At 47.6% G+C, this 72,089-nt stretch overlaps 2 protein-coding genes across 2 annotated transcripts; one reads left to right on the top strand and one right to left on the bottom strand.

The window, feature by feature from the left end:
- The first annotated feature begins 27,303 nt into the window (after positions 1-27,303).
- Positions 27,304-28,402, top strand: LOC123186470 (cytosolic sulfotransferase 15). Its single transcript, XM_044598233.1, has one exon. It carries the CDS (start codon positions 27,325-27,327, stop codon positions 28,291-28,293), a length of 969 nt encoding a protein of 322 aa, XP_044454168.1. The 5' UTR covers positions 27,304-27,324; the 3' UTR covers positions 28,294-28,402.
- Positions 28,403-30,117: 1,715 nt separating this feature from the next.
- Positions 30,118-31,128, bottom strand: LOC123192010 (cytosolic sulfotransferase 5-like). Its single transcript, XM_044604501.1, has one exon. It carries the CDS (start codon positions 31,126-31,128, stop codon positions 30,118-30,120), a length of 1,011 nt encoding a protein of 336 aa, XP_044460436.1.
- Between the last annotated feature and the right edge of the window lie 40,961 nt (positions 31,129-72,089).

Genomic DNA, 72,089 nt, shown 5'->3' on the forward strand with positions numbered 1-72,089 from the left:
TCATATTCTTTCAAGTAAGTGCCAAAAAGATTTTCAAGATCATAAGAAGTATCTTTATCTTCCACATTTATATTTTCATGAGGCACAATAGTAATAGGAGCACCATTATTTGGGAGGGATACCTTTTTACCTCTCTTCCTTTTTCTTTTCTTCTTCTTCACCACATCATGTGTGGGTTCAATCCTCTTTTTGGAGCTCCTTATTAATGAGATTGGTTGAATAGGAGGCTCCTCCTCATTACCTGATTCATCATAAGAAATAATAGGAGGATATTGGGAAGTCTCTTCCCTTTCATTAGTATTCTCTTCATCTTCTATTTGTTTTCTTTTCTTTATGTAGTTGGCAATATAAGGATTTTCAATGCAATTCACCGCACAATACATATAAATTTTCTCTAGATCAAAATGAAGAACTTTATCAAGGGCAAATTTTGGAATATCCTTAGTTATACGTATCATTTCTTCATAGCCCATAAGCAAACTATGTTCATTATACTGTGCAAGGAAAATCAAGTCATCACAATTTTTGGACACGATTAGATAATGAAACAATTTGCATCGGATAATTAAATGACCACGTTCATTACAAAGCTCACAAGTATGACCAAGAAAATTTAAATTTTCAGCACAATCATCTAGCTCTTGTTGTAACAATTTAGTTTCTAAGTACTTATGCTTCTTGCAATATCTATCTGCTCTATTTGGTGTGTACTTACAAACCCAATGCACTCCACAAAAATTGACATGTTTATAGGAGACATTTTCATCATAACTAGTGCAATCATCATTAGTGTCATGGATATTCAAAGAATTCGTACTAACAACATTGCGATCATGCTCATCATTCAAATATTTAGTTCCAAACATTCTAATGCATTCTTCTTCTAGCACATGAGCACAATTTTCATTTCCATCATACTCACGAAAGATATTAAAAAGATGAAGCGTATGAGGCAAACTTAATTTCATTTTTTTGCAATTTTATTTTATAGACTAAACTAGTGATAAAACAAGAAACTAAAAGACTCGATTGCAAGATCTAATGATATACCTTGAAGCACTCACCTCCCCGGCAACGGCGCCAGAAAAGAGCTTGATGTCTACTACACAACCTTATTCTTGTAGACGTTGTTGGGCCTCCAAGTGCAGAGGTTTGTAGGACAGTAGCAAATTTCCCTCAAGTGGATGACCTAAGGTTTATCAATCCGTAGGAGGCGTAGGATGAAGATGGTCTCTCTCAAGAAACCCTGCAACCAAATAACAAAGAGTCTCTTGTGTCCCCAACACACCCAATACAATGGTAAATTGTATAGGTGCACTAGTTCGGCGAAGAGATGGTGATACAAGCGCAATATGGATGGTAGATAAAGGTATTTGTAATCTGAAATTATAAAAACAGCAAGGTAACTAATGATAAAAGTGAGCGTCAACGGTATTGCAATGATGGTAAACAAGGCCTAGGGTTCATACTTTCACTAGTGCAAGTCCTCTCAACAAAATAGCATAATTGGATCACATAACTATCCCTCAACATGCAACAAAGAGTCACTCCAAAGTCACTAATAGCGGAGAACAAACGAAGAGATTATGGTAGGGTACGAAACCACCTCAAAGTTATTCTTTCCAATCAATCCGTTGGGCTATTCCTATAAGTGTCACAAACAGCCCTAGAGTTCGTACTAAAATAACACCTTAAGACACAAATCAACCAAAACCCTAATGTCACCTAGATACTCCAATGTCACCTCAAGTATCCGTGGGTATGATTATACGATATGCGTCACACAATCTCAGATTCATCTATTCAACCAACACAAAGGACCTCAAAGAGTGCCCCAAAGTTCTACCGGAGAATCACGACGAAAACGTGTGCCAACCCCTATGCATAGGTTCATGGGCGGAATCCGCAAGTTGTTCACCAAAACATACATCAAGTGAATCACGTGATATCCCATTGTCACCACAGATATCCACGGCAAGACATACATCAAGTGTTCTCAAATCTTTAAAGACTCAATCCAATAAGATAACTTCAAAGGGGAAACTCAATTCATTACAAGAGAGTAGAGGGGGAGGAGAAACATAAGACCCAACTATAATAGCAAAGCTCGCGATACATCAAGATCGTGCCAAATCAAGAACACGAGAGAGAGAGAGAGAGATCAAACACATAGCTACTGGTACATACCCTCAGCCCCGAGGGAGAACTACTCCCTCCTCGTCATGGAGAGCACCGGGATGATGAAGATGGCCACCAGAGAGAGATTTCCCCCTCCGGCAGGGTGCCGGAACGGGTCTAGATTGGCTTTCGGTGGCTACGGAGGCTTCTGGCGGCGAAACTCCCGATCTATCATCTCTTCGGAAGTTTTAGGGTATATGGAGATATATAGGCGGAAGAAGTACGTCAGGGGGGCCACGAGGGGCCCATGAGGGTGGAGGGCGCGCCCAGGGGGTTGGGTGCGCCCCTGCCTCGTGGCCTCCTCGTAAGTCCCCTGGCGTGCACTCCAAGTTTTCTGGGCTTCTTTCCTTCCAAATATGAGTTCCGTGAAGTTTCAGGTCAATTGGACTCCGTTTGATTTTCCTTTTCTTTGAAACCCTAAAACAAGGTAAAAACAGAAACTGGCACTGGGCTCTGGGTTAATAGGTTAGTCCCAAAAATGATATAAAAGTGTATAATAAAGCCCATAAACATCCAAAACAGTAGATACTATAGCATGGAGCAATCAAAAATTATAGATACGTTGGAGACGTATCAGATGACACTAGTAGAAAAAGGGGCTTTCGTTTGGGCCTGGCCAGCCCAATAGTCCCGGTTCTGCCGCGAACCGGGACCAATGGAGGCATTTGTCCCAGTTCGTGAGCCTAGGGGGCCGGCCGTGGCCTCGTGGGCATTGGTCCCGGTTCTTCTGGGCCCATTTGTCCCAGTTCTTGGCACGAACCGCGACCAATGGGCCTCGCTCCTGGCCCACAACCATTGGTCCCGGTTCGTGGCATGAACCGGGACAGAAGGATGGCCTTTAGTCCCAGTTCCAGCCACGAATCGGGACCAATGAGTTGCCTATATATACCCCATCGCCGGTGAGCAGAGCACTCCACAGTGCTCTGTTTTTTGCTGGCCAGCGAGGGGGGGGGGCATTGGGTGCTCTAGCTCACCTCCTATGCACATGAGGTGTTTGATGAAATGCCCGAGCCACATTAGTTAAGCTTTCTCCTCTCGAAGCTCGACCTCCGAGCTCCATTCTTTTCCGAGATTGTCTAGGTTTAGCGGTCCGTCACGCCCCGTCCTCGTCTTCACCGCCGTCGATCGTCCGCGCCAATATCATCGCCGGCACCACCGCGGTGAGCCTCTTGTTCTTATCTTCTTTCTGAAAGAAAAAAAAATCTTACTTTAGATACATACTTGTCTAATTTTCTTACTTTTGACACACATAATTATATATAATGCACGCAGATGAACCGGCAATGGATGTACGGTGACAGACACACCTCTGAGTACATTAAGGGCCTGCATAATTTTCTCTAAGTGGCTGAGGAAAACAAGCAGAATGGTTTTATGTGTTGTCCATACCCTAATTGTGGGAATACGAGGTATTACTCTGACAAGAAAATCCTTCACACCCACCTGCTTTATAAGGGTTTCATGCCACACTATAATGTTTGGACGAAGCACGGAGAAATAGGGGTTATGATGGAAGACAGCAAAGAAGAGGAGGACGATGACAACCATGTGCCCCCTGAATACGGTGATGCTGCAACAAGGGAAGCTAAAGATCAAGAGGAAGCTGAAGATCCAGAGGAACCAGACGATGTGCCCGATGATGATCTCCGCCGGTTCATTGTTGATGCAAGGGAAAAGTGCGAAAGTGAAAAGGAGAAGCTGAAGTTCGATCGCATGTTAGAGGATCACAAAAAACGGTTGTACCCCAATTGCAAAGATGGCAACACAAAGCTCGGTACCGTATTGGAATTGCTGCAGTGGAAGGCGGAGAATGCTGTGCCTGACAAAGGATTTGAGAAGCTACTGAAAATATTGAAGAAGAAGCTTCCAAAGGATAACGAATTGCCCGACAGTACATACGCAGCAAAGAAGGTCATATGCCCTCTAGGATTGGAGGTGGAGAAGATACATGCATGCCCTAATGACTGCATCCTCTACCGCAGTGCGTACAAGGATTTCAACGCATGCCCGGTATGCAGTGCATTGCGGTATAAGATCAGATGAGATGACCCTGGTGATGTTGAGGGCGAGCCCCACAAGAAGAGGTTTCCTGCGAAGGTGATGTGGTATGCTCCTATAATACCACGGTAGAAATGACTGTTCAGAAACAAAGAGCATGCCAAGTTGATGCGATGGCATAGTGAGGACCGTAAGAAAGACGGGAAGTTGAGAGCATCCGCTGACGGGTCACAGTGGAGAAAAATTGAGAGAAAGTTCTGGGCTGAGTTTGCAAGTGACCCAAGGAACATATGGTTTGCTTTAAGCGCGGATGGCATTAATCCTTTCGGGGAGCAGAGCAGCAATCACAGCACCTGGCCCGTGACTCTATGTATGTATAACCTTCCTCCTTGGTTGTGCATGAAGCGGAAGTTCATTATGATGCCAATTCTCATCCAAGGCCCTAAGCAACCCGGCAACGACATTGATGTGTACCTAAGGCCATTAGTTGAAGAACTCTTACAGCTGTGGAATGGAATAGGTGTACGTGCGTGGGATGAGCACATGGGTGAAGAATTTGAATTAAAGGCGTTGCTATTCGTGACCATCAATGATTGGCCCGCTCTCAGTAACCTTTCAGGACAGACAAACAAGGGATACCACACATGCACACACTATTTAGCTGACACCGAAAGTATATACCTGGATAGATGCAGGAAGAATGAGTACCTGGGCCATTGTCGATTTCTCCCGACCAACCATCAATGTCGAAAGAAAGGCAAGCATTTCAAAGGCGAGGCAGATCACCGGAAGAAGCCCGCCATGCGTGTCGGTGATCACGTACTTGCTATGGTCTCTCATTTACACGTAATATTTGGAAAGGGTCCCAACGGACTAGCTGTTCCGAATGACGCTGAGGGACGCGCACCCATGTGGAAGAAGAAATCTATATTTTGGGACCTACCCTACTGGAAAGAGCTAGAGGTACGCTCTTCAATCAACGTGATGCACATGACGAAGAATCTTTGAGTGAACCTGTTAGGCTTCTTGGGCGTTTATGGGAAGACAAAAGATACACCTGAGGCACGGGAGGACCTGCAACGTTTGCACGAAAAAGAAGGCATGCCTCCAAAGCAGTATGAAGGTCCTGCCAGCTACGCTCTTACCAAAGAAGAGAACGAAATCTTTTTTGAATGCCTGCTCAGTATGAAGGTCCCGACTAGCTTCTCGTCGAATATAAAGGGAATAATAAATATTCCAGAGAAAAAGTTCCAGAACCTAAAGTCTCATGACTGCCACGTGATTATGACGCAACTGCTTCTGGTTGCATTGAGGGGGCTTCTACCGGAAAACGTCTGATTAGCCATTGTGAAGCTATGTGCATTCCTCAATGCAATCTCTCGGAAGGTGATCGATCCTGAAATCATACCAAGGCTAAGGAGTGATGTGGCGCAATGTCTTGTCAGTTTCGAGCTGGTGTTCCCACCATCCTTCTTCAATATCATGACGCACGTCCTAGTTCATCTAGTCGACGAGATTGTCATTCTGGGCCCCGTATTTCTACACAATATGTTCCCCTTTGAGAGGTTCATGGGAGTCCTAAAGAAATATGTCCGTAACCGTGCTAGGCCAGAATCAAACAGAGGATGTCATTGGGTTTTGTGTTGACTTCATTCCTGTCCTTAAGAAGATAGGTCTCCCTAAATCGCGGTATGATGGGAGACTGACTGGAAAAGGCACGCTAGGAGCAGACTCAATAATATGCAGGGACGTGCATTCTAGGTCTTAAGCACACTACACAGTTCTACAGAACTCTACCTTGGTGACCCCGTATGTCGATGAACACAAGAACAGTCTGCGCTCCAAACACCCGGAGCAGTGTGACGACTGGATTACATGTGAACACATCATGACTTTCAGCAGTTGGTTGGAAACACGTCTCAGAGGTGACAACACTGTTTGTGATGAGCTGTACTCGTTGTCCAGGGGACCATCTTCGACTGTATTGACTTACAAAGGATACGAGATAAAGGGGAATACATTGTACACAATCGCCCAAGATCAAAAGAGCACCAATCAAAACAACGGTGCCCGCTTTGATGCAGCAACCAAGAGGGGAAATGACACATATTATGGTTACATAATGGACATATGGGAACTTGACTATGGACATGATTTTAAGGTCCCTTTGTTTAAGTGCAAATGGGTCAATCTGTCAAGAGGCGGGGTACAGGTAGACCCACAGTACGGAATGACAACAGTGGATCTGAACAATCTTGGGTACACTGACGAACCGTTCGTCCTAGCCAATGATGTGGCACAGGTTATCTATGTGAAGGACATGTCTACCAAACCGAGAAAAAGAAAAGATAAGGAAGCGAATACATCATACGATGAGCCAAAGCGCCACATAGTTCTTTCAGGAAAAAGGGACATCATGGGAGTGGAGGGCAAGACAGACATGTCTGAAGATTATGAAAATTTTCATGAAATTCCTCCCTTCAAAGTCAAGGCTGACACAAGCATCCTGATAAACGATGAAGATTATCCATGGTTACGGCGCAATAAGCAAAGCACACAAGCGAAAAAAAGTGAAGACTTTCTCTCCACAACTATTATGATGATACCATGCCAACTTTCAACCTTTTCGTAGTTCATTTGAAATGCATGTTGTAACAGACGAGTTTCCGTATGAAATCTTGATACTTCAAAAGAGATTGTCCATTTTGTACATGAAGTGCATCCAGTTTTTGCCGTAACCCTCTCTACTTTCTTGCACATGCTATGTGGGTGAAATGATGATACCATGCCAACTTTCAACCTTTTAAGAGTTCATTTGTAGTGCTTTTCAATTTCAGGGTCTTATAGCTCAAAATAATCAGTAAATGCATGGAAAATAACAAATGAAGTCAGAAAGGGTTGAAAATTGATGATGTGACTTTGAATGGTGCATTTTGAACACAGAAAAACTATGGATTTCAAATAAGTTCTAAAAATGAAATCCCTTTGTAACAGACGAGTTTCTGTATGAAACCCAGATACTTCGAAAGAGATTGTCCGTTTTGTACACGAAGTGCATCCAGTTTTTGCCGTAACCCTCTCTACTTTCTTGCACATGCTATGTGGGTGAAATGATGATACCATGCCAACTTTCAACCTTTTCAGAGTTCATTTGTAGTGCTTTTCAATTTCAAGGCCTTATAGCTCAAAATAATCAATAAATGCATGGAAAATAACAAATGAAGTCAGAAAGGGTTGAAAATTGATGATGTGACTTTGAATGGTGCATTTTGAACATGGAAAAACTATGGAGTTCAAATAAGTTCTAAAAAAATGAAATTCCTTTGTAACAGGCGAGTTTTCGTATGAAACCCTGTTACTTCGAAAGAGATTGTCTGTTTTGTACACGAAGTGCATCCAGTTTTGGCCGTAACCCTCTCTATGTTCTTGCACATGCTATATGGATGAAATGATGATAACATGCCAACTTTCAACCTTTTCAGAGTTTATTTGTAGTGCTTTTCAATTTCAAGGTCTTATAGCTCAAAATAATAAATAAAATAACAAATATCATAAAATAAAATAAATAAGTAATTAGAAACAGAATAAAATAAACTTTAATAAAATATATAAGTAGAAATAAAATAAAATAAAATAAACTTTAATAACATAAATAAAATTTAGGAAACTAAATTTATCAACGTATTTTCTGTTCAAAACATTATAAGCAACCTCTAGTATTATTGAAACTAAAATTATATAAAATTGATGCAACTAAAACTATCAAAGTTTTTTCTGTTCAAAATCATTAAAAGAAAAAGAATTATCATAAAGAACTTTTTTGTTAGAAACTTTAATAGCAAAAACAATTATCATAAAATAAAATAAATAAGTAATTAGAAACAAAATAAAATAAATACGTATTTTCTTGTAAGTAGAAATAAAATAAAATAAATAATGCAAAAAAATAAAAGAAATAAACTGGGAAAAATAAAAAAAGTGCCACCTACTAGGCTCCCATGGCCCGAATACGACTAGAAACCCATCCATGGGCCAGGATTCAGGCCCGCAGAAGGCCCAGCAGGCCCACAGGCATAGCAGTGCGAGATCAGGCCCAGAGGCCTGTAATTCAAAGGAGTTCAATGGAGATGGCGGGGCAGGGCTTATAAACAGGTCATGCCGCTCCTCGGCTAGCGAGGTGAGACTAAACATCCCACCGCACCACGGCTTTGGCAGGCGCAGGCCTTTGGTCCCGGTTGGTAGCACCAACTGGGACTAAAGGGGGGCATTGGTCCCGGTTGGCGCCACGAACCGGGACTAAAGCCCCCCTTTAGTCCCGATTGGTGCCACCAAACGGGACCAAAGGCCTCTGCTTCCTTCCCTTTGGGCTGCTGAAAAGAGGCCTTTGGTCCCGGTTGGTGGCACCAACCGGGACTAAAAAGGGGGCTTTGGTCCCGGTTGTTGCCACGTACCGGGACTAAAGCCTTTCCTATATAAGTCAGCCCTTAGCATTTTTTCAGATTTCATCGCCAGTTGCCGCTCGACGACGCCCGACGACGCCGACCCTCCTCGATGCCGCCAGGCTGGGCCGCCCTTCCCCGAGCCTGCATGCTCCCCCCATTGAGCTCCACCGCGCCTAGTCAGCTCTGCCCCCTCTTCCCCTGCCCTATGCCCCCTCCCCTGCACTATGCTGCCACCGCCGCCCCTGCACTGCCCTGCGCGCCGCCGCTGCCCCTGCCCCTGCGCGCTGCCGCCGCTGCCCCTAGTGAGCTCCGCTCCCTTCCCCCTGCGCCGCTGCCGCGCGCTGCCGCCCCTGCCCTGCGCTGCCACCGCCGCCGCCCCTGCCCAGCGAGTTGCCGCCGCCACCGCCCCTGCCCCTACGTGTTGCCGCCGCCGCCCCTGCCCCTACGCGTTGCCGCCACCGCCCCTGGCCCTGCTTCCTAGAATTTTTTAGGTTCATAGAATTTTTTTCTTTAATTGTTTTCATATATATATAGAAGGATGGATTGATGTATTTATATATATGGATGGATGGATGGATTGATGTGTACAGATTTTTTTATGTACATATGCAAAGAAAAATGTCTATTTTTTGGTGATATGTATGTTCATATGCTCATTTAAGAAAATGTTCATATGTTACATTTAAGAAAAAAAGTAAATGTATGCATGTTCGTATGCAACGAATGTGCAAAGAATTTTTTTTGGATGAAATGAGATGAGATGAGATGTGTTTTGTGGAATTTTTTTTGTTCATAGAATTTACTAAGTTAAAACTCATATTAAAATTGTGTATGATCAAAGTCTTTTATGTATATGCTCATATTTAGAAGAAAAAGAAGAGGAAAAAGAAGAAAATGAAGAGGAAAACGAAGAGGAAAAAGAAGGAAAAAAAGAGGAGAAGAAGAAGGAATAGAGGAGGAGGAGAAGAAAAAAATAGAATCTTTTATTTTTTTTCTTCTTCTCCTCTTTTTTTCTTCTTTTTTTTCTTTCTTTCTTCTTTTCCTTCTTCTTCCTCTTCTTATTTTTAGTAAGTACTACTTTATTTTATCTATAGTAAGTGCTTACTTAGTAGTTGAACTAGTTGTTTTAATAAAACTACTTTATTTAACTATATATAGAAATAGTTTGTTTTTAGTAAGTACTACTTTATTTTATTTATAGTAAGTGCTTAGTAATTGAACTAGTTGATTTAATAAAACTACTTTATTTTACTATATATAGAAGTTGTTTATTTTTAGGAAGTACTACTTTATTTTATTTACAGTAATTAAGTGCTTAATAGTAGTTGAACTAGTTTATTTAATAAAACTACTTTATTTTACTATATATAGAAGTAGTTTATTTTTAGCAAGAAAATTAATAGAACTAGTTTATTTTTTTAGTTCAAGCAATTATTCCCGCATCGAAGTCGACGATGCCTATCCCGCATCCTCGTCGTCGACTCGGCGGATGAGGCCGGCTTGATCAGAGGGGCCATGTCCGGGACTGAGCTCCACCGGGATGGTTTTGGGATGTGCTACCTTCCGGGGGGCGTAGGTTGGTGAGGAGCCAGCCCGTCGTTGACCCGATCCTTGTTTGGTGGTGGTCGCGTGGGCCAGTGACGGTGCCGAGGCTTCCGGACACCGCGGAGGTGGTACGTCACCGTGTCAGTGAGGAGGTCAAGCACGTCCGTCGCTATATGGTTGTGTTGGAGGGCAGGTTCGACAATACCTGACAGGTTCTTCAGGGATCTCACTGGAGCGAGCCTGCGATGGTTCCTTCTCTTTGGGTGTCCAGCGCCCATGCCGATACCCATCGGGCGCTACGGTTCTAGCTGTACTAGCGATGTTATATGTATGATAGTATTCGAGGTGTATTAGTGATAATATTCGACGATGTACGGACGCAAGATATGATGTAATTTTGCTTATAATTGAATGCATCCTAATTTTAATTCTACTTTATTTTGCGATTTGATTTTTCTTATTGAATGCTCAAATTGGAAAACTACTCATACTTTGAATGCTAAAATTCGAGAGCACTTTGCAAGGCGTATGAATATGATTAGTTGATAGCTTATAGGGTTTTTGTTTTCATAGAAATCTAGGAGCCCCCCTCCATCATCCCCGTCACCGACCCCCTCCGACCTCGAGGTGAGACCAGCCAAATCCTTTTTTAGAAAGATAATTAAACGATATTTCGGGTTGACTTTAAGTCTGTCGAGTCTCCACCATATATGAGAGGACAAAGAAGCCCGACTGTTGTCGTGGGGGTCATTTCTCCTTCTTCTCCGGGTGCTAGACCTTTGTTATGCACTAGGGGAAGAAGGAGTAACGACCATCACCGACGGTCGCAAATGTCAGAGAGGAATCAGTGAGGGAGAGTTCCACCAGATATATATGAGAGGATGAAGAATCCTGACTGTTGTCGTGGGGGTCGCTTCTCCTTCATTCCCGTGTGCTAGACATTTTGGTGTAATGCAGTCGGGGATAAAGTGAGGAGCGACCATCATCGAGAGTCGAATATATACACCACGTGAGCTGAGAGTTTTCAAGAAAAGACTCGACAGACCGATAGTCAACCCGTGATGAATAATAATGATCTAATTTAGTTTTTGTAGTACATATATTTAATTGTACAAGTTTAATCTTTGAATATATGAACATAGGAAATGTCGTCATCAGATGATGAAAGTCTCCCGGGGGAGTGCAGCTGGTGCCACGAAGATCGAGGTCTGTGCGACATGCCTCACCCGGACGATGATTGGTGCTTCAGCATTTAGCTCGAGGAGACCTTCGATGTTGAAATGGTACGCAACGATGACAAGTGTCTTTTTCGTAATTAAGCATGACTACAACTATTTCAATGTGTAATTCTCATCTTTTACAATTCGAGTAGCTTATCCCATGCCATGGAAGGCGCTATGTCTTGGAGAGGATGGATTTTGATGACCATGAAAGTTTTGAAACAAAGAAAATTCACCTAAGGACTCATCATGATGTGGATTTTGAAGTAAAGTTGTACAATTCTGAGAGCGTAACCCATTTTGGTTGCAAAAAATGGGAAGAACTTTGCAAGATGTATGGTTTTGATGAGGGTATGCTTGTCACCATGGATCTTAGTGATCCTGAAATCGATCAAGACAATATGGACATTTGGGTCCTTGTTGATACGCTTCCAATTCTACCGCTATGTGAGTTTAGTTTCTCAAACATAGTTATTAGCTAATTTATATTGTTTATTTCAAAATAGTTGACAGCTTATTTCCATTGGCAGCTTATTTTCATTCTTCAAAGAATGTGCGGGAGATGGTAGACAAAACCCACTACACTGATGGCTCCGAAGTAACTTACAAGGAGAAAAATCATCTGGTTGGATTTTGTACTAACATTGAGAATTACAATATCTACAATCAAACTCCTCAACATTATGGTCAATACGTGCCACTAGTGCATGTGTTCAACTACGGTAACTACCATCGAGATACCCTGGTAAGATTTTTTACTATTATGACATCCGTGCATCTTTTGCATACTTCTAAAACTAGTACATCATTGCTAACTATGAAGTTATTACTATGTTTTTCAATAGATAATCCCAGAGAATTGTGTGCCTCATTTGATGTATCAGAAATGTAGCCTTAATGTTTTGAACATATAGCCAGGTCATCCTATGAATCTTAACTGACCATACCAGATTTCTAAAAGGAATGGAGACATGCAAATCAAAGGATGGAAAAAAGTATGGACAGTCGTAATGAGGTTCTTGGAAGCAAAAGGAAGCGAAGCGCAAGAATTGGAGACAGGATGATCTCCATTCTCCATAATGGAGAGTCAGGGTCTATATTGTTTTATGCTATTTTACCTTAAAGAGGGTATTTAGGTCCTACCTAATACTGATGATCATGTGCTAAGAACAGTTAAGTAGGGTTGGTTCGATGACTATGAGGATGATGATCGTATGACTTGTTATTAATAACGAGTAGAAGTTGTATGATGATGATTAGTAGACTTGTTATTATATATGATGATGCATGATGCGAGCATGAAGAGTTATTATATATCAGCGGGTGAAATGAACATGGATTGGATTGAAGTGAAGGCAACATGCATGTGGTGCATGTCGAAGGTAGTACAATCCAAACTTGATCAAGTTAGGATTAGTATTACTTTTGACATGCACCACATGTTGCCTCACTTCAATCTAAGTCATGTCTAGGCATAGCAGTAGCAGTAGCACGGAGATAAGAGAGGACACATCTCTCTATTAGCTACCTATACGAACCTAAATTAACCCCCAAAACCCCTAAACCACCTCCTTAAAAAACAGCCGCTGAAATGCTGACGTGTGGAAGCTTATTGGTCTCGGCTGGTGCTACCAACTGGGACCAAAGGCCCTCCTGCCCGGGCTCGCCGGAGCGGCCACGTGGATACCCATCTATCCCGGTTTGTATAAGAACCGGGACTAAAGGCCTAGGGCATTAGTAACGACCCTTTAGTCCCGATTTCCCAACCGGGACAGATGGGCCATATGAACCAGGAAAAATGGGCCTTTTTCTACTAATGTGACAACAAGATTTTGGGAGGATACGTGGCTAGGGGAGACGCCATTAGCCATACAATATCCAAGCCTTTATAATATTGTGCAACGTAAGGAAGATTATGTAGGCACATTATTACAATCGGCTCCCTTGCAAATCCAGTTTAGGCGATCTTTAGTTGGGGAGCATTGGAATTCCTAGATATACTTGGTATGGAGATTGATGGATGTTCAATTATCCGACCAACCTGACTCATTACACTAGAGTTTGGCTAGAAACAGAGTGTTTACGATAAAATATTTTTATATGGATCTTATTAAGTCTGGCCCAATCCCGAGATCTATTCATATCTGAAAGGTTAAGGTTCCCTTGCGTATTAAAATCTTTATGTGGTTTGTCCACAAGCAAGTGATCCTCACCAAAGATAATTTGTTAAAGTGACGATGAGTAGGCAGTTCATGATGTTGCTTTTGTGATCATGATGAAACAATTCAACATCTCTTCATAGATTGCCCTCTCGCCAAATTACTTTGGCGAACAATTCATATAGCCTTCAACATCAACCCTCCAGTTAGCATTGAATCATTATTTGGGACGTGGTTAGCTGGGGGGGACATAATACTGTGGCTCGCATTCGAATTGGAATATGTGCACTTACGTGGGCTATATGGAACTGCAGGAATGATATGATTTTTAACAGACAACACATTTTAACTTTCTTGCAGGTCATCTTCAGAGCTACGACATGGATCCGTACGTGGTCCTTACTCACTCCTACGGTCTTTAGGGAGCCTTTGGTTACTGGATGCAATCAATGAGAGATGGTAGCATGGGCTACCTTCAACTAGTTTGGATGGCGGTCGCATAACAGGATAGGAGTCTAGGGCCTAGTCCTTTAATTCATACCGGTTGTCGCTTTGTGTTTTCATTTGTTTTTTTTGCTCCTTTTGCGAGCTGTAATATTTTGAAGACTTTGTACTACTTTGAGACTTTTAATAATAGAGCTGCATTCATTGTTTAGATGCAGAGGCCAAAGGCAAGCCTCCTTTTCTAAATAAATAAATAAATATCATAACTACTACATAACAAATATAAATTTTTGTGATGAATTTCCCCATACACTAGCTCATTTGTACTCCCTCCGTCCGAAAATACTTGTCATCAAAATTGATAAAAAGGGATGTATCTAGAATTAAAATACATCTAGATACATCCCTTTTTATCCATTTTGATGACAAGTGTTTCCGGACGGAGGGAGTATGGGCTACCTGTACGTTTGAGTGACCTTGCATCCGCAAGCTGAAGTTTTGTTGAAGATAGTATCAAATAGAATGTCGTTTAATCAGAACTAAACATTACAATTATATATAAATTTGAAGTGTTTGCACACAAATAGAATGTCGTATAATCAGAAGTAAACATTACAATTATGTATAAGTTTGATGTGGAAGCAAAATGGTACAAGTATTGTGACATGGAAACTTGAAATCGAATCAGAACATCAGCTAGATTGTGGCCACTTGATAAAGCATCTGACGGTCAAGCAAGAAGCAGAACTCAGAATACAACTACAGAAGGAAAACGAATAAAATGCAACGACAAACTACGAATTATGGCCTCTTATATTATATGTTTATTGGCTCTGTTCGATTCCTAGGCATAACCCACTAGTAGAAAAAGGGTCAAATGTAAGACACATTAGTCCCGGTTTGTAACAGAACCGGCATTAATGTGTCCATTAGTGCCGGCACAACTTTAGGCCACTCCTCCTCCAAGTCCAGCACAGCTTCAAGCCACTCCTCCTCGTCCAACTCAGCCACGTCAGCCGTCTCCGCCGCCTCAGCAATCACGGAAGAGAGTCGCTGCAGCTATGGTGCATAGCGGTATAAGTCGAGGTAGGACGGGAGGTACAGGCGGAGGCAAGCGATTTCAATATGGTCCAAGCAGCCTCGCGCCTCTTCCGCAGAGGCCTTACGACAAGTCCGAGGAGGAAAACACATCCATATCGAAGGCCAAGGTGGAAGCCCATTTTGCACCGAAACCGCCATCGCCGCTAAGGGAGAAAGTGCTTGAGGAAAAGATTGGCCACTTCATTCGTATGGCTAGACCACCAGCTCCCAAGCCTATTGACACAGACTATGAGCGCCACCTCAGGAAGTTAAATCGAGCACGTCTACAGAAAGAGGCGAGCTCGAGCTCCAGCAAATTAGCTGGCAAAAAATGCGGTAAAACTGTTCCCCAGCTGGGAGAACAGGCGGCGCAATCAATCCCCCCGCTTGTTGTGCCAACAACACATGAGAGTAGGCGCGCCCAATATTATTGTGGGCAAACCATTTACATTCCCGAGCTGGGTGATGTGGTAATAACCGAGGAGCATATAAGGCAGGCTGAAATCCTCAAGATCACTGTTGGACAACTCTTCGAGATCGAGTCCATGCCTCCGCTTAGAGAGGTGCAAATAAAACAGAAATATGTCCGGGGCCAACCTTTGGTCGAGCCAGACAAGGTCAAGAAGCTCCCAACGAGAATGTATGAATTGCATCAATGGTACATGGACATTACCAAGATTTCCAATCAAGAGTCCCTCATGGTGAATGTCAAGAAGGATCATTACTTCCATGAGAAAGCTGTGTCCGTTGAGTATTCAGAATTATTTCAGTTATACAATCAAGACGCACTCGACAAATATATCGTCAGTTGCTATTGCCTGTAAGTGACTTCTTTCTATAATTTAAGTCTTAAGCTAGCTGTAGTGATCATTTTGATCAATCATCACCTGTAATTATCCTCACTATATTCTTTTCTGTGGTATTATGCAGGATGAAGATGTATGAAATGAAAAAAGGTGGACGCTATGGCATTGGGTTCATTGACCCAAATACCATTAATGAATACACATGGAAATTAGATGCATATTATGAAAAAAGTGTAGAGGAAAGCATGCTAGAGTTCTTCAAGCGCCTCAATACCAATGAAGATATACTACTTCCTTACAACTTTGAGTGAGTCACACTGTCTTGTACTACAAATTCTGTTTTTGCCTACTAGCTAGCTACATGTTTTTGCTTACATATGCTCGCTTAATTAAGACATGCAAATGTGTGTGCATGCAGATTTCACTGGATCTTGTTAATCATTAAAGTTGATGAAGGAACAGTTGAAATACTGGACTCACTACTTAAAAAAGAAAGTGACTACACCATCTTGTTTGGGATAGTCAACAGGTAATTTCAATCATTATTAACTATATCTCGGCCTATTTAGTTCGTCATTTCCTGATATGAACTATTTAATAACCCCTTTATTCATTTTCTTTGTCGGCGGGCAGGGCTTGGGCAAAGTTCATCAGCGTCACTCTAGGCCAATGGAAACGAAAGCTGAAATTGTATCGACCCAAGGTAAGTAAATAAGTAGTACTAGCTAGCTAGCTGCCATCTCTTTAATTATCATGCTTGATTAATTATTATCTGATCAAATTCCATTCTCGTAAAGGCCCTGAAGCAGACGCCGGGGAATAATCTGTGTGCATACTATGTTTGCGAGAACATTCGCATGATGACGTACGAAAGGAGCAGATCTCAAAGACAGGACTCGGTACGTTTGTCAGAACACTATTCACAAATTTTACACCATTATCGATATCTAGTCACACAACTAATACACATGCATATTGATCTCCTTCTTAACAGTTCAGAGAGGTGCGGGAGCAGCTCCTAGCAGAGGAGCGCATAGAAGTAATTCAAGAGGAAATAGCGGGATTTTTGCTCGACCAGGTCATAGATCTCAAAGGAGAATACTATTACCCGCTACCGCCCCCATGAACCACTTTCAATTCTCATCGTGCTCCGAAGGCACCAATTAGGCTAATGCCACTGGCTCCGAAGGCACCAATTAGGAGAAATTGTATATAGCTAGCTAATTCTATATGTATATATACATGTGTGTATATATGTGTGAATTAATGGTGGTTGTGAGACATTCGATGTACAAGTGCTTGCCACAGAACTAGTTAAGGGTTTCAACGGTGCAAAAGTTCTCAAAAATTCTGAAAAAAATACTGAACCAGCACACTTATAATATAACATGATCCAACGGAGGGATTAAAAAAATACGACTGTATGTGTCCTGGACAAAAAAAAACAAATAGTTCAGTATATATTTATGTCGCGGTGAGCTGAAATGCTTATTATTTTTGGCTAGGACACATAAATGCATATTTTGACAATCCCTCCGTTGGATCATCTTATTTATGTCGCGGACGCCCATGATTTATGTCTGGCATCATGTTCACATGCATCATGTACGCACTACATGTGGTACCTCATACCAGATGAATCAATTAATAGTATATAAATAAAGTTGCTCTTTTTTTGAAACAAAGTATGTAATATTTCATAGCCTTTTTTAGAACGGATTGGCACACGGTCGCCAACCTGTACATAGCTCAAGTTTGTAAGGCATGCCGTCAATTTATTTTGTTCTCGCCGGGCCGGGCCGACCATGGGTGTATATACGCCTTTTTATGATATACTCCATAACTTACATTATATACTAGATATTTGAAACACTGTATACTTCATTAAAAGGAAAATACTCCATACTTTCTTACCAAAATACAACATATACTACATACTACATACTTTCTTAAAAGGAAAATACTATATACTTCTTATAAGAAAACAGCATACTACATACTCCATACTTTCTTAAAAAGAAAATACTTCATACTTTCCTCGCAGAATACAACATACTACACTCCATACTTTCTTAAATGGAGAATACTACATACTTTGTTAACAGAATACAACATACTACATACACATTACATTCTTATAAAATTACTCCATTCTGTATACCACTCCTTTGAGTGTGCACAAAGTAAGAATTGACCATATCACCATATAATTCATCCTTGCTGGTGGCATATATGATCATACTCTCTTTTATGATGTACTCCATACTGTATTGCTGCTACAAATACAGTCCACTATACATACTCTGTACTCTTATTTTTAAACATACATACTATTCAAATAAAAAATGCAGCCATATTCCAAGAAAGTATGCCACCAGCAAAACTATATAGTATTTTCCTTTTAAGAAAGTATGTAGTATGTAGTATGTAGTATAAGCCTTGGTACAGTAGAATTTTAGAATTATATAAGCCTTGGTACATGCCGCATGGGATTTTAGTAAGAGCATGCCCGTTAGTACAACTCATCCACTCAGCTTGATGCATGCATGCACGTAGTTAGCTAGCCCAACATACTATACTATGTGTCATACTATAGTATACTGTAACGCCCTCGATGCGGCTATAGCTCCCACGTGTCGAGGCACGACTTAAAGACATAACCGCATTGAAAGCAATGTCGCAAGTTAGGCAATCTTCACAACATCCCATGTAATATAGATAATAAAAGGGGAGGAACATAGTTGGCTTACACTCGCCACGTCAATCAAAGTACATAAATAGCATTACAACATTCAAACACTCATGGCCCGACTACGGCGCCAAAATAAAAGATAAACCCAACAAGCGACACGGTCCCGATCGCCCCAACTGGGCACCACAACTGATCATTAGGGAAAGACACGTAGTATCGGCGTGAGTCCTCGTCGAACTCCCACTTGAGTTCAAGCGCGTCATCTGGAACGGAGTCATCAGGCCCTGCATCTGGTTTGGAAGTAATCTGTGAGCCACAGGGACTCAGCAATCTCGCACCCTCGCGATCAAGACTATTTAAGCTTATAGGTAAGGCAAGGTAAATATGTGGAGCTGCAGCAAGCGACTAGCATATATGGTGGCTATCCTGTTCGCAAAAAAGAGCGAGAAGAGGAGGCAAAGCGCGAACGAATAACTAGAGAACAACCTGCGACAAGCATTACTCCAACACCGTGTTCACTTCCCGGACTCGGACGAGAAGAGACCATCACGGCAACTCACACAGTTGATTCATTTTAATTAAGTTAAGGTTCAAGTTATCTACAACCGGACATTAACAAATTCCCATATGCCCATAACCGCGGGCACGGCTTTCAAAAGTTCAAATCCCTGTAGGGGAGTCCCAACTTAGCCCATGACAAGCTCTCACGGTCAATGAAGGAATATACCTCCTCCCGAGACATTCCGATCAGACTCGGTATCCCGGTTCTTCAAGACACTTTGACAAGTTAAAATCAATCCAGCAACACCACCCAGATGTGCCGACAAATCCCGATAGGAGCTGCACATATCTCGTTCTCAGGGCACACCGGATGAGCAAGACGTCGGGTAGGCCAGCCCAGAGTTGCCCCTGGTAGCCCCGGACATCGCTCGGTTGGACCAACACTCAAAGGAGCACTGGCCCGGGGGGGCTTAAATAAGATGACCCTCGGGCTCCGGAAACCCAAGGGAAAAAGAGGCTAGGTGGCAAATGGTAAAACCAAGGTTGGGCATTGCTGGAAAAGTTTTAGTCAAGGCGAACTATCAAGGGGTTCCCATTATAACCCAACCGCGTAAGGAACGCAAAATCCGGGAACATAACACCGATATGACGGAAACTAGGGCGGCAAGAGTGGAACAAAACACTAGGCGAGAGGCCGAGCCTTCCACCCTTCACCAAGTATATAGATGCATTAAGATAACAAGGCAATATAATGATATCCCAACAAGTAAATAATGTTCCAACAAGGAACGGTCTCCAATCTTCACCTGCAACTAGCAACGCTATAAGAGGGGCTGAGCAAAGCGGTAACATAGCCAATCAACAGTTTGCTAGGACATGGTGGGTTAGAGGTTTGACATGGCAATTTGGGAGGCATGATAAGAAAGTGGTAGGCATCGTAGCATAGGCATAGCAAAAGAGCGAGCATCTAGCAAAGCAAAGATAGTAGTGATTTCGAGGGTATGATCATCTTGCCTGCAAAGTTGTCAGAGTTGACTGGATCCTCGAAAGCAAACTCAATAGGCTCCTCGTTAGCGAACTCGTCTCCCGGCTCTACCCAAACAAGACAAACAAGCAACAAGGACACAATCAACCACGTGCAAAGTTCAAACAATATGATGCAAACATGATATGCTATGCGGGATGCAATATGTGATGCATATGCAAGATTTGACAAGGAAAGAATGAACCTGGCCTCAACATGGAAATCCAAGTGTGCCACTGGAAAGGGGAGATGAAATCGCTTGAAAACAATATAAAGATCACCGGAATCGGAGTTACGGTTTGGAAATGGCAAGCAATTCAAATATGACCACGTTCTGCGGTTTACAGCAAGTAGCCATCTAAATGCAACAACATGAACATGCTACAGCACCCAAACATGGCAACAAAATACATGGCAGGGATCCACTCATGATGCTTAACAAAAGACTAGCACTGAGCTACGGCCAATTCATCCAATAACAGGTTCAAACAAGCATGGCAAAAATGCATTTGGTAAACAGATTTCAGACTTAGTGAAATTAACACTTGTCTGGAATTTCAGATCAGGTAGCACACTTTGAAGTATGAAAACTATATGCTACAGGACCTGAACATGGCAAAGTAAAGCATGGCATGGAGCTACTCAAAGAGCTTAACAAAAGTCCCTTAGTGACCTTGAGCCAAAAGGGATCAGAAAATACATTTGCAAGCATGTGAACATGGCAAAAACATAATCAGTTCTCAGACTTGGTGAAAACTGGAGCATGCAAATCAGATATCAAGTAGGCATGTTTACGAGCTCGATGCACTCACTTCAGAGCATGTCATGATAATCTAAGCATACACCCATCAAGAATACACATTATACAAGCTAGAAATGGCAAGAACACTAACATAGCATGCACGGATCAACTACAACATCCTCGACAAAATCACTAACTAGACAATCTGCCCAGATTCACGAAATAGCAAAAGTAGAGCTCGATTGACTCAAGCTAGGGTGCTCCATAATTTCAAACAAAGACATGGATGGGTAGAGCACTACAAGATTAACAAAACATCCTTACTGATCATCCTCAAAAGAGGCACGGATCACTAGGAAATAACATGAACATACGGCATAATGAGATAAACAGACCAAGGACTTAGTGGAAATGCTAAGTCCCTGAAATCAGCATTAACGAATGCTCCACTTTGCAAGCTTGTGCTAGTCACCACACACATCACAAAAATACATGGGTTGCATCTCTGGAAAGATGGAAAAGCATATAACAAAACACATGTAGAGCTCAGGGGCATATCATGCACACAAATATCATGGCAAAAATGACAAATATCTAAATGGAGCAGCAGATCTGACAATTATCTCAAATAGCATTCTTCTAACAGCATTTCGGGCATCAAGATGAACTCAAATGAAAATGATGCAATGAGATGAAATGATGTACTCTCTGAGACGAACATTTTGATATGCTATATGCCCAAAACGGAGCTATGGATGAGGAGTTACGATGCTGTGAAGTATGCAAAAAAATATAAAAGAGAGGGAGAAAGTCAACCGCGCAAGATCTAGGGTTCCTCGGCACGCGAACCGAGGTAAGTCCGGCGAGGTCGCCGCGGCTCCGGCGAGGTCGATGGAGCGGCGGGGAGGTGAGGGAGAGGTAGATCCGGCCTCTCCCGGCCGGATCCGGCGGCGGGGAGGGCTCCGGCCACCGCGGGGGAGGCAAGGAGGCGCGGGGGCGGCCGGCGACGAGCTCCCGCCGGCGAACGGAGAGCGGGGCGGTGGACGGCGACCTGGGTGGCGGAGGCGCGATCGGACGCGAGGAGGGCGAGCGGCTCTCGGGCGGCGGCGGCTCCGGGCCGGGAGGGCCCCGCCTGGGTCCCGGCGGGCCGCGCGGCGATGTGGGCGCGCGGGCGACGGCGAACCGGACATTGACACGTGGCGGCGGCGGGCGGACCGGACACGTCCGTCGGTGGCTTTTTTTGTCCGGCGGCGGCGGATGGAATGGATCTAGGGTTTTCGGGGGAAGGAGAAGGAGATTTTTCGGGGGGTCTTTAAATAGGCATAGGAGGAGTTAGGAGAGTCCAAATGAGGTGCGGTTTTCGGCCACGCGATCGTGCTCGAACGCTCTAGATGATAGAGAGGGTTTTGGTGGGTTTTGGGCCAACTTGGAGGGGTGTTGGGCTGCAACACACGAGGCCTTTTCGGTCCCTCGGTTAACCGTTGGAGCATCAAACGAAGTCCAAATGGTACGAAACTTGACAGGCGGTCTACCGGTAGTAAACCAAGGCCGCTTGGCACATCTCGGTCCAATCCAGAAATTTTTAAACCCCACACACGAAAAAAAGGTAGAAATGACCACCGGAGGAGAACGGAGCACCGAAATGCAAAACAGACAACGGGGAAAATGCTCGAATGCATGAGATGAACATGTATGCAAATGCAATACACATGATGACATGATATGAGATGCATGACAACGATAACAACACACGGAGACAAAAACCCAAACCCGAGAAAATAAAATAACTTAACGCCGGAAACGGCAAGAGTTGGATTACATATTAGGTAAATCATATCCAGGGTGTTACATATACTATGTACAATCATTTTTGTATAAAGTTCACACTCCACACTACCTACTTCTAACAAAAACTACGATCCATGTATAAAGTTTACATACACTATACTATTCTGGCTACATTTTCTTCCTCTGGGAATAATAGGCATCACGTCCGCACATGCTTATCCAATAAACTATTTGATCTATGTATGAAGCCTAGATTTGAGGAAGTAGTTGAACAATTTGCTGGATTATTTAATAACAAAAGTAAATTAATTGGTCCTATTGGACTTCCATAGAACCCGTTAACCGGATCCATCAATCTAGTTGGCTTGGTGCTACGTGCAACGGTGTGGACACGTGGAGGGCAGCTAGCTAGATGGTAACTACCACTGCTTGTAGATAAAATATATGATCGGTTCTACTAAAAATTCTATTTATATATATGCATAACATGTACAATATGTAGTATCGTAAAATACCAGCAAACAAAAAAATTAAATGGAAAACACAAAATTAAATGAAAAAGAAATCATAAACCCAAAACCCCCCTAAACCTTTTAATACCGACACCAACCGGTACTAAATGGCTCCCTGTCCCCGGAGCTGGCTCGTGTCACGTGGTTGCCCTTTAGCACCGGTTCATACTGAACCGATACTAAAGGGGGGTGTGTTTAGTGCCCACACTTTAGTGGCGGTTCAGGGCCTTACGAACCGGTGCTATTGCTCGGTTCTGCACTAGTAACCGCATAAGGCTGAAGCAGTTTTTATCCTTCAAATAGCTCTCCCAACATCTCCTTCAAAACATCAGGACCGCTTCCTCCGTCACCACAGTATTTCTCTATCTCCGGATGCTGCTTCAAGTAGTTACGGTAAGCTAAAATAACTCTCTCGGCGGTAGTTCTCCGCAGCACATCTCCGAGCTGAGGGTCTGGAACCTTCCAGAACTTCTGAGCCTGGTGCGTTTTATGAAAGGCCAAGTTGAATTTAGCCAGGGAACAGCGTGAAGAGGTGTTCATCCAATGATGAAGCAGTCCAGGAATCTTGGGTTGCTGTATGAAGGACAACACATGTCCCCAAGACACATCCAGGTAGCTGCCCATGTACTTGTCACATTCAGGTGTAAGTATAAGTCCCTGGTGGTGTCCAAACTGAAACCGCAAACCAAGATCCAATGATGCCGATGGCTTTGTCATCTGTGCTATGAAATAATAATTATTGAGCAGGAACATGTACCTGAGACTTGGATCCAAGCACAGCTCTGATTTTTTCAGAAGCAGTTCCTTGAGGAAATTGCTCATGTCATGTATCAGGTCACGAAGCTTTTCTGTGTTGTGGCTCTGTGCGGAGTTGTCCGTCGAAGCCTTGGTGTTCCTCATCAACAGTATGCAATCCACCAACAATCGAATGTTCCTGTGAACCTCGCCCCCTCCCCGCGGAATCTCGATAGCCCATGAGTCGCCGTCCTTGATGAGTGTCTGCTTCACCTGCATCATAGTGTCATTTATGCACGCAATGAACCTGCTGCCTTGTCTGTCCAATGAAGTGCCTATCTCCTTCAAAATGCTTTGAGCTTCCGAAGAGATTACATGCATTGTAAACATGTCATGTGAAGCACTGGAGACCCAAATATACATATGTAGCATTGCCTGCAGCTTGTCGGCATTGTCAACTTGGACGATGGCCGATCTGGAGAAGACAGCCGATCCGATTCCGATGTGCAATTCGGGCCCGCTGATGCTCCGGATCCACTCGTGGTAGGAAGTGCGGGGAGGGTAGGGAGCAGCGAAGTCGGTGGCACTCCCCTCCGGCACGTATTGAGCCATCGGTGGCATGAGAGGATGGGCGCAACCATATTAAAGTTACACAGATCAGATCCATCTATATTTTATCCGCAAAAAAAAGATCCATCTATATTTAATTTATAAGGATCAGATCAATCTGTATTTTAAATTTTATGGATCAGATGTACCTATATTTTTAAGTTATATACGGATCAGATCTACATATAATTTACACTCGTAAAACAGGACATCTACAGTACCTATATTTTATTATAACTAGTAATAATGTACGTGCAATGTATGTTTATATTAGATAGGGCATTAGTTGCACGTTATATTAAGTAAGATATATGTTTCAAATTGGTATTTGGTAAGATATCAAATACTTTTTCGTGGGAATGGTAGGATATTAATTACATGACAGATTTCATGGGATATCGTCAAAACGTGTTTATAACCAATGGCAGTGGTGGGTAATTAGAGCGTTAAACATGTTTGGTGCTCAACATTGAAGCGATTTGAACCGCTAGATAACATGATTTGACGGTCGAGATGATTTGAATCTGCCCTTTTGGGTCTTTTTATATTGCTATAGATATGGGTCAGATTTACCTATATTTAATCCACATCATTAGTTGCTCAAAAAGGACTCCCTTCAGGTATTGAAGCTTGATTGAGCAAAAGTACTCCTATAATAACAATGACATTATCCAGTCTTTATCCAACCAACTCGATAATACTACCCATGGCAATCAAACACTGTTTTTGAGCTCTCGTCGGGGTTTGGCATGAACTTTTCCCAGATTCGCATAGTGAAAACTTTCTGCACAACCGGAAAACGTTGAAATCTATTTCCAAGAGAGAAAAAAACTGAAAATGAAATCCACACCAGAGTCATCAACAGAACTAGAATAAAAATACATGCTATTTCCCCATCTGATCATGCAATGCAGTGCAAACTCATTAACATTGTACAGATACAATATATACAACAACATACTCCTCTGTCCCATAATATAAGATGTTTTTGCAAGCTATATGTTAGCTTGTAAAAATGTCTTATATTATGGGCTGGAGGGAGTAATTTCTGACGTATGCGTGGAGTAAAAATGAGGCACATACTACTCTTTTTTTCTAATTCCAGCAAACTCCCCGAAACTTTGGAGGTTAACTCTAGTCCATACACCCTCTTTGTAAAATGTAGCACATTCTAGACTTTAGTTATAAAAATTGCCAATTCGAAAAGCCATGAACATAATCATAATCATTTCAAAATCCAACTTCAACAAAATCCCTTCAACTGGTCAAAACATTTCCTTCAAAGTGAGAGGTTTTCAACTTACGCAAAGCTTCTATGTTTTAGCCTTTCAACTCAGCCAGATTAGCCATTTTATTGAACTACATAAAGGGACATAAAGAAATAAAACAACAATTCTTTGCAAGTTTACGCTTATGCCCTAGTGATGGGGCCTTATGGGGAAGGGATGAGCCCCTTCGACTTACAATAAATTTGGTTCTTTGTTTTGCTTTGCCTTAAGAGGACCTATAATGCACTACAATGTAAAAAGGAGGTTATTTTTTTATGCAGTGGCCTACATCAGAATAGGCCTCAACCACCTATACGAGATTGAAAAGGCGTGAATGCTTCCCTGCAAAAAAAAAACATCAACGATGCTGACCTCGAAACACACATATCATGTAACTTGATCTCCAGATTTCATTGTATTACCAATCTCCTTATCATCAAACATTTTGATCTTCAAAGAAATGGTAAACCAATACATTTGTCTCCTTATTGTTTAGGAACACGGATTGTTTTGGTTCCCATCAGTATAAACATGAATACCTTTTTGTCTAAATTTTTTTCCTTCTCAAAGGCTAGAGGCAGGATTAATGTAGTTTTTCTTTTCTTTAATCCAACTATATATTTATTTGGGATTGCTCACCACGTGTGCCATGTGGTAATCTAGCTGTATTTCTGCCACGAGGAAAACATTATGATCAATTCGTTGCGCTCTAACTAAATATTTTTGAACATAGTTAAACTTAGAATGTCTGGCCTTAAGACATGTATTGCATTGTATAGTTCAGAAATAGTTTAAAAAATTGGATTTGCAATATTTTTCTGCCATAATGTGTTAACAACTCTTGATTATTCTAAAAAACTATGATTTATTATTATTTTCAAAATGCAGATTTGTACAAGTCATGAAGGGTTGTATGAGAATCAACTTTCATCTTATATACTCCATTATTGAGATGATATAAGCAGAATTGTTTTATGTTGCCACAGTACGACAGGGTAATTAATACGTGGTGCGTCCCATACTCTAGATTATTGTGCGAGATGTGGGAACATCGATCAGTGCAATTTTAAATGTCTAGAATGTAGTACATTTTAAAAAGGAGGGAGTATGAGCCAGGGTTAACCTCCAAAATTTCATGGTGTCTGTTGGGAATTTGAAAAAATACTAGTAGACGAAAACCCGTAAGAAAAACAAAAAGAAGAGAAAAATTTGCTCTGAATGGAGTGATGCTATGGCCTATGGCCAACAAGAGAAATGAACCCCAGTGACCAACTGTCCGGGTGAGGGATCAGCACGCCGAGGTTTGCGGATTGGAGAAGTTTCATTTTGTTTGAATCTGCAAAGGTGGTGGTAGTTGTTGGACCTGGACCTGTTGCTTTGTTGGTGGAAGATGGCGAGCAAATGTATGAAGCTGGAGATGAGGATGATTGATTGATGGCAGTAGGTAGGGTTAGCTAGCACATCCCTGTCCCCTCGCTTCGCTCATAACATCTTCTTCCAGTCATGGTTACCTCTATATAACACCCCCCAAATCCCTTAGCTAAGTTCGACCCACACACTCTTCCACCTCTCACTCTCAGTATGGCACAAGTTGAGTCTGAGATCAAAGAGAGCTCTACTAATGACCCAACTGAAGCTCTCGTGGCCACACTTCCCACAAGGGAAGGATGGTCGACGCCGCTCACCCTCTACAACAAGTGCTGGCTGAGATCACACATGGTGAGAAGATTCATGCTGGTGAGAGACAACTTCAAGCCCCGGCGCGACGACATCATCCTCGCCACCCACCCCAAGAGCGGCACCACCTGGCTCAAGGCCCTCGCCTTCACCATCTCCGCCCGCTCCCGCTGCGACCTCACCGACAGCCCTCTGCTCACGACCAACCCGCAGCGTGTCGTGCCCTTCATCGGAGCCGTGGGCGGAGACCTCGACTTCCTCGAGACGCTCCCTTCGCCGAGGCTGCTCGCCACCCACCTGCCTCCCTCGCTGCTCCCGCCGGCCATCTCCACCGTCGGCTGCAGGGTCGTCTACCTCTGCCGCGAGCCCAAAGACGCCTTCGTGTCAAGGTGGCACTTCGACAACAAGATGGGCAAAGGGGCTCCTATCGCCCTCGACGATGCATTCAGCATGTTCTGCGAAGGGTTCTCCCCGTTCGGGCCGTTCTGGGACCATTATCTCCAGTACTGGAAAGAAAGCTTGGCGAGGCCGCAAGAGGTGATGTTTCTCAAGTATGAAGAGATTGTGTCCGATCCGCTCACGGTCGTTAGGAAGCTCGCAAGCTTCCTGGACGTGCCCTTCACGGAAGAGGAGGAGAAGAGTGGGGTCGTCGATCAGGTTGTGAGCTTCTGCAGCTTCGAATCACTTCGCAACCTAGACGTTAACAAAACAGGCGGTGCGGAGCGTGCAGGAGGTAAGATTTTCATCCAGCACTCCTCACTGTTTAGGAAAGGGAAGGTTGGGGACTGGGTGAACCATATGAGCGAAGAAATGGGAGAAAAAATGGATCGCCTCGTGGAGGAAAAGTTCAAAGGATCTGCTCTAGAGTTCTGAGGTGCATTCTTGTCTTGCATCTAGCAGTGGGAGTGCCTATAATATTATATTGATGTATCATGAAGTCTATGTACACCGCAATAAAATTAAATAATCATGTTTATGGTGACCTGGCCTTTGTGAAAAGTTAGTTGCGGTAACCGGTAAAGATCAGTTTGTGTTTTTTTATAAAGAGCAATATACTAGTCCCTTTGTACCCAAAATATTGATATCAAAATGTTACCAATTGCATGCAGCCTCTGCACACCAATACAATGTCATGACCAAGTCGAAGCATTCACACAACCAAAAATAATAATAATAAGAGGAAGAGAAAACAAAGAAAGGCATTACTCCAACTACTTGGAAAAAATCAGTACCGACTGTTAGAATTAGTGGGCTTCGCTCATGTGAATAACTCTCATATTCCAAAGAAATCAAAACACTCATGTATGGCACCGAGGTGGAGGTGCAATATTTAGTCCCACATCAGGACTAGAGGTGGAGTGTGAGCAACATGTATAGTGGAGTCTCCGCACATCAATAAGTGATGGGTACGAGAAGAGGAAGAGAACAACACACGCCCGCTCGGCTGACCTGGCCGGGTTGGTGCCGGTGCGAAGGACGCGGGTGTGCAGCAAGGATGTGAATGGTCTTCTGAAATTTGTTTTGTGCCTTGCAAGAGCACAATTCTTTTGTCGTTTCATTTTTTGGTTTCTTGCCCAGTAAATTGTTTAGAAGATGGAAATCTAGTCAGTGTAGACCGTGATTGCGAGTTTGCGACACGAGAATATCCGGTTCTCCCATATATATGACCTATCAGCCACCGCCAAAAGGTACATAAAATCGAGTTAAGTAGTTTCTGGCACCATCATGTCCCCATCTGGAACGCTGGCGTCTCCACCCATGAGCAGGAGAGCAATTGTTTGGATCCTCTTGCCTTTGTGATCTTGCACCGGAAAAGGCGAATTGTTTGGATCCTCTTGCCTTTGTGATCTTGCATCGGAAAAGGCGAATTAGGTTTCTGAAAAGTGCTACATGTAACTACTCACTTTCATCATCACAGGTCGTTTTCTTTCCAAGTCAGGTGGCATCGCGTACCGTTGTATCCACCGTTGTTTCCTTCGACCGCTCGTTGCCAAAATCATCGCCAAGAAACATCACTTCACCGAAGAGGAGGAGAAGAGGGGGGTCGTCAATCAGGTTGTGAGCTTCTGCAGCTCTGAAACACTTCGCAACCAAAGCTATGTTTGTCCAAAATGATCAACATGCATGTGTTTGTATAAATTTGGTGTTTTGAAAATAGGGACCGTGGCTGTAAATGCTAAGTTTTGAGATCCGTCCGCTCACTGTCCACGGACGGACGCTTCCGTGGGCGTATAGAGACTCGAATTACGTACATGTGGTTGTAGATGCTTTTAGGAGATGTGCTACATGTTGTGCCATACTAGATATTAAGTTGCATGCACCAACGACCTAGTTCACCAAACTACTCTTTCCATTTTTTTTACCCACATATTTGGTTGGTCTTAAGTCAAACTTGGTGAAGTTTGATCAAATTTATATATATTAAAATGATCAACATCTACAACATAAAATAAATGCAATATGTAATTATATTTCATGACGGACATGGTATTGATTGGTACTGTGAATGTTCATTTTTTTTATAAACTTGTCCAACTTTGAAAGGTTTGACTGAAGACAAACCTAATATGTGGACTAAAAAATTGGATGGACTACTGATACTGATTTAAAAGAAAATGCTGGCAATACATTGCAGGGATTTATTGGATATATTGACGGGAAAACGACCAGAAAAGTAATGCGTGAATGGGTAAAATGTCACTGAAAAGTGAGCCCTGTCCCGCGCATTTTGTCAGCTACGATCTTGTCCAGCCGACTCGCCATTTCCGGCGTCATGTGGTTCACCCAATCGCCGGACGCCCCATTCCTGAAGAGCGCATCACGCGGGACGGGGAGGAGGGGATCCAAATGCCCAGTTTTGTTGGCGTCCAGGCCCTTGAGGTGCCCGAAGCTGCAGAGTTGGACGATGCTGTCGACGGTGCCGGCCGCGTCCTCCGCTGCGGAGAATGGCATTCCGAGGAACCTCGCCAGCTTTCGCACGTTCTCGGCCGGGTCGCGGAGCAGCTCCTCGTACCGCAGGAAGATCACCTTGTCCGGCATCGCCCTGCTCGCGCGCCAGTAGCCGAGGACGTGGTCCCAGACCGGGCCGAACGCCACCGCGCCGTCGCAGACGGACTCGAAGACGACGCTGAACGCCAGGTCCGTCTGCAGGCGGCGGAGGAAATGCCACGCCGAGACGGCCATGTCCTTGGGGTCCCTGCATACGTAGACGACCCGGCAGCCGGGCATGGCCGACGGCACCATCGGGAGCGGCATGTGCGTGTTCATGAGGCGCCGGGACGGGAGCGCCTCGAGCTCCGCCTCCCGGCCGCCCTGGAAGAGGCCCTCCAGGAAAGGCACGCACTGGTGCGGGTTCAGGCGGCGGAGCGGGTGGTCGGCGCCGGCGGGTGGGTATGCCCTGCGTGCCATCGTCGCGAAGGTCAGGGCGTTGAGCCACGTGGTGCCACACTTGGGCAAGCTGGCCACAATGACGTCGTCGGGGCGAGGCTCGAATCGCCGCTGGAGCGCGATGGCCGCCGGTACGTGGATATCGCGTAGCCAGAAGCCCTGGTAAAGACGGAGCTTCTTGACACCGTTGGCCTCCAGCGCGCTCGGCAGGGTGGCGACAAGGTCCGCATGCTCATCCTCACGCTGCTGCGGCGAGGAGACGGGGTTTGTACCAACAAGGGTGTCCTCAAAAGGAACCGGCCCGTCTTCTGGAGTTGCCATGGAAGCCAAGGTCGGCATGCTCTTCTTCTTCTACTTATATCTATATAAGGCACAAAATCTCGCGTATGGCAAAGAGCAGCCACCGCAGTGGAGTGGAGCATCCAGTACCATGCACGCCCCTCCACTTGCAACCCACTTGATAAATACAGTAGAAAATTGGGCAGACGACATACACCTGCAGCCCACATATGTATATCCAAATGGATCCCACCCACATTCTCAACCATGATCTGTCCATCTCACTTCTCTGTGTCAGCTCCCACTTCTCAGCATTTTTCAATTCACTGCGTGTTTGGTGAGGGGGATTTTTATTTTTGTAAAGGTCATTTGTCATTAGCATTAATTAAGGTGAAGAGGTGATACACTTTGTTGATCAAAGATCAGCAATGCTACACATACAGGTTTTTACATGAGTTTACATGATTAATTTGATGTGGCAGTTTTTGATTGGGTGTAAGGGGAGGACGCGGGCCCACCCCCATGAAAATCAGGGGGGGATGTTTATTAAGTTTGAAAAGAGTCTGTAACAGCCTGTAAGTCCTGTAGGTGTAGCATTTTTGATCAAAGATGACGAAGGCAGAGATCCGATCAAGGAGAAAGCTATTATAACAGATCACTTACCACGCCGGTCGGTGAAGATTGTTCAGCAACAATCAGCACTAAGTTGGCCTCCGCCGGCCGCGGGTTGGGTAGCGGCTGTATCAGTGGATGGTTCATTTGATGTTACAAGCAAAATTTTAGATTTCTTGATTTTAAGTCTCAATTTAATTGTTTCCCATCACATGCTCAGATTTTAAGATGCATTAGTTCATTGCATGTAAGGATTAAGAGAAAATTGATCAATGCATGTACTTCATGCATGCATATGTATTGCATTAATGCGTTGGTAAACACAATTATTTAAGGAAAACAAGCGCATTAATTGAGGGCTTTTACAAACTACAAAAAGTATTCCATCACTCGTCATCTACCTTGTTTGGTAAGATTTTTGAATTAAGCCTTATAATGCTGGCCATAGTGAGGAGTATCATATACTAGTATCATGCATATGATACTAGTGTATGATACTATATCCATAGTGCATAGTAACATAGATTGGTATCATATGTGGTCTAATTTATTGCCATGCAAGACACATATTAGTAAAATATTTATTATGATTCGGTATCTACCTATGTTACTATAACCCTCTCTTTCTTCTTTAATTGTGTGCCACATAAGCATGCTTGTGAGTCTCAAGCGCATGATACCGGTTATGTTACCCCCCTATGGCCAGCCTAAATCGGATAGGAGGTAGTAAGATGCTTGATCGGTCGTATCTCGGCCACTTTGTGGAGGAAGTAGAGGACGTAGTTATGGGAGATCGGGAACTTTTCCTTTTTTTTGAAAAACTTTCAATCTATTCATCTTCAATCATGGTAGTACAACGAACACTAGAAACAATAAAAACTACAATTAGATCCGTAGACCACCTAGCGACGACTACAAGCATTAAAGCGAGGCGAAGGAGTCGGGCAAATCTAGTTGTAATATACAGTCGGGAAGTCGTCGTGCTAAGACCCCATAGAACCAACGCACCAGAACAGCAACTACCGCTGATGAAGAGCTTAAATCAGAAGGATCCAACCTGAAGACACATGACCATAGACAAACGACGAACAAATCTGAGCAAATCCACCAAAGACAGATCTGCCGCACACACACCTCCACACGCCCACCGACGATGCAAGAGGCATCACCGGAACGGGGCTAGGCGGGGAGACCTTTATTCCATCTTCAGGGAGCTCTGTCGTCTCACCTTCCTAAGCAGGACACAAACTCTAATAGAACTCAAAAAGAGATCTAAAAATAGAGCCCTCCCATCGGCAAGGGCCGGGATCCACTCTGCCCCATGGCCCTAAGGCCACCGGAGACGAGGCGGACCGGCGCCGGCAGGAGGCAGATGAACCCTAGCTTTTGTGGGGGGCAGGGGGGAGGGATGCGGCAGCTGGCTGGGTAATCTCTATCACTAGTAGAAAAAGGGTCATTTGTCCCGGTTCCCTCTAGAACCGGGACTAAAGGGTCGTTACTAAAGCCTCCCCCCTTTAGTCCCGGTTACTAAAGGCCGTCCACGTGGCCGCTGTCTGGAGATCCACCTTTAGTTTCGATTGGTAACACCAACCAGGACTAAAGGTATATTTACGAAAACAAATTTTTAATTTTTTTGAATTTTTTCCGATTTTCAAATTTCTGAATTACTTTTCCAATTTAATCTCTAATCACCCCTCATCACTGCTCAATTTAACCTCTAATCTCTAATCACCCCACATCTCCAAATCATCTAACTTCCCGACCAGTCACCCATCCTCTCACTACTCCAGCCTGAGCACGCTTAACTTCCGGGTTCTATTCCCCCTCGTTTCCAAGTCTGCACTTGTTGTTTTCCTAACAATAGTAAGATGTTAATCCTATTAACCCTCAGGAGTTTAGTTTGAGCATGAAGTCACATGTTTCACTGTTTGAGTTTGAAACTATTATTCTAAAAAACAATAATTATTTAGTAACACTAATATTTCTTAAATAAGTAGTTTGACCATAGTTTGACCAGATTTGACAAAAATTCAAAAAATTGAAATAATTATTTACTAACACTAATATTCTTGAATAATTATGTAGTAACACTAATATTTCTTGAATAAGTAGTTTGACCATAGTTTGACCAGATTTGACCAAAATTCTAAAAAACTATAATAATTATTTAGTAACACTAATATTCTTGAATAATTATTTAGTAATACTAATACTTCTTGAATAAGTAGTTTGACCTGATTTAACCAAAATTAAAAAAAACTAAAATTTGAGCATAACTTTTTTTCCTTTTAGAATTTGAAGATTCTAAAAATTTGCAAACAGGCTGTAGGATGTCAAAATCGGATGCGGATTTTCGTGCTGAACATTTTGATATATTATACATTTTGTTCAACATTGTATGCAAAAGTTATAGACGTTTTACTTTTTCAAGACACTTTTTTGCAAAACATGTACAAAATTAAGTTTTTTAATTTTCCTCACTAGTAGATGTAGTAATATAACTACATCTCGAAGGATTTTATTTTTTTAAGTTTTTATCATTTTCTTTTGCTTTGAACAAAACTGAAAAGACGATCCACGGGGGGCGGGGGCGGGGGGGGGGGTAGATTTTGAAAATGGGACCTTGCCCCCCAGCTGCGCGTCGTCGCTAGCAGCGATGGGCAGCCGACATTTTCTTTCATAACTCGTAAGCCGAGTGTAGCCCAAGTAATCGATCGCGTTGGTTGACAGACGCCCCTACGCTTCCGGAGCTCCACCTGACTTTATATTCCCTTTCGTATGTGCTTCACTAAGACTACTACTTGTACATGATGTCACTGCAAGCAAACGGGGAGGCGATTTTGCAAAAAGAAAAAAGAAAAAAACTGGAGCTCCGGCCCTTGTCTAGGCGATCTAGCGGCGACTGAGAATGAGAGTGGGTGAGAGGGCGGCGCGTGCCGGTGGCCCTTGATAACCCACAAGTGTTGGGGATCACAACAGTTTTCGAGGGTAGAGTATTCAACCCAAATTTATTGATTCGACACAAGGGGAGCCAAAGAATATTCTCAAGTATTAGCAGCTGAGTTGTCAATTCAACCACACTTGGAAACTTAATATCTGCAGCAAAGTATTTAGTAGCAAAGTAATATGATAGTAGTGGTAACGGTAGCAAAAGGTAATGATAACAAAAGTAATGTTTTTAGTATTTTGTAGTGATTGTAACAATAGCAACGGAAAAGTAAATAAGCGAAGAACAATATATGGAAAGCTCGTAGGCAATGGATCGGTGATAGAGAATTATGTCGGATGCGTTCATCATGTAACAGTCATAATCTAAGGTGACACAGAACTAGCTCCAATTCATCAATGTAATGTAGGCATGTATTTCAAATATAGTCATATGTGCTTATGGAAAAGAACTTGCATGACATCTTTTGTCCTACCTGTTGGAAATATGCCCTAGAGGCAATAATAAATTGGTTATTATTATATTTCCTTGTTCATGATAATCGTTTATTATCCATGCTAGAATTGTATTGATAGGAAACTCAGATACATGTGTGGATACATAGACAACACCATGTCCCTAGTAAGCCTCTAGTTGACTAGCTCGTTGATCAATAGATGGTTACGGTTTCCTGACCATGGACATTGGATGTCGTTGATAACGGGATCACATCATTAGGAGAATGATGTGATGGACAAGACCCAATCCTAAGCCTAGCACAAGATCATGTAGTTCGTATGCTAAAGCTTTTCTAATGTCAAGTATCATTTCCTTAGACCATGAGATTGTGCAACTCCCGGATACCGTAGGAGTGCTTTGGGTGTGCCAAACATCACAACGTAACTGGGTGGCTATAAAGGTACACTACAGGTATCTCCAAAAGTGTCTGTTGGGTTGGCACGAATCGAGACTGGGATTTGTCACTCCGTGTAAACGGAGAGGTATCTCTGGGCCCACTCGGTAGGACATCATCATAATGTGCACAAAGTGATCAAGGAGTTGATCACGGGATGATGTGTTACGGAACGAGTAAAGAGACTTGCTGGTAACGAGATTGAACAAGGTATCGGGATACCGACGATCGAATCTCGGGCAAGTATCGTACCGCTAGACAAAGGGAATTATATACGGGATTGATTAAGTCCTTGACATTGTGGTTCATCCGATGAGATCTTCGTGGAGCATGTGGGAGCCAACATGGGTATCCAGATCCCGCTGTTGGTTATTGACCGGAGAGGTGTCTCGGTCATGTCTACATGTTTCCCGAACCCGTAGGGTCTACACACTTAAGGTTCGATGAGGCTAGGGTTATAGGGAAAGTATGTACGCAGCCCCTCCCCTTCCCCTATATATACTTGAGGTATTGGAGGCTGCAAGACACACGAGATCCTCTCCCTCTTGGCGCAGCCCTACCTCTCTTCCTCCTCGTCTCTCGTAGTGCTTGGCGAAGCCCTGTGGAGTCCCGCGCTCCTCCACCACCACCACGCCTTCGTGCTGCTGCTGGATGGAGTCTTCCGCAACCTCTCCTTCTCCCCTTGCTGGATCAAGGCGTAGGAGACGTCACTGGGCTGTACGTGTGTTGAACACGGAGGTACCGTCCATTCGGCACTAGGATCATCGGTGATTTGGATCACGACGAGTACGACTCCATCAACCCCGTTCACTTGAACGCTTCTGCTTAGCGATCTACAAGGGTATGTAGATGCACTCTCCTTCTCCTCGTTGCTAGATTACTCCATAGATTGATCTTGGTGATGCGTAGAAAATTTTGAATTTCTGCTACGTTCCCCAACACTACCCTCCCGTGGCAGCGAGGTCCTAGCGGAAACTAAGGAATATTAAGGCCTCCTTTTAATAGAGTATCGTACCAAAGCATTAACACATAGTGAATACATGAACTCCTCAAACTACGGTCATCACCAGGAGTGGTCCCGATTATTGTCACTTCGGGGTTGCCGGATCATAACACATAGTAAGTGACTATAAACTTGCAAGATAGGATCAAGAACTCTCGTATATTGATGAAAACATAATAGGTTCAGATCTGAAATCATGGCACTCGGGCCCTAATGACAAGCATTAAACAAAGCAAAGTCATAGCAACATCAATCTCATAACATAGTGGATACTAGGGATCAAACCCTAACAAAACTAACTCGATTACATGATAAATCTCATCCAACCCATCACCATCCAGCAAGCCTATGATACGTCTCCAACGTATCTATAATTTTTGATTGCTCCATGCTATATTATCTACTGTTTTGGACATTATTGGGCTTTATTATCCACTTTTATATTATTTTTGGGACTAACCTACTAACCAGAGGCCCAGCCCAGAATTGCTGTTTTTTTGCCTATTTTAGGGTTTCGAAGAAAAGGAATATCAAACGGACTCCAAACGGAATGAAACCTTCGGGAACGTGATTTTCTCACCGAACATGATCCAGGAGACTTGGACCCTACGTCAAGACACAAAAGAGGAGGCCATGAGGTAGGGGGGCGCGCCCTCCACCCTCGTGGGCCCCCTGTTGCTCCACCGACGTACTCCTTGCTCCTATATATATGTACGTACCCCCAAACGACCAGATAGGGAGCCAAAACCCTAATTCCACCGCCGTAACTTTCTGTATCCACGAGATCCCATCTTGGGGCCTGTTCCGGAGCTCCACCGGAGGGGGCATCGATCACGGAGGGCTTCTACATCATCACCATAGCCCCTCCGATGAAGTGTGAGTAGTTCACCTCAGACCTACGGGTCCATAGTTATTAGCTAGATGCCTTCTTCTCTCTTTTTGGATCTCAATACAATGTTCTCCCCCTCTCTTGTGGAGATCTATTCGATGTAATCTTCTTTTTGCGGTGTGTTTGTTGAGACCGATGAATTGTGGGTTTATGATCAAGTCTATCTATGAATAATATTTGAATCTTCTCTAAATTCTTTTATGTATGATTGGTTATCTTTGCAAGTCTCTACGAATTATCAGTTTGGTTTGGCCTACTACATTGATCTTTCTTGCAATCACTACTGGGAAAAGTCATGCTAGTGGCACACCAGTTTTTCCTACTAATGGCACACTACTGGTGCGCCACTAGCATCACGCCATTAGAATTAAATTCTAATGGCGCACCACTGGTGCGCCATTAGTATCTGGTGTTCTAATGGCGCACGATGTAGTGCGCCATTAGTATAGCCCATAGTGCGCCATTAGAATGCCTCCCAGGGGGCCATATGTACCCATGTGCTTTGGCATACTAATGGCGCACCAGTGGGTGATGCGCCATTAGTGTGATTATCATAGTGCGCCATTAGTGTCTTGTGTGGTGCGCCACGAGTATGAATATTAGGGATTTTTTTTTCATTTCTGATATTTTCACAGGTTACAAAATATATTATTGTATAGAATTTAGACAACAGCACACAGCAACAGCAGATTCATCAAATACAATAGAAGATTAGTCTCCGAATACAATTCATCATATTAGTCTCTGAATTCAAAAGACCGAACAAAGATAGAACATTACAAGTCTCGAGACCGCGAGTAGCGAGTTTGTCTTCACATTACAAGTCGATATCGATCATCTAAACTACCATCACATAGAAGAGAGCTGCGGTCATCACGATGAGCATCATCGCGATGAAACTGGTCTTCATTCGGTTCCTCCAACGCTCCCTCCTCTCTCCTGCTAGATAGTGGGCGTATCTAGATTCCGCCCCCGCCCTAGTGGTGTACCCTTTATAACTGTTACCGCTGAAACGGTGAACCTGTCTCCGACACTCCTCCAAGTCGCCGTAGACTTCGGGAACCTTACCCTTGTACACGACATACGACGGCATCTCTATGCACAAGCCAAACAACAGATAATACATAAGCAATATATAAGTATGCAACAAAAGGATCGGAAGAGAAAAGCAAGACATTAATAGCACGATTCATGGTCCTACTAATAAATAGCAACGATTACATCTAAGTTGAACGACTGTCCAAACCAAAGAGACATACAAGTTCATTAAAGTTTAATTACAACATGAGCCAATCAATGTTTCAGAACTACACATAGCATCACTACTGTCGACTCGACTCATGGGACCGGAGCGTGGATGAAGCCACTGTCTGTTGTGATGGTCATGAAATCGCGGGCGTTGTCAGCCTGCATTTGTAGCGTTCCGTCTATCTCACTGTTGGACGGTTGATATCTGAGGTAGAACTGCCCCGAGGTATGAAGGACATCTTGATGGATGATGTCCGTAAACTCCGACTGGATGCGAAAGAATTCTTGTATGATGTTCGCGTCCTGGATTGCCGACAAGCTCGCGGCCCAATCTTTGAGATTATCTGGTAGCAGAAGGTGATGATGGTCCCTTACGATCGCCCGCATGTGATGGAGGGTGTAGTAGGCATCCTTCTGACCGCCAGGCGGCTGCTTGACGCAGTAGAACGTCATATTGTGGGCGAACACGTGCTTGCCATACTTACGAACTACCCTGGTGAAGGTGCCTCCAGATTTGGCGTAGCCGGGGAGAACATCATCAAGAACTTTCTTGATATTTGTGTAGTCTATCTTGGAGTCATAGTTCGGGTCGAGATACGTGGCCATGGAATATTTCGGGCTTAAGAGGATGAGTGTGCAATGTGTGTCAATGCACAGAACACGGAATGTTAGAAAAAAAAGAATGATCGAAATCTAAGAAATCATATGTTACGGGGCGGTTAAGGGATGACTTACTCGGGAAAGTAAGCCACGAGGAAGTTATCCTTATCTGGGTTTGCCAGAATGACGCCTTCGAGGTGTGAACTCGCGACTTGGCGGTCCCCAGCGCTGCCCAAGAGCTTGGCACGCATGTAGAAGGGGTGAACTATCACGATGTCCGGGGTCTTGTCTCTAATGATCCGCATCTCCATACTCAGCGAAAACAGCCGAATGAAGGTGTAGTGCAGTGGATGAAGGTTAAACATAGCAAAGATGTCATCAAACCACAGGACGATCGTACCCCTGATGGCGCCATCCACAAAGCCCTTGCCCTCTGGCGCCTTGGCCACGAAAACTGGGTATGCCACATCATTCTCTCTGAGACGCCGCTTCTCCAAAGAAAGAACACTGTCATGCAAACTCCGCATAGCACCGGTTGCAGCATTGAGCATATTTGTCGGTAGCATCGCCCTACCCGCCACATGCACCCTCCTCGAGATATCCTTAGGTGAAGGTGGCCCGTCCTAAGCACGGATCGTACTCGGTGCCGGCTTGCTCGCACCCTTGTTACTCTTTCTTTTCCGTCCCTTCTTCTTCTGTTGTAATGGGACCGAGTTCTGCTCACAGACCGCCTTCTTGAGTGTGTTGGGGCTGATAATATTTGGCACCTCGGCTATCTAAGGCTCGGTGAAGTCGGCAGCTGGAGGCGTCTCCTGAGAACTGAACGCCAGACGATGCCTGTTGCAACTGGGTTTCTCCGCTGTACCAGCTAGACCGCGGTCGTCTTGGTTGGGTTCTTGAGAAAGAGGCCCGCAGAATTCGTCATCGTACCCATGTTCGGCAAAGTACTTATCGACATTCCTAAATGTACGGCCGTCGTCGTTGTCGTCGTCGTCCAGACCCTGTGCCATATGCATGTTCGGATCCTGTGCCATAGGATGTCCGGCATGTCCGGTAGCGTTGCGGCGGTCTTGCCATGGCTTGGCACCGGCACGACTGGCGGTGTTGTCTTTGGGGTGGTGTCCCCTGCCCCCAAACGAATCTGGTTCTTCAGCCAAAGCAGGGGCCAGCTTAGGTAGGCGCTGAGGGTCATCAGATCATCTTCGTCGGCCCCGACGGGTTGAATCGAAGGTAACAACTCGTCGCAGCCTGGCAGCACCCGAACCAGTTGAACCTTATACACGGTGGGTCGCATCGGTTTACCATGGAACATGGGTTGCCAGTGGAACGATTTTGCCCTTGGCAACATCAACCAACTCGTCGTTCACGAAGTGCAGGAGAGTGCACGGAACATCGGCGGCGCCCTGCGAAAACATGTAGGGCGACAGGGATGCCCAGTCAAAGGCAAGGATATGAAGTCCTCGACCGAGAGGCTTAATTAGTTACCGTGATGATGGCGTCGAGCTTGGCTAATGTCGAGGCACCGCCAACGGCAGGCGTGTAACTGACGAAGGGGCCGCTTGCTGGCGAGGTGCCGGTCGGCATATACCCGGGTCCATTAAGTGTTGGGGATCGTAGCAGAAATTTAAAATTTTCTACGCATCACCAAGATCAATCTATGGAGTAATCTAGCAAAGAGGGGAAGGGGAGTGCATCTACATACCCTTGTAGATCGCTAAGCGGAAGCGTTGCAAGAACGCGGATGAAGGAGTCGTACTCGCAGCAATTCAGATCACGGTTGATTCCGATCTAAGCGCCGAACAACGGCGCCTCCGCGTTCAACACACGTGCAGCCCGGTGACGTCTCCTACGCCTTGATCCAGCAAGGGGAGAAGGAGAGGTTGGGGAAGACTCCACCCAGCAGCAGCACGACGGCGTGGTGGTGGTGGAGGAGCGCGGAACTCCAGCAGGGCTTCGCCAAGCACTACGAGAGACGAGGAGGGAGAGAGGTAGGGCTGCGCCAAGAGGGAGATGATCTCGTGTACCTTGCAGCCCCCAATACCTCAAGTATATATAGGGGAAGGGGAGGGGCTGCGCCCCCATCTAGGGTTCCCTCCCTAGGGGTGGCGGCAGCCCCAAAACCCATCTAGGGTTGCGGCCAAGGGGGGAGAGAGGGGGCGCACCTAGGGTGGGCCTTAAGGCCCATCTGCCCTAGGGTTTGCCCCCCTCCCCTCTAGGAGGCGCCTTGGGCCTTGGTGGGAGGCGTCCCAGCCCACCTAGGGGCTGGTCCCTTTCCCACTATTGGCCCATATAGGCCTCTGGGGCTGGTGGCCCCCCGGTGGACCCCCGGACCCCTCCGGTGGTCCCGGTACACTACCGGTGATGCCCGGAACACTTCCGGTGGCCAAAACCATACTTCCTATATATCAATATTTACCTCCGGACCATTCCAGAACTCCTCGTGACATCCGTTATCTCATCGGGGACTCCGAACAACATTCGGTAACTGCATACATACTTTCCCTATAACCCTAGCATCATCGAACCTTAAGTGTGTAGACCCTACGGGCTCGGGAGTCATGCAGACATGGCCGAGACAACTCTCCGGTCAATAACCAGCTGTGGGATCTGGATACCCATGTTGGTTCCCACATGCTCCACGATGATCTCATCGGATGAACCACGATGCCAAGGATTCAATCAATCCCGTATACAATTCCCTTTGTCTAGCGGTACGATACTTGCCTGAGATTCGATCGTCGGTATCCCCATACCTTGTTCAATCTCGTTACCGGCAAGTCTCTTTACTCGTTCCATAACACATCATCCCTTGATAAACTCCTTGGTCACATTGTGCACATTATGATGATGTCCTATCGAGTGGGCCCAGAGATACCTCTCTGTTTACACGGAGTGACAAATTCCAGTCTCGATTCGTGCCAACCCAACAGACACTTTCGGAGATACCCATAGTGCACCTTTATAGCCACCCAGTTACGTTGTGACGTTTGGTACACCCAAAACATTCCTACGGTATCCGGGAGTTGCACAATCTCATGGTCTAAGGAAATGATACTTGACATTAGAAAAGCTTTAGCAGACAAACTACACGATCTTTGTGCTAGGCTTAGGATTGGGTCTTGTCCATCACATCATTCTCCTAATGATGTGATCCTGTTATCAACGACATCCAATGTCCATGGTCAGGAAACCGTAACCATCTATTGATCAACGAGCTAGTCAACTAGAGACTTACTAGGGACATGGTGTTGTCTATGTATCCACACATGTATCTGAGTTTCCTATCAATACAATTCTAGCATGGATAATAAACGATTATCATGAACAATGAAATATGATATAATAATAACTAATTTATTATTGCCTCTAGGGCATATTTCCAACAGTCTCCCACTTGCACTAGAGTCAATAATCTAGTTCACATCGCCATGTGATTAACACTCACAGAGTTCTGGGTTTGATCATGTTATGCTTGTGAGAGAGGTTGTAGTCAACGGGTCTTGCCATATTCAGATCCCTATGTATTTCGCAAAACTTTATGGCATATCGTAGATGTTGCTACCACGTTCCACTTAGAGCTATTCCAAATGTTTGCTCCACTATACGTATCCGGTATCTCTACTCAGAGCTATCCGGATAGGTGTTAAGCTTGCATCGACATAACTCTTTACGTCGAACTCTTTATCACCTCCATAACCGAGAAACATTTCCTTATTCCTCTAAGGAAAATTTTGACCGCTATCTGGTGATCCAGTCCTAGATCACCTTTGTACCCTCTTGTCAGACATGTGGCAAGGCACACATCAGGTGCGGTACTCAGCATGGCATACCGTATAGAGCCTATGACAAGAGCATAGGGGACGACCTTTGTCCTTCCTCTTTCTTCTGCCGTGGTCAAGCTTTGAGTCTTACTCAACTTCACACCTTACAACTTAGGTAAGAACCCCTTCTTTGACTGATCTATTTTGAACTCCTTCAAAACATGTCAAGGTGTGCGTTCTTTGAAAGTATCATCAGGCGTCTTGATCTATTTCTATAGATCTTGATGCCCAATATGTAAGCAGCTTTATCCAGGTCTTCCTTTGAAAATCACTCTTCAAACAACCGTTTATGCTTTCCAGAAATTCTACATCATTTCGAATCAACAATATATCATCCACATATACTTATCAGAAATGTTGTAGTGCTCCAACTCACTTTCTTGTAAATACAAGTTTCTAGCAAACATTGTATAAACCTAAAAGCTTTGATCACTCCATTAAAGCATATATTCTGACTCCGAGATGCTTGCTCTAGTCCATAGAAGGATCGTTGGAGCCAGCATACCTTTTAGCATCCTTAGGATCGACAAAACCTTTTATTGTATCACATACAACTTTTTCTTACGAAAACTGGTAAGAAAACTTGTTTTGACATCCATCTGTCAGATTTCATAATCAAAAAATACAGCTAATGCTAACATGATTCCGACGGACTTAAGCATCGCTACGGGTGAGAAATTCCCATCTTAGTCAACTCCTTGAACTTGTGAAAAGACTCTTTCCCACAAGTCGAGCTTCATAGACGGTAACATTACCGCCCACATCCGTCTTCTTCTTAAAGATCCATTTATCTCAATGGCTCGCTGATCATCGGGCAAGTCCACCAAAGTCCATACTCTGTTCTAATACATGGATCCTATCTCGGATTTCATGGCTTCTAACCATTTGTCAGAATATGGGCCCACCATCGCTTCTCCATAGCTCGTAGGTTCATTGTTGTCTAACAACATGATATCTAAGACAGGATCACCGCACCACTCAGGAGTAGCACATATCCTTGTCGACCTACGAGGCTCGATAGCAACTTGATCTGAAGCTTCATGATCACTATCATTAACCTCCTATTCAACAGAAGTAGGCGCCACAGAAAACATCTTTCTGTGTTGCATCACTTGGTTGAAATAAAGGTTCGACAACCTCATCAAGTTATATCTTCCTCCCACTCAATTCTTTCGAGAGAAACTCCTTCTCGAGAAAGGACCCGTTCTTAGCGAAAAACAATTTGCCCTCGGATCTGAGATAGAAGGTATACCCAACTGTCACCTTTGGGTATCCTATGAAGATGTGTTTGTCCGCTTTGGGTTCGAGCTTCTCCGGCTGAAGCCTTAAGCATCGCAGCCCCAAACATTAAGAAACGACAACTTTGGTTTCTTGCCAAACCAATGTTCATACGCGTCGACTCAACGGACTTATATGGTGTCCTATCTAAAGTGAATGCAGTTGTCTCTAATGCATAACCTCAAAATAATATCGGTAGATCGGTAAGAGACATCATAGATCGCACCATATCTCATAAGGTTCGATTACGACGTGCGGACACACCATTACACTGTGGTGTTCCAGGTGGCTTCAACTATGAAACAATTCCACAATGTCTGAAGTGTTTACCAAACTCATAACTCAGAAATTCTCATTGATCAGATCGTAGGAATTTGATCTTCTTGTTATGATGATTCTTAACTTCACTCTGAAATCACTTGAACTTTTCAAACGTTTCAGACTTGTGCTTCATTAAGTAAATATACCTATATCTACTAAAATCGTCAATGAAGATGAGAAAATAGCAATATCCACTGAACGCTTCAATTCTCATTGGATCAGACGCATCAGCATGTATGATTTCCAACAAGTCACTTGCCCGTTTCATTGTACCTGAAAACGGGGTCTTAGTCATCCTGCCCATGAGGCATGCCTCGCATGTGTCAAGCGATTCAAAATCAAGTGACTCCAAACATCCATCGATATGGAGTTTCTTCATGCATATTACGCCAATATGACCTAAGCGGCAATGCCACAAGAAAGTGGTACTATCATTATTAACTCTACATCTTTTGGCGTGAACATGTGTATTACCATGACCGAGATTCAATGAACCATTCACATAGGGTGCATGACCATGAAAGGTATTATTCATGTAAACAGAATAACCATTATTCTCTAACTTAAATGAATAACCGTATTGCAATGAACATGATCTAATCATATTCATGCTCAACGTAGACACCTAATAACATTTATCTAGGTTCAATACTAATCCCGAAGGTAGATGGAGCGTGCGATGGTGATCTCATCAACTTTGAAAACACTTCCAACACACATCGTCACCTTGCCTGTCGGAGTAAATAGCCATGGGTAGCCTAGCCGGCTTCCCCTGGCCCTTCTGAAAAAATCACGAGCCCGTCCGGCTCTCAAGAATCCAAGACATGGAGCCGCCTTCCCCTTGCTGGCTGCCACCCAGGCCGGCTTTCGGAAGGCGGTCCGACTTTAGCCCTCATGAAGGAAGCCACGGGAGGGCCGACTTCGGGAAGCCAGCCAGGGGAAGGCCGACTCCAAGAAGCCGGCTCCCATAAAGCGGTCGAGACCGTACCCTCAAAGTTTGCACCCACCTAACGGCAGTGCGATGGGGCATGGCTACAGTGAAGCCTGCCACCCCCGTATCCCGGAGCACGCCTGGCATAGTGCGCCGTACGGAGTAGCCATGACCCGTCCGGCGCGGCACTGTTGCCATGTTGACCCTGATGTCACCCACGACGGGCCGCCAGCGCGGCCCACAGACGGTGGGCACCTTCGGGTAGTGAGACGCCCGAAGGCAGCCACGCCTCCAACCAGTCGGCCCAAGACAGAGCCGGCTCCCCGCAGCCGGCTTGCCGCCTCCCTCGAAGGAGACGCCCCATTAAGGAGACAAGACGCGGTGAGGCTACAGCGATCGCTCGACGGGCGGCGGCACTGTAGTCGCGCCAACCACGACGAAGCCCACGTCACCAAGATGAAGCCACAGTAACCAGCCGCCGACCAGGCCCTGGACAGTGGGGCCTGCCTGTCGACCAAGGGGCTGGCAGCCAGCGGGACCCACCAGTCGGCGGGCCCCAGCAGCCGGCGCAGAAGCCGGCGAGCGCAGTCACAGACGGCTGGGCCCCGTGCCCAGTCGGATTACCATTGTACCCCCGGGGGGTGGGCCTATATAAACCCCCCGGGGCAGCCATGCAAAGGGTTTGACCCCCTGCTAGTCTTAGACACCACACAAGGAGAGGAAGCAGGCTAGCTGTGCCCTTCTTCCTCCTCCCACCAAACAGCTCAAGGAGCATTGTGTAGCTACTTGTTCATCTAGTGATCATGCGGAGACCCCGCAGAGCAGCAGTAGGGGTGTTATCTCCACGGAGAGCCCCGAAGCTGGGTAAGATCCACCGGCGTGCATGTCTTTGCCTTATCCCGTTTCCAGGCACCGACGATGTCTTACTGGCTCCCACAATGATAAGCCACCCGTTGGCATATGTCGCACCTACCACCCGACATTTGGCGCCCACCGTGGGGCTAGGTGCACCGTCGTCCGGAGACCTGTTCTGGACGGGAACCCTCTTCCTCCCCAGCGAGCGTAGCCAGCCCGGCACGCCCGATGGCGCTTGCCACGACACGCTACAAGGCGTCACCAGCATCTGCGCGGCGAGCAGCCTCGCCGATCTCTTCGACGAAACCCTCATCTCCAACGAGCTCGCCTCCGATGCGGGCACCGACCGCCTCGCCAACCTTCTCGGTCAGCTCCATGTCTCCAGCGAGCCCGCTGCGGATCTGGAGTCGGTTGGCTCCACCGGCCCGATGCCTGTCGACTCCGACACGGCCTCCTACGACACCTTCCCCACCAACGTCACGATCTACAACGACCCGCTTCCTCGAGCCGACGGCTGCGATGCTACCACCACCGAAGTGATGGTTGTTGGCCATGGCGGCCCGGCCGATGAGAGCGCCCACGACTTGTCCGCCCCCCTCCCGGGCAATGCCGATGACGAAGCACTGGAGGCACGCCGCCTCGCCCTCCTCGCAGAGGGCCGGAGGCTGGCCTCCGTGAGACGCCTCACTGAGGCCTATCAGCGCGAAGCTGACCGTGCCGCCTTCGGCACGCCGGCCCCGGGCGGGCCAAGCCGGGCCGGCCTTGTCAAGCAATGCGGCGCCGTCATCGCCGACACGCTGGGAGTCGACCGCCCGGTCTATGCCACTCCGCTCGAGAACTTGCGTGCCGCCCAGGCGGCCGTAGACGAGTTGGACGGCTTGGAGGCCGAAGACCTCCCCCACATGACCCGGCGCATCCAGCAACTGATCGATGCAGCCGCGCAGCGGCACGAAGCAGACGCCCGCGCAGGAAACCCTCCCCCGCGCCGAGATCACGGCGCGACGTCCCGGACGCAGGCTACGAGCAACACCCGCGCGCGGCGCGAGAAAGAGCCGGCTGCCAGCCGTAGCCGGACCTGAATCTCCATCGAGCGAGACGCGGACGGCCATCCCCGAGCCATGGAATGGCGGGGCAACCCGCCTCCACCTCGACCCCGTGGAGAGAGATATCCCACCCCGCCGCCAGTGGCGCACCTGACTCTCAGCGGCCGACTAGGTCGCCGCGAAGGAGTCGGCGAGAATGACGCCCGCCATCGGATCGACCACCTGGCGCGATCCCTGGCGTTGGAAGAAGAAGACGATGTCGGCCCGCCTTGTTTCGGCCCCCGCATCTGCGACGAGCCTTTCCCCAAAGGGTTCTCGCTCCCAAGAGACACGCCCAAGTACAATGGCTCCGTGAAGCCGGAAGATTGGCTGATCGACTACTCCACGGCGGTCAGCATAGCCAATGGCAACCGGCGCGTTGCCGTGAAGTACGTGCCCCTCATGCTGCCAGGCACGGCGCGAACCTGGCTCAACAGCCTCAAGCCTCTCAGCATCAACATCTGGCTAGATTTCACCGAAGCTTTCATCCGCAACTTCACCAGCATCTACAAGCGGGCTCCTAAGCCCAGACAGCTCTTCTTGTGCGTACAAGGCCCCGCCGAGTCCACTCGTGACTACCTCACGCGTTGGGCCGAGCTCCGCAATTCTTGTGAGGGGGTGCACGAGGTGCGAGCCATCGAGTACTTTATAGCCGGATGCCGAGAAGGCACCCTCCTCAAGCACAAACTCCTCTGCGACGAGCCGGCTACCCTCGACGAGCTGCTGGACATAGCGGACAAGTACGCCACCGCCGACTCCTCGATGAAGACCGAGCTTCGGGTAGATGCGTCTGGAAAAGTACTCAGCCCGGCCCCCAAGACACCGGCTGGGGATTCCGGCCGACGCCCACACTCGAACGACCACAAGCGCAAGGGCCCCGTGCCGCCTCCCGCCAGTCGGCAGGTGGCCACAGTTGAAGACGTGCCGCCTGAAGGGCGGCCCGCGCCCAAGAAACCCAAGGGCGGCCGGCCGTCTTGGCAGCCGGCTTTCTCCTACGAGCAAACTCTCGACGCCCCATGCAAGTTCCACAGCGGCACGAAGCCGTCCAACCACACAACCCGGAAGTGCCATTGGCTCACCCGAATCTCCAAAGGCGAGGGGCTCGCGCCGCCTCCTCCTGCCGGCCCGCCGCCTCCGCCTCCGACGCCTCCGGCAGCTCGGCCCACGGTCGGAGCCGTGCATGACGAGTTCCCTGACGAGCAAGCAACCTACATCATCTTTACAAGCCAGCCCGAAGACCGGCGCAGCAAGCGCCGAGAGCACCAGGAAGTTAGCGTCGTCGCTGCCGACCCCGCCAGACACATGCATTGGTCAGAAAAGCCCATCAGCTGGAGCCGGGCCAACCATCCAGAGGTGATGCCGTCTCCCGGTTCTTATGCCCTGGTCCTGGAAGCCACCCTCGCGATGGACAGACACGCTGCCCGCTTCTCCCGTGTGTTGATAGACGGCGGGAGCAGCATCAACATCCTGTACCGTGACACCCTGGAGAAGCTAAACGTCCAGACGAAGCAGCTCATGCCTACTCGGACAGTGTTTCATGGCATCGTACCCGGCTTATCCTGCGCCCCCATTGGCAAGATCAAGATTGATGTACTTTTTGGGGACAAGGAGCATTTCCGCCGGGTAGCGATCTGGTTTGAAGTGGTGGACCTGGAGAGCCCTTACCATGCATTGCTTGGCCGACCTGCCTTGGCCAAATTCATGGCAGTTCCCCACTATGCGTACCTCAAGATGAAGATACCAAGCACCAAAGGCGTCAGCACCGCAACCGGCGATTACAAGAAGTCCTCTGAGTGCGCGGCAGCCAGCAGCCGGCTGGCTGAGTCCCTTGTGATTGCCGAGGAAAAGAAGATGTTGGACCGAGTCGTGGCCATAGCCGGCAAGCAGTCGGCCGTGTCCCCCGACCCCAAGGAGCATGATGCTCAAGGATCCTTCCAGCCGGCCAAGGAGACGAAGAAGATACCTCTTGACCCCGAGCATCCAGAGAGGTTTGCCGTCATCGGGGCAAGTCTGAACAGCAAATAGGAAGGCGAGCTCGCCGATTTCCTCCGTGAGAATCGGGACATCTTTGCATGGTCCCCCAAGGACATGCTGGGTGTTCCGAGGAAATTCGCCGAGCACAGACTACACGTCCGAGAAGACGCAAAGCCAGTCAAACAACCCCTTCGCCGACTGTCGGAGGAGAAACGCAGGATCGTAGGGGAGGAGATAGCCCGGCTTCTGGCGGCCGGCTTCATTATGGAAGTTTTCTTTCCAGAGTGGCTCGCTAACCCGGTCCTTGTGCTAAAGAAGAATAACAAGTGGCGCATGTGTATAGACTACACGAGCCTCAACAAGGCTTGCCCCAAAGATCCCTTTGCCCTGCCAAGGATTGACCAAGTGATAGACTCCACAGCCGGATGCGAGCTGTTGAGTTTCTTGGATGCTTACTCCGGGTATCACCAGATAAAGCTGGATCCGGACGACCGCCTAAAGACCGCCTTCATCACGCCATTTGGAGCCTTCTGCTACCTGACTATGACATTCGGCTTGATAAATGTCGGTGCCACTTTTCAGTGTTGCATGCAGAAGTGCCTCCTCAAGCAACTCGGCCGAAACGCTCACGTTTACGTGGACGACATCGTGGTGAAGACGGAGAAGCGCGGAACCTTGCTGGGAGACCTCAAGGAAATGTTTGAGAACTTACGCTGGTTCCAAATCAAGCTCAACCCCGAGAAATGTGTGTTCGGAGTGCCAGCCGGCCAGCTCCTAGGCTTCCTGGTCTCCGAACGCGGCATCGAATGCAACCCGGTGAAGATCAAGGCCATCGAGAGAATGGCGATCCCCACCAAGCTTCGAGACATTCAGAAGTTCACCGGGTGCTTGGCCTCCTTGAACCGCTTCATCAGCCGGCTAGGAGAGAAAGCTCTCCCCCTCTACCGCCTCGTGAAGAAGAGCACTCACTTCGAGTGGAACGACCAGGCCAACCAAGCTTTTCACGAACTGAAGAAGATGCTGGCCACGCCGCCCGTTCTAGCGGCGCCGACTGAGAAAGAGCCCATGCTCCTCTACATCGCCGCAACCAGCCGGGTGGTCAGCACCGTCATCGTAGTCCAACGCCCAGAAGAAGGCCGGGCCCAGAGGCCGGTGTATTATTTGAGCGAGGTGTTGTCCGCCTCAAAGCAGAACTACCCGCACTACCAGAAGATGTGTTACGGCGTGTACATCACCGCCAAGAAGCTGAAGCCCTACTTTCAAGAGCATCCCGTCACGGTCGTATGCACCGCCCCGCTGGCCGAGATCATAGGCAGCCGGGACCCATCCGGCCAGGTGGCGAAATGGGCCATCGAGCTGGCCCCCTACACGATCTTCTACCAGCCCCGCACCGCCATCAAGTCCCAAGCACTGGCCGACTTCCTCGTCGACTGGGCCGAGACCCAGTACCTGCCGACGGCTACCGACTCCACCCATTGGCGCATGCACTTCGACGGATCCAAGATGCGCACCGGCTTGGGAGCCGGCGTTGTCCTTACCTCTCCAAAAGGCGACAAGCTCAGATACACGCTACAGATCCACTTTGCCGCCTCCAACAACGTGGCCGAGTATGAGGCGCTCATACACGGGCTCCGGCTTGCCAAAAAACTCGGCATTCGCCGGATCCTATGCTATGGCGACTCGGACTTGGTGGTCCAGCAATCATCCGGCGACTGGGATGCCAAGGACGCAAACATGGCGAGCTACCGCTTCCTGGTTCAACAACTCAGCAGATACTTTGAAGGGTGCGAGTTCCTCCATGTACCGCGAGCCGACAACGAGCCAGCCAATGCCCTGGCTTGAATAGGCTCCACTCGGCAAGCAATTCCAACCGGCGTCGCTCTACAACGCCTCCTCAAGCCGTCCATCAAGTCATCTCCAGAGTCCGACTCCATCTTCGTGCCGCCTGACCCCGATGCGGCCGGGTCCGGCTCGAAGAACCTAGCAGGCGACCCTGAGACTCCCGCAGCCAGCCCGGGGACTTCGGCAACCGGCTCGGGGACTGCCACACCCGGCTCGGGGATTGCGGTAGCCGGCCCGGGGACTGCACCAGCATAACAGCCGGCGACCGACTCCAGCATCTCACCACCCAGCCCGCCCACCCTGGTGGCGGTAGCCACGTTGGCGGTAGAAGAAGTCGCGGCTCCGTCATGGGCTCAGTCTATCCTCAACTTCCTAGTAAACCAAGATCTGCCGGCTGGCGAAACAGAAGCAAGACAAGTCCAACGTCGAGCCGGAGCGTACGAAATCGTCAACAGAGAACTAGTCAAGCGCAGTGTCACTGGAATCCTCCAACGGTGCGTCAAGCAAGAGAAGGGCATTGCAATCCTCAGAGACATTCACCAAGGAGAATGCGGCCACCATGCGGCCTCAAGATCACTTGTCGCCAAAGCCTTCCGCCATGGTTTCTTCTGGCCGACTGCTTTGGATGACGCCAAAGAATTAGTTAAACATTGCAAGGGTGCCAATCTTTTCAGCTCCAAGCAACACATGCCGGCTTCGGCACTCAAGACCATTCCCCTCACTTGGCCCTTCGCCGTTTGGGGACTGGACATGGTGGGCCCATTCAAGACGGCGCGCGGTGGCATGACGCATTTGCTCGTCACCGTGGACAAATTCACCAAGTAGATTGAGGCAAAGCCAATCAAGAAGCTGAATGGGCCGACTGCTGTGATGTTCATTGCAGACATAACAACTCGGTACGGTGTGCCACACAGCATCATCACCGACAATGGCACGAATTTTTCCAAAGGAGCCTTGGCACGTTTCTACGCAGCCCAAGGTATCCGACTGGACTTAGCATCCGTCGCCCACCCGCAGTCAAACGGCCAGGTCGAGCGAGCCAATGACCTCATCCTCTCCGGCATCAAGCCCCGACTGGTCGTACCTCTGGAGCGCTCAGTTGGCTGTTGGCTCGATGAGCTGTCGGCTGTCCTCTGGAGCCTGCGCACTACACCAAACAAGTCAACCGGCTTCACCCCTTTCTTCCTTGTGTATGGTGCCGAGGCGGTCATCCCAACTGACATGGAGTTCGACTCGCCTCGAGTAACCATGTACACGGAAGCGGAGGCCAAGGAAGCACGAGAAGACGGCGTCGACCTGCTGGAAGAAAGCCGGCTGTTAGCCCTCAGCCGGTCTGCCATCTACCAGCAGGGTTTGCGCCGCTACCACAGCCGGAAGGTCAGGCCAAGATCTTTCCAAGAGGGCGATCTTGTGCTCCGGCTGATCCAGCGAACAGCCGGCCAGCACAAACTCTCGGCCCCTTGGGAAGGCCCCTTCGTCATCAGTAGAGCTCTAGGCAACGACTCCTACTACCTGATCGACGCATAGAAGCTGAAGGCATGCAAGAGAGATGACTTCGGCAAGGAGTCGGAACGACCATGGAACGCCAACCTCCTTCGAAGATTTTACAGTTGAAACGCAGTATGTATCACGCTAACTTTTGTATTAAGTACGAGACAATAGGCCCCCCGAGGAGGGCTCGGGGACTGCCATCCCTTGTTTATGAATGAAAAGTATCATGCTTATGACCTTGTCATTTCATTTACTTGTTCCGTCCGGCACCGGGTTCGACTAGTCGGCTCGGGGACTGGCCGACTGGAGTTATATTAGAAGTCCTACCCACAGTCAGACAAGTAGTGTGCCGGCTCCCAAGCCTTCTCTTGCCAAAAGTCACAGTTCGAAGAACCGGCTGTCCGGCTGGCAAGAGTTAAAGGCAGGAACGGGCGCCCACACGAAAAATGGCTAGGGACTAACGGACTAATATAACAAAAGCCGGTTTTTTCTCCCACCGCCGACTGGCTCCCAGAGTAGCCGGCCGGCCGGTTTCCATTCACTTCACTTCAATCCAAGAAAGCTCAAGTGCTTGCCTCCCCAAAGAGGGAAGGCGGCAAAGGAAAAGGCCTAAGGATAAAAAGCATACGCGAATGGAAACCAAACATGCACATAATAATATTTACATAAAAGACCTCCGAGAGGCCAGCATTCAACATAGTTTGGATACACCCCCAGTGGGTGGAACTGCGAAAACCTAATGAAGATTGTTCAAAAGACAACAAGCAGGAAAGATAAAGACGGCAGGTCAAACTGGCGGAGCGACCGACGAGCCGGACTGGTTGGCGGAAATGGTCGTGCCGGCTGAAGGAGCGGCCGGCTGGCGAACTTCGGCTTGGTCACCGCCTCCCGTAGAGGGCGCGCTTCCACGCGCCTCGTTGCTGGAGGCACGGTCGGCCTGAGGTCGGCCGGTTGTTCCACCAGCCGGCTCGACGTCTTCGCCATCCTCCTCTTCGTCATCCTCGCCCTCGTCGCTGCAGGCAATCTCCTCCGCCGAGTCCTCGCCCACCGCCGGGTTCAGCCCGAACCACTCCTCCGGCTGAGCAACACCGTCATCATCGATTTCGGGTGCGAAAACGCTGATGTCGGTGCACTCGGCGATCGTCGAAGCCCGCTGGGCGATAGCCGGCCTCACCTCCTCCAGCTCCACGTCGGCCTCCATCCGCCAAGTGCGCAGCTGGTCTAGGCTCAGCCCTGGGTACCAAGCCCGAACGAACTCCAACGCCCGCCCAGCTCTGAGGCGGGCCGCCGACGGCTTCCAAGCCTCAAAGCGACTGACTGCGACCTCTAGCCAGTCGGCAATTCGGCTTGGGGTGCGGGGGATCGTCTCGCCGGGCCAGAGGGCGGCCAACACTTGCGCCCCGACACGTTGGAGCCGACGAAGCATCCGATGAGCCGGCTGCAACCGCGCCTGGACAGCCAAGAGCTGCTCCTCAAGCGTCCGGTTCGCATCCGGCGCGATGTTGGCCCCCGCCTGACGGCGTGCCTTGCGATGGGCCTCAATGCTTTGGGCGGCGAAGGCGGAGTAGCCGGGGAAGTAGTCTGCACCAAAAAAAACAAGCAGCAGCTCAAGTTAAGCCAAAAACCTAGGCAGCAAGGGGCAGGAGAGGGGCGAGGAAGGCGGCTTACCGTCGATCAAATCCTCGATCCGGCCGAAGCTTCATCCAGGGCTCGCCGGGTCTCAGCCCAGCTCGCCGCCTCGGTCTCATACTTTGCCTTCAGGGCGGCTTCACTATCCTGCGCCGCCTGCAGGGCCGCCCTATGGCTCTTCTCCTGGTCGGCCAGCTTCTTGGCCAGGCGATCACGCTCCTGGACCAAGGCATCGTACTCGGCATCCTTGGTATGAAGGGCGGCCTTCGCTTCGCCGAGCTCCTTCCTCAAGTCGGCGTTGGCCCCTGAAGACAAAGAAAAAGAAAAACCAATAAGGAAAGAGTCATCAAGAAAGATCCGACCCGACTGCTCAGCAGTCGGCCCGAATCTCGGGGACTACACCCAGTGGGTGCGCTGACGCGCCCCCACAGGAGACAGACAAGATCGAGTACTTACTTCGGCTGTCGGCCAGGTCGTTGGTCCTTCGGCTCAACTCCCGAGCCTGGGAGTTGATGGTGGCGGCACGGAGGTTGTGATATTCCTGGAAATTCAGACAAGAGGCAAAAATAAGGTAGCCGTCAAGAAAGATCCGACCCGACTGTGCAGCAGTCGGCCCGAATCTCGGGGACTACACCCAGTGGGTGCGCTGACGCGCCCCCACGGAAGAAATTAAGAGAGCAAAGCAGCCAAGAATGAAGGACTCACCCGGATGGTGGCTCGTGTCGACAAGAACTCCTGGGTGAACTGTTGCAGCAGGGCGGCCTGAGCTTGCAGCTGGCTCCGAACCCCTTGAGCTGCCACATTCAGCTCGCCAGTCCCCCCGCTGGGAGTCCACTCGGACGTGGCAGTGCTGGCCGCTTCCAGATCTTCCTCCGACTGGCCTGCACCCGCGACTCGGCGCAACTCCGGCGGAGCGGCGCCTCCCCCTGCGCGCCGGCCCGACGCCGGCTGCACCTCGAGGCCGGCTCTGTTCTCCGGCTCACCCCCGGTCGGCCCCTCTGGGGCCACTGATGATTGGCCGCCTTGGCCCGCTCCGGTTGGCGCTGCTGGCGGCGCTTTCCTCACAAAGGCCATGGGGTCCTCCCCCCTTTCCATCAGCGGCGGGTCTTGGACGATCTTCTCCGCCAAGGGCAATGGGGTGTCGGGGGCCACGGCTCGGAGGGGAATGGCGAGCAGCGGAGGCTGGTTGCGCGAACCCTCCACCTCCGGCTCCGCGGTCGCCGCCTCCGTCTGGGCCTTGGCTGCTGCGTCGGCCTGCTCCCTCGCCGCCTCGGCGGCCGCTTTCTCCGCCGCCTCGCGCTCCTCCCGCACTTCACGGGCGTTCCGCACTGTGGCCTCCCTGAGGTCGGCGCGGGGTTCCATGCGGCGGGAGCTTGAAGAACCTCCAGTCGGCTCAACTACGGAGCCGCCCGGACCACGCTCAAGGGAAAGCAGCGCCCTGCCCAGCAAGCGGAAGAAATTTAGAAGAATGCTCGAACAAGAAGAGAATGATGAAGAGCATGCGACAAGGCAATTGACGACTTACGCTGAGACCGCCTAAGGCTGCTTCACCGCCTTGCGGAAGCGGGCCGCTTTCGCGGCCGCCTCGTCTCGCTTGGTTGCCCCGGTGGAGGCTTTGGACTTCTTCGGCCGACTGCCGAAGAGGCCTGAAGCGGCCCGGCGCTTCTGTGCGCCACCACCGGCAGCCGGCGCGATGGACGAGCCCGCGCCCTGATGATCGGCCGCGGGCTGGCGACGCAGGGCGACTTCGGCTTCGGCATCGTCCGACCAGTCCTCGAAGCTTGCGGTGAGCCTTGAGCCCCCGGGCTTGGCGTCGTCCCCCATGACGGCGTCTTCCATGGCGGCCGCCCCCAAGTCTGGATCGTCGACGTTGTCCGCCGTGCGGTCGGGGGCATACTGGCGTTCTATCCCCGCTGACCCGGTCGTCGGCGGGAGAAGAGGGTTCTGCTAAGAAGAACCGACTGATCAGAAGCCGGCCGTCATAAAGCCGGCTACCAACGAAAAGAAGGAAGAAAAGAAAACTTACCATGGGCGGAGGGTTGGCGCGAGAATACGGCACCTTGCCATATCGCCAGTCTTCGACGAGCTTGCAATTTGAGATGTAATTTACCATATACGATACCTCCGCATGAGGCATCTCCCTGGTGCTCAGCCGGCTTGGGTCGAAGCGGCCGCTCATCTGGCACATCATGTGGGGCCGGTTTGGAGAGGAGATATCCGGCGCTCCACGAAGGCGGCCACCAAGTCGGCCCCGTTCAGGTTTTCCGACTGGATCATCACCCGAAGCCGGGAGACGGCGGCGTTCCCGGCCTGAGACAGTGACTGGGACCGGAAACTCCATGAGGGCTGCCTCCCAGCCGGCGGGCCGGCTACGTAAGCCGGCAGGTTGACGTGATCCCCTTGCTCCGCAACGTTCTTCACGTAGAAATATGATTTCTGCCAGATCTTCACCGACTGGATCAGGGGGATGGGCGGGAATGGGTTGTTCTTGCTCGCCCTCCTCATGGCGATGAAGGCCTCACAGGGGGCGGGCACGCCTGCGACGACGGTGCCGAGCTTGCTCTGGAAGAACTTCCCCCAGAGCTCCAGCATGGGGAGCAGCCCCAAGAAACCTTCGCAGAGGGATACGAAGGCCGACAGCAGCATCACCGCATTGGGCGTGAGGTGATGCGGCTGAAGGTTGTAAAACTCGAGGAAGGAGCGCAGAAATCCGCTCGCCGGAAGGCCGAAGCTGCGCAGGAAGTGCGAGCGGAAGACGACTCGCTCGCCCTCCTCCGGTGCCGGCGAAATCTCCGTCTTTGGCGCCAGGCGGACCCGCACAAGGTTGGCGTCGGGCAGGCGCCGAGTCTGGCGGAGGAATTCAACGTGGTCCTCATGGACGTTGGAGCCGTCCCACGAGCTTGACAGCGCCATGGGGGCGAGACGATGGGGAGGTGCGGCAGCGCTGAGACGGGAGGCTGCGGCGGCAACGAGAAGAAGAAACGAGGATGAGAGGGGGCGGAGCGAGAGGAAGCGTGCGAACCTCTGTCGCTCCCCCTCCTCCCCCTACTTATAGGCTCGCGTGGCGGAGCCGAGGAGGCGCGGTGTGGGGAAACGTGGGGATCGATCATGCCCACTCCCCCACGTCCTGCGCTTGTTTCGTCCTAATGGCAAAATAAAATCGCCACGGGAAGGCGAGCGGTCCACCTGGGCCGCAGAAGATCAGCGTTCGGGCCGAGGCCTAGGAGTGGCGGGCCCGGGCCTGCAGCGGCGTCCCGTCGCGCGCGTGCGACAGCAGGGTCTCGCTGCCACGTGGCCCGCGGGAGGGCCTGCGGTCAGCACGCGAGTCGACCACTTTCCCGCCTGCAAGACGCAGGGCTCCCCGAAATCGGCATACATCAGCAAAGCCGGCTCTTTAGGATAGGAAGCTGACCAAGCTTCTCGTCCCTTTATCCACCTCGAAGCTCGATCAGCTTCGGGGACTACTGTCGGAGTAAATAGCCACGGGTAGCCTAGCCGGCTTCCCCTGGCCCTTCTGAAAAAATCACGAGCCCGTCCGCCTCTCAAGAATCCAAGACATGGAGCCGCCTTCCCCTTGCTGGCTGCCACCCAGGCCGGCTTTCGGAAGGCGGTCCGACTTTAGCCCTCATGAAGGAAGCCACGGGAGGGCCGACTTCGGGAAGCCGGCCAGGGGAAGGCCGACTCCAAGAAGCTGGCTCCCATAAAGCGGTCGAGACCGTGCCCTCAAAGTTTGCACCCACCTAATGGCAGTGCAACGGAGCGTGGCTACAGTGAATCCTGCCACCCCCGTATCCCGGAGCATGCCTGGCACAGTGCGCCGTACGAAGTAGCCATGACCCGTCCGGCGCGGCACTGTTGCCATGTTGACCCTGATGTCACCCACGATGGGCCGCCAGCGCGGCCCACAGACGGTGGGCCCCTTCGGGCAGTGAGACGCCCGAAGGCGGCCATGCCTCCAACCAGTCGGCCCAAGACAGAGCCGGCTCCCCGTAGCCGGGTTGCCGCCTCCCTCGAAGGAGACGCCCCATTAAGGAGACAAGACACGGTGAGGCTACAGCGATCGCTCGACGGGCGGCGGCACTGTAGCCGCGCCAACCACGACGAAGCCCACGTCACCAAGATGAAGCCACAGCAACCAGCCGCCGACCAGGCCCTAGACAGTGGGGCCTGCCTGTTGACCAAGGGGCCGGCAGCCGGCGGGACCCACCAGTCGGCGGGCCCCAGCAGCCGGTGCAGAAGCCGGCGAGCGCAGTCATAGACGGCTGGGCCCCGCGCCCAGTCGGATTACCATTGTACCCCCGGGGGGTGGGCCTATATAAACCCCCTGGGGCACCCATGCAAAGGGTTCGACCCCCTGCTAGTCTTAGACACCACACAAGGAGAGGAAGCAGGCTAGCCGTGCCCTTCTTCCTCCTCCCACCAAACAGCTCAAGGAGCATTGTGTAGCTACTTGTTCATCTAGTGATCATGCGGAGACCCCGCAGAGCAGCAGTAGGGGTGTTATCTCCATGGAGAGCCCCGAAGCTGGGTAAGATCCGCCGGTGTGCATGTCTTCGCCTTATCCCGTTTCCAGGCACCGGCGATGTCTTACTGGCTCCCACAATGATAAGCCACCCGTTGGCATATGTCGCACCTACCACCCGACATCGCCCTTAGCCAGTCTCCGTTTAGTCCATAGCTTTTGCTTCAAGTCATCAATAATAGCAACTGAACCGGTATCCAATACCCAGGTGCTACCAGGAGTACTAGTGAGGTACACATTAATAACACGTATATACTTTGTTGAAGTTGCCAGCCTTCTTATCTACCATGCATTTGGGGTAATTCCGCTACCAGTGACCGTTCCCTTTACAATAGAAGCACTTAGTCTCGGGTTTAGGTTCAACCTTGGGTTCCTTCACTGGAACGGCAACTGGTTTGCCATCCATGAAGTTTCCCTTCTAGCCCTTGCCCTTCTTGAAACCAGTGGTCTTGTTAAACCATCAACACTTGATGCTCCTTCTTGATTTCTACCTTTTGTGGTCTTAAGCACCGTGAACAGCTCCGGGATCAACCACATCCCTTGCATGTCATAGTTCATCACGAAGATCTAGTAGCTTAGTGATAGTGGCTAGAGAACTCTATCAATCACTATCTTATCTGGAAGTTTAACTCCCACTTGATTTAAGTGATTGTAGCACCCAGACATTCTGAGCACATGCTCACTAGCTGAGCTATTCTCCTCCATCTTGTTGGCAAAAGAACTTGACAGAGGTCTCACACCTCTCAACATAGGCATGAGCCTGAAATCCCAATTTCAGCTCTTGGAACATCTCATATGTTCTATGGCATTCAAAACGTCATTGGAATCCCGATTCTAAGCCGTAAAGTATGGTGCATTAAACTATCAAATAGTCATCAGGATGTGTCTGTAAGGTGTTCACAACATCCATAGACGACGTTGTAGGGGTTTGCACATCGAGTGGTGCATCAAAGACGTAAGCCTTCTGTGTAGCAGTGAGGACACTCCTCGGACTACGGACCTAGTCCGCATCATTGCTTACAATATCTTTCAACTTAATCTTTCTCTAGGCACATATTGAAATAGGGAGCTACAATGTGAGCTATTTATCTACAACATATTTGCAAAGACAATTTAGACTATGTTCATGATAATTGAGTTCATCTAATCAAATTATTTAATGAACTCCCACTCAGATAGACATCACTCTAGTCATCTAAGTGAAACATGATCCGAATCGACTAGGCCGTGTCCGATCATCACGTGAGACGGACTAGTCCTCAACGGTGAACATCTCATGTTGATCGTATCTTCTATACGACTCATGTTCGACCTTTCGGTCTTCCGTGTTCCGAGGCCATGTCTGTACATGCTAGGCTCGTCAAGTCAACCTAAGTGTTTGCATGTGTCCCGAGGCCATGTCTGTACATGCTAGGCTCGTCAACACCCGTTGTATTCGAACGTTAGAATCTATCACACCCGATCATCACGTGGTGCTTCAAAACAATGAACCTTCGCAACGGTGCACAGTTAGGGGGAACACTTTTCTTGAAATTATTGCGAGGGATCATCTTATTTAAGCTACCGTCGTTCTAAGAAAATAAGATGTAAAACATGATAAACATCACATGCAATCAAATAGTGACATGATATGGCCAATATAATTTGCTCCTTTTGATCTCCATCTTTGGGGCTCCATGATCATCGTTGTCACCGGCATGACACCATGATCTCCATCATCATGATCTCCATCATCGTGTCTTCTTGAAGTTGTCTCGTCATCTATTACTTCTACTACTATGGCTAACTCTTTAGCAATAAAGTAAAGTAATTACATGACGTTTATGTTGACATGCAGGTCATAAATAAATTAAGACAACTCCTATGGCTCCTGCCAGTTGTCATACTCATCGATATGCAAGTCGTGATTCCTATTACAAGAACATGATCAATCTCATACATCACATATATCATTCATCACATCCTTTTGGCCATATCACATCACACGACACATGCTGCAAAAACAAGTTAGACGTCCTCTAATTGTTGTTGCAAGTTTTTACGTGGCTGCTATAGGTTTCTAGCAAGAACGTTTCTTACCTACGCCAAAACCACAACGTGATATGCCAATTTCTATTTACCCTTCATAAGGACTCTTTTCATCGAATCTGATCCGACTAAAGTGGGAGAGACAGACACCCGCTAGCCACCTTATGCAGCTAGTGCATGTCAGTCGGTGGAACCAGTCTCACGTAAGAGTACGTGTAAGGTCGGTCCGGGCCGCTTCATCCCACGATCCCGCCGAATCAATATAAGACTAGTAACAGCAAGTAAATTGACAATATCGACGCCCACAACTGCTTTGTGTTCTACTCATGCATAGAAACTACGCATAGACCTAGCTCATGATGCCACTGTTGGGGATCATAGTAGAAATTTAAAATTTTCTACGCATCACCAAGATCAATCTATGGAGTAATCTAGCAACGAGGGGAAGGGGAGTGCATCTACATACCCTTGTAGATCGCTAAGCGGAAGCGCTGCAAGAACGCGGATGAAGGAGTCGTACTCGCAGCGATTCAGATCGTGGTTGATTCCGTTCTAAGCGCCGAACAACGGCGCCTCCGCGTTCAACACACGTGCAGCCCGGTGACGTCTCCTACGCCTTGATCCAGCAAGGGGAGAAGGAGAGGTTGGGGAAGACTCCGCCCAGCAGTAGCACGACGGCGTGGTGGTGGTGGAGGAGCACGGAACTCCAGCAGGGCTTCGCCAAGCACTACGAGAGACGAGGAGGGAGAGAGGTAGCGCTGCGCCAAGAGGGAGATGATCTCGTGTATCTTGCAGCCCCCAATACCTCAAGTATATATAGGGGAAGGGGAGGGGCCGCGCCCCCATCTAGGGTTCCCTCCCTAGGGGTGGCGGCAGCCCCAAAACCCATCTAGGGTTGCGGCCAAGGGGGGGAGAGGGGGCGCACCTAGGGTGGGCCTTAAGGCCCATCTGCCCTAGGGTTTGCCCCCCTCCCCTCTAAGAGGCGCCTTGGGCCTTGGTGGGAGGCGCCCTAGCCCACCTAGGGGCTGGTCCCTTCCCACTACTGGCCCATGTAGGTCTCCGGGGCTGGTGGCCTCTCCCGGTGGACCCCCGGACCCCTCCGGTGGTCCCGGTACACTACCGGTGATGCCCGGAACACTTCCGGTGGCCAAAACCATACTTCCTATATATCAATCTTTACCTCCGGACCATTCCGGAACTCCTCATGACATCTGGGATCTCATCCGGGACTCTGAACAACATTAGGTAACCGCATACATACTTTCCCTATAACCCTAGCGTCATCGAACCTTAAGTGTGTAGACCCTACGGGCTCGGGAGTCATGCAGACATGGCCGAGACAACTCTCCGGTCAATAACCAACAGCGGGATCTGGATACCCATGTTGGTTCCCACATGCTCCACGATGATCTCATCGGATGAACCATGATGCCAAGGATTCAATCAATCCCGTATACAATTCACTTTGTCTAGCGGTACGATACTTGCCCAAGATTCGATCGTCGGTATCCCCATACCTTGTTCAATCTCGTTACCGGCAAGTCTCTTTACTCGTTCCATAACACATAATCCCGTGATCAACTCCTTGGTCACATTGTGCACATTATGATGATGTCCTACCGAGTGGGCCCAGAGATACCTCTCCGTTTACACGGAGTGACAAATCCCAGTCTCGATTCATGCCAACCCAACAGACACTTTCGGAGATACCCGTAGTGCACCTTTATAGCCACCCAGTTACTTTGTGACGTTTGGTACACCCAAAGCATTCCTACGGTATCCGGGAGTTGCACAATCTCATGGTCTAAGGAAATGATACTTGACATTAGAAAAGCTTTAGCAGACGAACTACACGATCTTTGTGCTAGGCTTAGGATTGGGTCTTGATAATCACATCATTCTCTTAATGATGTGATCCCGTTATCAACGACATCCAATGTCCATGGTCAGGAAACCGTAACCATCTATTGATCAACGAGCTAGTCAACTAGAGGCTTACTAGGGACATGATGTTGTCTATGTATCCACACATGTATCTGAGTTTCCTATCAATACAATTCTAGCATGGATAATAAACGATTATCATGAACAATGAAAAATGATATAATAATAACTAATTTATTATTGCCTCTAGGGCATATTTCCAACATTAAGCTCCAATGCTGGCAGTGCCGGCGTCGGAGACACCAATACCGCCGCCGCCGGAGACACCAATGGCGCCGCCTGCGCGTTGTGCGAGTTGCTGGCCGTGAAGCTGGGAATCGGGGGCGGCCCCTGTTGGCCACCCGCAATCCACGTCGTTATCCCATGAATCAAGGTAGGCATAATGCCGGTGAGTGTCGATCCCAGTTGTTGTTGCACTTGCTCTTGGACAATCTCCGGAATCCGCGCCACTTGTGCCTTGAGTACTTCAACCTCGCGCGACTGGCTTTCCGAGCTGGTCTTTTTCTCCTTTCGCCCACCAGTGGTATAGTATGACGACCATTTTGTGGTGAAGCCTTTGCCGGCCACACGACCAGCTGACGACGGCTTAGTGAGCTTGTCCTTGTTTTTCATTACGTTCAGCGCCCTATTTAGAGTGCTGTCCCAAGCAGGGGTGCTCTGAGACGACCCCGCGCTACTGCTTTTAGTCTCCTTCAGCAGAACAAGCTCAAGCGCCCTGGTCTTCGGATCCGTGGTAAGATCCTTTGTTATCGGGTCCTCCTTGTACCGGGCCCTGACATAGTTCCTGGTCTGCTTGTCATTGCTATATTTCTCGAAGCGGGGCGGTAGGCCTTGCTCGACATGCTCCGCGTCCTCCTTGTCGCATATAGGCTCCGCCACTCTGTAACCGCCGGGACCGAGTTTGTGTTCCCCTAAGTTCAACTCCCAGTGGAGCGGGGGAGATGGTGCGGGGGGTGCTCGGCGGCGAGGGGGACCGGATCTGGCGAGGTGGGATAGCGATCGAGATGGAGGGGGATCGAGATCGAGTGTCCATGAAATTTAAAAACATTCATGAGTTGAAAAAGTTCCCATGAAATACAATCGAGAAATGAAGGCTACGATTTAAATACAATCGATCTTGGCTAGCTATTTGTTCACAATCTTATTGCCCTTCTTTTTCGCAAATGGAGTTCTTTTGTGGAACGGACGTCCTTTAGGTAGGGTGGTCCTGCTTCTTCTTGTGGTGTATGCTGCTACTTCATCGTCGTCGTCATGTTCGATCTTCGGGTCGTCATACTTGTCGAAGTCTTGCTCATTGGCTACTCCATCCATTCCGATGATCTTCCTTTTTCCTCTCCTCACGACAACACGACTGGGCTTTGACGGGTCGGTAATGAAAAAGAATTGGTCCACTTGGGAAGCCAGTACCCATGGCTCATTTTCGCGGTGATGTTTGCGCCCACAGTCTTGGATTTGGCTTCGGGTATAACCATGGTGGTGAAATACCAGTCTTCTTTTAGGATGCTCTTGGCCCATCTGACACGGAACATCGGGACCTTCTCTCCAGCGTAGCTCAGCTCCCAGATCTCCTCGATCCTTCCGTAGTATCTATCCTTGTCATTACCGGTGTAGGATTCCATCGTTACCCCGGAGTTCTGATAACCATCGCTCTTCATGTCCTTGTCCTCGGTGTAGAATGTGTAGCCGTTGATATCGTACGCCTCATAGGTCATCAGGTTGTGCTCGGCGCCCTATGACAAGGCGAATATGAGTTGTTCTTCCGCGGAAGGATCCTCATGTAAAGGGTACGATAGAAGCTTATGCTTGAACCAACGCGTGAAACATGAGTTGTGCTCTTTGATTATATCTCCGTCCGTCCTCTGTTGGCCTCGGTCATTGTGCATCTTCTCAATAAAGGTTTTGTGCTCTACCACCCAAGGATCGACCACGTCTATGTGTTGTAGCGCGACTAGGTTTGCTCTTTCAAAGTCGGCTAGTCGACCGTCGAAGTCGAGATGCATTTCGCGGCAACCCTCACGGTGATCCCATCCAGCGAGCCTGCCGAGGTGCCTGTTGACGGGCAGACCAACGAGGTCCTCGATGCCTAGATAATTCGTGCAGTAGGAGATGCACTCTTCGGGCAGAAAGCCCCTGGCTATGCTTCCCTCTGGACGTGACATGTTGCGAACGTATCCTTTGATGACACCATTCATCCTTTCGAATGGCATCATGTTGTGCAGGAACATCGGCCCGAGTTGGATGATATCCTCCATGATATGGACCAGCAGATGCACCATAACATCGAAGAATGCGGGCGGGAAGTACATCTCAAGCTCGCATAGTATCACCATGATCTCTTCTTGTAGCCTTCTGAGTTGCCTCACGCCAACCGACTTCCGAGAGATGACGTCGAAAAAGTTGCATAGGCCAAATAGCGTTTCACGGACGTGCGCGTCCATGATCCCACGGATTGCAACTGGAAGTATCTGCGTCATCAGCACGTGACAGTCGTGAGACTTCATCCCGCTGAACTTCTTCTTCGCTGGGTCTAGGTATCTGCTTATCTTCCCCGTGTAACCGTAAGGAAGTTTTACTCCTACGAGGCAGGTGAAAAACTGCTCGATCTCCTCCTGACTTAGAGTGAAGCACGCGGGGGGGTAGTCATTTTTGGTCTTCTTGGCCTTTTTCCCTTTGCGACGACTTTTCGTGTCCTGCTTCGCCTCATCATCATCATCATCATCATAATTAGCGTGAAGCTTCTCCCTGATGCCCATTGATTTCAAGTCTGCCCTTGCTTTCGGCCCATCTTTGGTCCTCTATGGCATGTTGAGCAGGGTACCAAGAAGACTCTCGCACACGTTCTTCGTGATATGCATGACATCAAGGCTCTGAGGCACACGGTGGATCTTCCAGTACGGCAAGTCCCAGAAAACAGACCTCGTTTTCCATACCTTCAGCAGCGGCTCTGGCGCCTTTCGCTTCTTTCCCGGCTCTGGCGCCTTTTGCTTCTTTCCCGGCAGTGGGCAATCTTTCCAATTTTTCAATAGCTGGTCTATTTCCTCGCCGCTCCTCGTACGGGGGCATCTTTGGGGTTCGGTTTCACCATCGAACAGATCCTTACGTTTCCTCCACGGGTCATCGTCGCGAAGCCACCTTCGATGTCCCATGAACACGGTTTTTGAAGACCCGGGATCTCTATCTAGTTGGTGATACGTTGTGTCATCCATGCACCTGACGCATCCAGAAAATCCGTGGACCACCTGCCCCGCGAGATAACTGTAACCGAGATAGTTGTGCACCGTCATGAGCAGTGCGGCTCTAATAGGGAAATATTCTTTCTCTGCGGTGTCCCACGTATTGGCTGGCATTTTCCAAAGTGTGTCTAGCTCCTCTTTCAGCAGCCCCAGATACAGATTGATGTCGTTCCTTGGTTGTTTCGGCCCTTCAATTAGCATACTCATGTGAATGTACTTCCTCTTCATGCACAACCAGGGGGGAAGGTTGTACATCCACACAAACACAGGCCAGGTGCTATGTGTGCTTCTCTGGCTGCCAAACGGATTGACTCCATCGATGCTCGCGCCCAGCATGATGTTCCTTGGATCCTTCCCAAATTCTGGGTGTTTGAAGTTCAACGCTTGTCACTGGCTCGCATCCTTTGGGTGACTCAGCATCTTGTCTTTTTTATTTATCTCCGGATCATTTGCGTCATCTTCTCGCTTCTTCTCCTCCCTATCTACGTGCCAACACAGGAGCTTTGCTACCTTAGGGTCCGCGAAATACCGCTGCAGACGAGGAGTGATCGAAAAGTACCACACCACTTTTCGAGGAGCTTTCTTCCTCTTCTTGTATCGAGTGACGCCGCACACCTGACATATGGTAGACTCCGCGTGCTCGTCCTGATAAATGATGCAATTGTTCATGCACACATGGTATTTCACGTGCGGTAAATCCAAAGGACACACGATTTTCTTCGCCTCCTCGAAACTGGTCGGGCACTTGTTCCCCTTGGGAAGACGTTCGTGCCAGAATGACATGTTCTCGTCGAAGCATGCGTCGGTCATTTTGTGTTTTACCTTCATCTCCAGAGCCATGAGCGTTACTTTCAGGCGGGTATCCTCGGGCATGCATCCTTCATACAATGGAGTAACCGCGTCTATCTTCAGTTGATCCAGCTTGGCTTTCTCTCGGGCGGCAGCTCCTGCGTTATCCGTCTGCTTGAGAAGCAGCTCTTGAATATGAGGGTCCTGCACCCAGCCCATCGATGGTCCATCATCGTCTGCTCTGCCGGCATCTTCATCTTCATGATCATACCCTTCGTCTACTCCGGCATCTTCCTCATCATCATGTCCGGCATCTTCTATATGATGACTGTGTACAGCATCACCATCGTGATCATGTCCTGGAGATTCTTCGTCTTCTCGCCCGCCCGAGCCACGGTGGTTGTCTTGCTGCCCTTCCTCATTTCTTGCCCGCCCCCCATGGACGACTTCATAGTCATCTTCATCACCTTGCCACCGATAGCCATCCATGAAACCACGCAAGAGCAGGTGGTCCCGCACCTGCCCAGAATCCGGGTCCGCAATAAGGCTCTTCAGCTTGCATCTTCGACACGGACATCTTATCTCCATCTCATTCTTTTGAAGCATCTCGGTCTTCACGAAGCTCAAAAACCTATTCACGATGCCTTCGGTCATCGTGCGGACCATTGTCGCCTGCGGGGTAGAATAAAACAATATTTTAGAACCAAGAAAAAATTTGGCATGACTTTCCCTAAAAATAGGACCAAAAAGAATGCATAGTGCCAAAATTCTCGCCGAAACAGAAATGAATCAACATTCCGGCAAAATATTGGCAACTATCGCATTTCAAATACCGGTACCTGCAAACACAAACATATATGCAACACCACAAACATATGCAACACCACGAACATACATAGATCTAGCTAGGCCACAAAAAGTGCATGTGCACGTTGTTGGAGTGGGAGAACAACATAAAGATAGCTTCCCCCCTTACTTACCTATCAAAAAAAGGTAATTTACCACTTAATTTGGATGAATCTATGGTGCAAATGAGGTGAGGAGGAGGAGGCAGCCGAGACAAGCTTGGAGGAGGAGGTGGAGAATGAAGTGGGGAAAATGAGTGGGTAGGTGGGTTGTAATATCTTGTTGGTCCCAGGTTACTAATGGCGCACCACCTGCAAATGCGCCATTAGTAACCCTGGTTACTAATGGCGCACCTGTTGCTGATGCGCCATTAGAAGTTTTGCAAAAAAATAAAAAAAAATATTCTAATGGCGCACCATGGCACAGTGCGCCATTACTAGTTTAAACTAGTAATGGCGCACTATGCTACGGTGCGCCATTAGTAGTTTTGCAAAAAAAGAATAAAAAAACAACAGTAGTGGCGCACTGTGTGGCCGGTGCGGCATTACTAGTTAGCACTAGTAATGGCACACTGTGCGGTGATGCGCCATTAGTATGTTTGGAAAAAAAATTGTTACTAGTGACGCACCATGTGCCAGGTGCGCCATTAGTGTCTTCCACACTAATGGCGCACCAGCACATGGTGCGCCACTGCTATATAGTAGTGGCGCACCACATGACAGGTGCGCCATTAGTGTCCATTTCATCTATAGCCCTTTTCCTAGTAGTGAATGGGAGAAGTGCTTAGCTTTGGGTTCAATCTTGCGGTGTCCTTTCCCAGTGACAGTAGGGGCAGCAAGGCACGTATTGTATTGTTGCCATCGAGGATAACAAGATGGGGTTTTCATCATATTACATGAGTTTATCCCTCTACATCACATCATCTTGCTTAAGGCGTTACTCTGTTTTCATTAACTTAATACTCTAGATGCATGCTGGATAGCGGTCGATGAGTGGAGTAATAGTAGTAGATGCAGGCAGGAGTCGGTCTACTTGTCTCGGACGTGATGCCTATATACATCATCATACCTAGATATTCTCATAACTATGCTCAATTCTGTCAATTGCTCAACAGTAATTTGTTCACCCACCGTAGAATACTTATGCTCTTGCAAGAAGCCACTAGTGAAACCTATGGCCCCCGGGTCTATATTCATCGTATTAATCTTCCAATACTTAGTTATTTCCTTTGCTTTTTTACTTTGCTTTTATTTTACTTTGCATCTTTATCATAAAAATACCAAAAATATTATCTTATCATATCCATCAGATCTCACTCTCGTAAGTGGCCGTGTAGGGATTGGCAACCCCTTATCGCGTTGGTTGTGGGGATTTATTTGCTTTGTGCATGTACGAGGGACTCGCGCATAGCCTCCTACTGGATTGATACCTTGGTTCTCAAAAACTGAGGGAAATACTTATGCTACTTTGCTGAATCATCCCTTCCTCTTCGGGGAAAACCAACGCAGTGCTCAAGAGGTAGCAAGAAGGATTTTTGGCACCGTTGCCGGGGAGTCTACGCAAAAGTCAGTATACCAAGTACCCATCACAATCCCTATCTCCCGCATTACATTATTTTCCATTTGCCTCTCGTTTTCCTCTCCCCCACTTCACCCTTGCCGTTTTATTCGCCCTCTCTCTATCCTCCCTCTCTTTCTCTATTTGCTTCTTTTTGCCCGCTTGCTTTTTGTTTGCTTGTGTGTTAGTTTGCTTGCTTGTCGTTATGGCTAGTCCCTTATCTTCTCTGTTGTCTCTAGAGAATGAAATTCTAAATTTTAAGCAAAGGGAGGGAGAAAATCTAAAATATGCTTGGTATAGAATTTGCAATGCTCAAAATAGATCTACCAGAAAGCAATCTACTTCTGTTCTTGTTCGCAATTTTTATGTAGGCATAACTCCCTGGCACAAATATATCCTTGATACTATTACTAGAGGGAACTTCTTGGGTAGACATACTTTTGATTCTTATAATGCTATGATATATTTGTTTGGCTCACCCCCTCTTTTGGTTAACAGAACTGTATTAACTTTGGAGCATGTAATGCAAAGGCTCGAAATTATTGAAAATAAGGTTGCTACCATAGAGTTAATTGAAAATTAGGATAAAAATATCCACAACCGAATCTCTCAATATGGATCTAAAGTAGGAGTCACTTTTAAAAATATTAAAGAGAAGGAACCCATAGTTAATGAGAAATTAAATAATGATTCCACTAGGATCGATAAACTTGAGGATATTATTACCAACTTGGGAACCGCTTTCTCTTCCGTAAAAAAATACTCCAAGTCCTCCCACTAAAATTCCCAAGCTTATGTATGTTCCTAAAAATAAGGGTGAATCCTCTAGTAAGGAAACTGCGGATCTCAAATCTATAAGTATTCATCCCAATCTTTTTGCTATCATTAAGGAACCATTTGTTACAAATGAATTTTTCGATATTGTGCCTAAAAATTTGATAATCAATAAAAAGAAAGAAATTCCTAAGGATGGTAGATGCCTCATTGAAGAATTGCCTACCAAAGATGGCAATACCTAGATCTATCCTTGCTTGTTATGCCTAGCTAGGGGCATTAAATGATAGCGCTTGTTGCGAGGCAACCCAATTTTATTTTTATTCCTTGTTTTTTGCTCCTGTTTAGTAATAAATAATCTATCTAGCCTCTGATTAGGTTGTGTTTTTTGTGTTTAATTAGTGTTTGTGCCAAGTAGAACCGTTGGGAAGACTTGGGGAAAGTCTTGTTAATCTTGCTGTAAAAAACAGAAACTTCAGCGCTCACGAGGACTGCTGCCATTTTTATTTGGAAAGTGACATTTAGTTAATTCCTTTTTCATATGATTAATAGATAAATTCCTCACGTCCAGCAACTTATTTTAGAATTTTTGGGGTTCCAGATCTTGCGCTAGCTACAGATTACTACAGACTATTCTGTTTTTGACAGATTCTGTTTTTCATGTGTTGTTTGATTATTTTGATGAATCTATGGCTAGTAAAATAGTTTATAAACCACATAGAAGTTGTAATACAGTAGGTTTAACACCAATATAAATAAATAATGAGTTAATTACAGTACCTTGAAGTGATCTTTTGTTTTCTTTCGCTAACGGAGCTCACGAGATTTTTCTACTTTAAGTTTTGTGTTGTGAAGTTTTCAAGTTTTGGGTAAAGATTTGATGGATTATGGAACAAGGATCGGCAAGAGCCTAAGCTTCGGGATGACCATGGCACCCCCAATATAATCTAAGGACACCTAAAAGCCAAAGCTTGGGGATGCCCCGGAAGGCATCCCCTCTATTTGTCTACTTCTATCGGTAACTTTACTTGGAGCTATATTTTTATTCACTGTGTTTTGCTTGGAGCGTCTTGTATGATTTGAGTCTTTGCTTTTTAGTTTACCACAATCATCCTTGCTGTACACACCTTTTGAGAGAGCCATACATGGTTTGGAATTTGTTAGAATACTCTTTGTGCTTCACTTATATCATTTGAGTTATATAGTTTTGCTCTAGTACTTCACTTATATCTTTTAGAGCACAGTGGTCGATTTGTTTTATAGAAACTATTGGTCTCTCATGCTTCGCTTAGATTATTTTGAGAGTCTTAAATAGCATGGTAATTGACTTAAATAATCCTAATATGCTTGGAATTCAAGAATAGTAAAAGAACTTTCTTATGAGTGTGTTGAATGCTATGAGAAGTTTGATGCTTGATAATGTTTTGAGATATGAAGATGGTGATATTAGAGTTATGCTAGTTGAGTAGTTATGAATCTGAGAAATACTTGTGTTAAAGTTTGTGATTCCCGTAGCATGCACATATGGTGAACCGTTATGTGATGAAGTCGGAGCATGATTTATTTTTTGATTGTCTTCCTTATGAGTGGCAGTCGGGGATGAGCGATGGTCTTTTCCTACCAATCTATCCCCCTAGGAGCATGCACGTAATACTTTGCTTTGATGACTTGTAGATTTTTGCAATAAGTATGTGAGTTCTTTATGACTAATGTTGAGTCCATGGATTATACGCACTCTCACCCTTCCATCATTGCTAGCCTCTTCGGTACCATGCATTGTCCGTTCTCACATTGAGAGTTGGTGCAAACTTCGCCGGTGCATCCAAACCCCGTGATATGATACGCTCTTTCACACATAGACCTCCTTATATCTTCCTCAAAACAACCGCCATACC

The sequence above is a fragment of the Triticum aestivum genome, chromosome 2A (genome assembly GCF_018294505.1).
Source record: "Triticum aestivum cultivar Chinese Spring chromosome 2A, IWGSC CS RefSeq v2.1, whole genome shotgun sequence".
In the NCBI taxonomy this organism is placed as follows: domain Eukaryota; kingdom Viridiplantae; phylum Streptophyta; class Magnoliopsida; order Poales; family Poaceae; genus Triticum; species Triticum aestivum.

Coding starts and splice junctions, on each gene's coding strand:
- LOC123186470 (XM_044598233.1), top strand. CDS start 27,325: ATGGCACAAGTTGAGTCTGAGATCAAAGAGAGCTCTACTAATGACCCA.
- LOC123192010 (XM_044604501.1), bottom strand. CDS start 31,128: ATGGCAACTCCAGAAGACGGGCCGGTTCCTTTTGAGGACACCCTTGTT.